Source organism: Hydra viridissima, unplaced genomic scaffold, assembly GCF_058129835.1.
Source record: "Hydra viridissima isolate aposymbiotic clone 2 unplaced genomic scaffold, HvirCarnegie_v1 scaffold_2, whole genome shotgun sequence".
Lineage (NCBI taxonomy): Eukaryota > Metazoa > Cnidaria > Hydrozoa > Anthoathecata > Hydridae > Hydra > Hydra viridissima.
In genome coordinates this window covers 25,147,953-25,218,252 of record NW_028324301.1, presented here as the reverse complement: position 1 = coordinate 25,218,252, position 70,300 = coordinate 25,147,953, and the positions used below count along the sequence as shown (strand labels likewise).

At 34.3% G+C, this 70,300-nt stretch overlaps 4 protein-coding genes across 7 annotated transcripts; all 4 read right to left on the bottom strand.

Moving 5' to 3' along the window:
• Positions 1-5,469: 5,469 nt before the first annotated feature.
• Positions 5,470-12,840, bottom strand: LOC149892595 (uncharacterized). 2 transcript variants are annotated; one of them, XM_090077733.1, is made up of 5 exons: positions 12,769-12,840; positions 6,774-9,794; positions 6,452-6,517; positions 6,134-6,190; positions 5,470-5,976 (listed from the first exon to the last, which is right to left on the bottom strand). In XM_090077733.1, the coding sequence occupies exons 2-5, from the start codon at positions 9,763-9,765 to the stop codon at positions 5,657-5,659; spliced, it is 3,435 nt and encodes a 1,144-aa protein (XP_089933859.1). In that variant the 5' UTR covers positions 9,766-9,794; positions 12,769-12,840; the 3' UTR covers positions 5,470-5,656. The 2 variants fall into 2 exon arrangements, with proteins under 2 accessions (XP_089933859.1, XP_089933860.1); XM_090077734.1 differs by having other exon boundaries at positions 6,774-12,807.
• A 12,052-nt stretch (positions 12,841-24,892) lies between these two features.
• LOC149892594 (uncharacterized) lies at positions 24,893-32,263 on the bottom strand. Of its 2 annotated transcripts, XM_090077731.1 has the most exons (5): positions 32,192-32,263; positions 26,197-29,217; positions 25,875-25,940; positions 25,557-25,613; positions 24,893-25,399 (listed from the first exon to the last, which is right to left on the bottom strand). In XM_090077731.1, the coding sequence occupies exons 2-5, from the start codon at positions 29,186-29,188 to the stop codon at positions 25,080-25,082; spliced, it is 3,435 nt and encodes a 1,144-aa protein (XP_089933857.1). In that variant the 5' UTR covers positions 29,189-29,217; positions 32,192-32,263; the 3' UTR covers positions 24,893-25,079. The 2 variants fall into 2 exon arrangements, with proteins under 2 accessions (XP_089933857.1, XP_089933858.1); XM_090077732.1 differs by having other exon boundaries at positions 26,197-32,230.
• Positions 32,264-44,315: 12,052 nt separating this feature from the next.
• LOC149892593 (uncharacterized) lies at positions 44,316-51,686 on the bottom strand. Of its 2 annotated transcripts, XM_090077729.1 has the most exons (5): positions 51,615-51,686; positions 45,620-48,640; positions 45,298-45,363; positions 44,980-45,036; positions 44,316-44,822 (listed from the first exon to the last, which is right to left on the bottom strand). In XM_090077729.1, the coding sequence occupies exons 2-5, from the start codon at positions 48,609-48,611 to the stop codon at positions 44,503-44,505; spliced, it is 3,435 nt and encodes a 1,144-aa protein (XP_089933855.1). In that variant the 5' UTR covers positions 48,612-48,640; positions 51,615-51,686; the 3' UTR covers positions 44,316-44,502. The 2 variants fall into 2 exon arrangements, with proteins under 2 accessions (XP_089933855.1, XP_089933856.1); XM_090077730.1 differs by having other exon boundaries at positions 45,620-51,653.
• A 12,107-nt stretch (positions 51,687-63,793) lies between these two features.
• On the bottom strand, positions 63,794-68,179 carry LOC149892592 (uncharacterized). Its single transcript, XM_090079997.1, has 4 exons — positions 65,043-68,179; positions 64,721-64,786; positions 64,403-64,459; positions 63,794-64,245 (listed from the first exon to the last, which is right to left on the bottom strand). The coding sequence occupies exons 1-4, from the start codon at positions 68,032-68,034 to the stop codon at positions 63,926-63,928; spliced, it is 3,435 nt and encodes a 1,144-aa protein (XP_089936123.1). The 5' UTR covers positions 68,035-68,179; the 3' UTR covers positions 63,794-63,925.
• Between the last annotated feature and the right edge of the window lie 2,121 nt (positions 68,180-70,300).

Below are 70,300 nucleotides of genomic sequence, written 5' to 3'. Positions count from 1 at the left end.
GTAAGAGCTTTTAAAGTTCGTTCTTTTCGTCTTTTAATTTGAAGAATCGCGATTTGAATTTTCTAAAGCGCACATGCCTCTCAGTTGCTTTTTTCTTAAGGAAAGGTCACCAGAGTTTTTTTACGCAGCTCCTGCAGCATAATCTTTAACAAAATACTCTTTTGTATATCATTACACAGAAATAAACAAAAACCATTTGCGTAAACAGAGATAAATTAGAACTCAAAAGTGCATAAAAAGCCTCGCTACTTTGCTATAGAAGATGTGGATGACTAGATACAACTTTGTAAATTCGTGTACTACCTCGATGGATTAAGGTATTTTTCGAAAGTTTTTTTAAAGCAAAAATAGCGCAGTCTTCCTCTTTTAAATCTACCTTATGTCTAAGGCAGTTTTTGAATAGATTTTCAAAGAAAGGTTAGCGTAGTTTTCCACTTTTAAGTTTAGCTTATGTAGCTTGACAAAACAACACACAAAAAGACAAGATAAAATATCAGATAAACGTAAAATAAAATATAAATGAAACTAAAGTTAGGCTGCATAAAAAACAAACAACTTAATAATCTACTAGACATGTTTAAGTTGAATTAAGTAAAGTCCTTTGCGCAAATTTGGGTAAATAAGAGATTAAAAGTCCATAAAAAGCCTCGATACTTTGCTGAAGAAGAAGATGACTATATGCAACTTTTTAAAATCGTGAGCTATCTATATCGATTTAGGTCCTTTTTGAGTACTTTTTCAATGAGAAGTTAGCGCAGTTTTCCTCTTTTAAGATTGGATCATGAAGCTTGACATAACAAAACACAAAAGTAACAAAGGCAAGACAAAATATAAGGTAAACGCAATATAAAATATAGATGAAACTAAAGTTAGGCTGCATAAAATAAACGGGTAACAATACTCTTCTATGTATATTTACATTGAGTTAAATAAAATCCTTTGCGCAAATATAGGTATGTTAGAGAGTAAAAGTGCATAAAAAGCCTCGCTACATTGCTGTAGAAGAAGTGGATGACTAGATACAAACTTTTAAATTTGTGTGCTGTCTCTATCGAATAAGGTAGTTTTCGAAAGTTTTTTCAAAGCAAAAATAGCGCAGTGTTCCTCTTTTAAATTTAGATTATCTCAAAGGTAGATTTTGAATAGTTTTTCAAAGAAAGGTTAGCGTAGCTTTCCTCTTTTAAGTTTAGCTTATGTAGCTTGACATCACAAAACACAAAGCTCAAAAAGACAAAATAAAATATAAGATAAACGTAAAATAAAATACAGATGAAGCTAAAGTTAGACTGCATAAAAAACCAACAACATAATAATCTACTAGGTATGTTTACATTAAATTAAATAAAATCCTATGCGCAAATATAGGTATGTTAGAGAGAAAAAGCCTCGCTACTTTGTTAAAGGTAGTTTTTGAATAGTTTTTCAAAGAAAGGTTAGCGTAGCTTTCCTCTTTTAAGTTTAGCTTATGTAGCTTGACATCACAAAACACAAAGCTCAAAAAGACAAAATAAAATATAAGATAAACGTAAAATAAAATACAGATGAAGCTAAAGTTAGACTGCATAAAAAACCAACAACATAATAATCTACTAGGTATGTTTACATTAAATTAAATAAAATCCTATGCGCAAATATAGGTATGTTAGAGAGAAAAAGCCTCGCTACTTTGTTAAAGGTAGTTTTTGAATAGTTTTTCAAAGAAAGGTTAGCGTAGTTTTCCTCTTTAAAGTTTAGTTTATGTAGCTTGATATCACAAAACACAAAACTCAAAAAAGAAAAGTAAGATAAAAGTTAATCGTAAAATAAAATATAGGTGAAATAATTGTTAGGCTGCATAAAAGAAAAAAAAAATCATAGCATAATAATCTTCTATATATGCTTGGATTGAATTAAATGAATTCCTTTGCGTAAATATAAGCAAACTAGTGAGAAAAAGTGCATAAAAAGCATCGCTACTTTGCTGCAGAAGAAGTGGATGACTATATGCAACTTTTTAAAATTGTGTGCTATCTCTATCGATTAAGGTGGTTTTCGAAAGTTTTTTCAAAGCAAAAATAGCGTAGTTTTCCTCTTTTAAATCTAGCTTTTGTCTAAGGTAGTTTATGAATAGATTTTCAAAGAAAGGTTAGCGTAGCATTCCTCTTTTAAGTTTAGCTTAAAATTCTTGGCATCACAAAACACAAAACTCAAAAAGATAAGATAAAATATAAGATAAACCTAAAACATAATATAAATGAAACTAAAGATAAGCTGCATAAAAAACTAACAACATAATAATCTACTAGGCATGTTTAAATTGAATTATATAAAATCCTTTGCGCAAATATAGGTATGTTAGTAAAAAAGCATTAAAAGCCTCGCAACTTTGTTAAAGTAAAAATCCATAAAAAGCCTCGATACTTTGCTGAAGAAGATGACTATATGCAACTTTTTAAAATCGTGAGCTATCTATATCGATTTAGGTCCTTTTTGAGTACTTTTTCAATGGAAAGTTAGCGCAGTTTTCCTCTTTTAAGATTAGATTATGAAGCTTGACATAATAAAACACAAAACTAACAAAGGCAAGATAAAATATAAGGTAGTTTTCGAATGTTTTTTCAAAGCAAAATTAGCGTAGTGTTCCTCTTTTAAATCTAGATTATCTCAAAGGTAGATTTTGAATAGTTTTTCAAAGAAAAGTTAGCGTAGCTTTCCTCTTTTAACATTAGCTTATGTAGCTTGACATCACAGAACACAAAAACATAAAATAAAATATAAGACAAATAGATGTAGCTAAAGTTAGGCTGCATAAAAAACCAACAACATAAAATATCTACTAGGCATGTTTAAATTGAATTAAATAAAACCCTTTGCGCAAAAATAGAGAGTAAAATGCATAATGTTAGAGAGTAAAAGTGCATAGAAAGCCTCGCTACTTTGCTGTAGAAGAAGTGGATGACTAGATACACTTTTTTAAATTTGTGTGCTATCTCTATCGAATAAGGTAGTTTTCGAGAGTTTTTTCAAAGCAAAATTAGCGTAGTGTTCCTCTTTTAAATCTAGATTATCTCAAAAATAGATTTCGAATAGTTTTTCAAAGAAAGGTTAGCGTAGCTTTCCTCTTTTAACATTAGCTTATGTAGCTTGACATCACAGAACACAAAAACATAAAATAAAATATAAGACAAACGTAACATGAAAAATAGATGTAGCTTAAGTTAGACTGCATAAAAAACCAACAACATAATAATCTAACAGGTATGTTTAAGTTGAATTAAATAAAACCCTCTGCGCAAATATAGGTATGCTAGAGAGTAAAAAGGCATAAAAAGCCTCGCTACTTTGTTAAAGGTAGTTTTTGAATAGTTTTTCAAAGACAGGTTAGCGTAAATTTCCTCTTTAAAGTTTAGCTTATGTAGCTTGACATCACAAAATATAAAACTCAAAAAGACAAGATAAAATATAAGATAAACGCAAAATAAAATATAGATGAAACTAAAGTTAGGCTGCATAAAAAACCAACAACATAATAATCTACTAGGCATGTTTAAATTGAAATAAATAAAACCGTTTGCGCAAAAATAGCTATGTTAGAGAGTAAAAGTGCATAGAAAGCCTCGCTACTTTGGTGTAAAAGAAGTGCATGACTAGATACAACATTTTAAAATCGTGTGCTATCTCTATCGATTAAGGTAGTTTTCGAAAGTTTTTTCAAAGCAAAAATAGCGTAGTCTTCCTCTTTTAAATCTAGATTATGTCTAAGGTAGTTTTTGAACAGTTTTTCAAAGAAAGGTTAGCGTAGCTTTCCTCTTTTAACATTAGCTTATGTAGCTTGACATCACAAAACACAAAACTCAAAAAGACAAAATAAAATATAAGATAAACGTAAAATAAAATGTAGATGAAGCTAAAGTTAGGCTGCATGAAATAAACGGGTAACAATATTTTTCTATGTATGTTTACATTGAGTTATATAAAATCCTCTGCGCAAATATAGGTATGTTAGAGAGTAAAAGTGCATAAAAAGCCTCGCTACTTTGTTAAAGGTTGTTTTTGAATAGTTTTTCAAAAAAAGGTTAGCGTAGTTTTCCTCTTTTAACATTAGCTTATGTAGCTTGACATCACAAAGCACAAAACTCAAAAAGACAAAATAAAATATAAGATAAACGTAAAATAAAATACAGATGAAGCTAAAGTTAGGCTGCATAAAATAAACGGGTAACAATATTTTTCTACGTATGTTTACATTGAGTTAAATAAAATCCTCTGCGCAAATATAGGTATGTTAGAGAGTAAAAGTGCATAAAAAGCCCCGCTACTTTGTTAAAGGTAGTTTTTGAATAGTTTTTCAAAAAAAGGTTAGCGTAGTTTTCCTCTTTAAAGTTTAGCTTATGTAGCTTGACATCACAAAACACAAAACTCAAAAAGACAAGATAAAATATAAGATAAACGCAAAACAAAATATAGATGAAACTAAAGTTAGGCTGCATATAAAACCAACAACATAATATTCTACTAGCCTAGTTTTCCTCTTTTAAGTTTAGATTATGTAGCTTGACATCACAAAACGCAAAAAGGCAAGACAAAATACAAGGTAAACGTAAAATAAAGTAGAAGTGAAACAAAAGATAGGTTGCATAAATACAAAAACTGCATTGCCAAAAATAGAATTTGTTGTCTAGAAAGACTTTTTAAAGTTTGTTTCTTTCGTCTATTGACTTAGTGAATCGCGATCTGGTTTTTCTTAGGCGCGCTTGTTTCTTAGTTGTTTTTTTTTGTAAAGAAAGTTTATTCAGACGTTTTTTTTACGCAACTCCTTTAACATTATTTTTAACAAAGTATTCTTTTATACGTGTTTACATTGAAATAAAACCCTTTGCGTAAATAGAGATAAGTTAGAGAGCAAAAGCCTCACTACTTTGCAGAAGAAGAATTGGATGGCAAGATACAACTTTTTAAATTCGTGTGCTTTCTCTTTTAAGGTACTTTTTGAATATTTTTTCAAAGAAAAGTTAGCGTAGTTTTCCTCTTTTAAGTTTAGCTTACGCAGCTTGACATCACAAAACGCAAAAACCAATAAGGCATGATAAAATACAAGATAAACGTAAAATAAAATAGAAGTGAAACAAAAGTTAGACACCATAAAAAAAAAAAAAAACAAAAAAAAAACATAATATACTTCTATGTATGTTTACATTGAACTAAATAAAATCCTTTGTGTAAATATATGAAAAAATAGAGAGTAAGAGTTCATAAAAAAAGCCTCGCTATTTTGCTGAAGAAGAAATGGATGTCTAGATCTTTTAAAATAAGGAACTTTTTGATTTCTTTTTCCGAAAAATGGTTGGAGCAGTTTTCCTTTTTTAAATTTCACTTATGCAGTTTAACATCACAGAAAATATTAATTTGCTTTTTAACAAACTCTTAAAAACATCAGAAATAATTCTAAATGCAACTCTATTAAAAGTGTTAACAGAATAACAAAACGACTTTTTTTTTTTTTTAAAGATAAAAAAAGTTTGAACTATCTTTAAATAAGAAATGTGAGAACAGTTTAACAGAACTTCTTGTTTATTATGTATTTAGCGAAACAGATAAATATATTTGCAAAAGCATAGAGAAAACAAACTACACAAAAGGCCCATCTTTATTGCCAAACTGAACAAACTTTTCTAAACTACATAAATGGTCTCACTATATTGCCATATTGAACAAACTTTTCTAAACTACCCTCTTTTTGAATTTTTAGCTTCATGTTTTTAATTTTGTCTTTAATATGGCTTCGGTAGGAGTACTTTTGCAAGACATGAATGAGCTTGTCACTGCTATGATTTGCCAAGATGCCAAGGTAATCTTTGTACGAGCAACTTGAGCTTACATCTGTAAACACGTCTTGCAAGATGTATGCCAACACCAAAGCTGCACATCGTGGAAAACTTCTGGTGTTGAACCATTCGTTGTGGCCAGGGCAAGCATTCAGCTTTTCAACTATTTCATCTAAAATTTTACAAACTCAAGTCATAACACAAAGAGATTAAATCGAATATTCATTTGGTTCTGAAGCATGACAAGATTAATTTTGTTTTTTTATTTGTTTTTTTTTGTTGACCTTATTGTTTGCACTGATAGCAACAACTGGTTTTTGAAAGATTACCTAATTGGCATTGGCTAACTTCTGCTTTGTTTTCCTTTGTTCTTGGCTGAGTTGATCCTGAAATAAAATAAAACCATGTTCATTTTTCTAATTCATAAAAAAACCATCAACAGTTTCTAAGTGTTAGAGATAATAACAAGCTGTGCATGATTTCTAACGGTGAAGTTTCTAACTTCATCATTAGAAATCGGGTAGACACAACTTTCTAAAAGTGCACTTAGCAATGATGGCAAGTTTTTATTAACAGTTAACCATCTGAAATTGTGCAAGAAGAGGTTTGTGTTTATATATGTTTGTATAAATTAGGTTTTACATTACCGATGTGTTCTTGAGTAAAAGATGGCATTTCCAACTTGATTTTTTTTCTTCTTGGATCTTTTACTTCTAAAACATAATCAGTTTTAGTATCATTCACTTGTGTAAACATTTAAGCAATCACAGAATTAGTCCTGCAACAAATACATACACACTTCTGTGTTGTTTTTTTTGTTTTTTTTTTGTTTTTTTTATTGTTTTTCTTTTTTTTTTTTTTTTTTACAGCTTTAACAATAACAATAGGGCAAGGAGTTAATTTGGGCATTTTTATTTTTTGAAAGCGTGTTGAGATTTGCATAAAAATCAAAAATCAAAAAGAATTTACCTCTGGATGTACAAGCAAGACTTTGGCTAAATAGACTACCAACAGATTGAACAGCACCAGGTGAGGGCTGTTTTTCAAGAACAGTACCAGCCTGTTGGACTGGAACAGCTGAAAGAAACAAACTGGGTTTGGCCATCGTTTGCTGACGAGCAACAAGATTAGGAGCCAGAGGAACAGAAAAGACCTCTTTTGAAGGATTAAAAACAACTTGCAGAGAAGGAGCAACATGAACAGGTTTGGCAACCACTTGCTTATGAGCAGGTTCAAGAAGAGCAGGTTCAAGAAGAGCAGGTTCAAGAAGAGCAGCTTCAGGAGGAGCATGGAAAACACGTGTGACAGCCATAAGATTATCTTGCTGTGAAGCAACATTAGACACTGTTTCCAGCAGAACAGAAAAAACCTCTTTTGAAGGACTGAAAGCAACTTGTTCAGCAGGAGCAGCAGAAACAGGTTTGGCAACCACTTGCTCACTAAAGTAAACTGGAGAAAGTTGTGCATGGTGTTCAATAAAATCCGGTTCATCAGGAAATAATGTTAATGCAAGAGGAGAACAAGCTGTGCCAACAGGAACAGCTAGAGTCTGATCTACATCCATACAAACAGCTTGTTCATTAGGAACTAGTTGTGCAAGAGCAGAGGATAGTTCAAGAACTGGACCAGCGATTGTTTGTTCAGAAGGAACAGACGAAACAGGAGTTGAGCTAGGTTCACACAAGAAATCTACAACATGTTCGTTGCTGTCCTCTAAAGGAGCATTGTTTTCTACAGCTGGAGAAAATGGAACCACTGTGGTACAACCGAAAGTAGCAGCACATTCTTCAGAGTCAGAACCGGAGTCTGAATCTTCCTCAAAAATGTCCTCAACATCATGAAAACCGTACTCCTCTGCATTAGTTCGGAGCCAGTCCATCACATCCTTCTCCTCCTTTGGTGGTCTCTCAGACTTTTCAACAGTCAAAGACTCTATGACTCCGAAGGACTGTCCGATGCCCAGGGCAAAGCGCAACTCCTCTGCAGCGTTCCACTGGGACACATAAAAGCTATCCATTGTGTGTCTGCTGTGCTTCATGTAGAGTGTAGCAAACCGCTCGCGATCTTCTTTGCTGTTGTTGGCAAAGTAAGTGGCTATCGAACCGCGAATGCAAGTGGGAGTAAGACGCTTCATGGGAATGTTTACTTGGCTTTTTCTGAAGCAGGACGTCAGGCTAGAGGTGATAGCAGAGGAACCCATCTGGTAAACAGGCACTCTAGTTGCACCTAGTGTCACACCTTCGTCTTTGTTGGCTCTCACCGAAGGAAAAAGGGGCCTGTAGCAGTCGCTCAACTCCAAAACAGTCTTGGTGTCTGCAGCCATGTAGTGAGAGTCGTTGACAAGAAGGTCTCTGTATCTCAGCAAATAAATATCGATCAACACTTTCAAGTCGTTCGGCACTAGAATGTTTTTGGCTCCGTACTTGTATGCTGTTTTGTAGCGCTCTTGCACAATGCAATATCCACACTCACTCTTCTCAGCAGCCATGTAGTCTCTAATGTTTAAAAGAGCAATGTTAGATTTTCTTAAACTGTTAATTACAGTGACAGAGAGCAGAAGATGGTTTCGTAGAGACACAGCATTGTCTCTAGTCAGCGGAAGAGACGCCTTTCTAATCGATTCCACTAAGTCTCTTACGTATGCAGACTTGCCATATTCGGTCAGCAAACTGACATTGATGATGTTGATGCTTTTTCTTCTTTTCACAAGGCTCCTCCTCAAAGAACGAAAGGGCCTCAGCACTTTTCGCAACTCATCCACCTTGCAGCGCAAACGTCGGATGGCCTCATGAGAAAGTCCGAAATAGACGTTTCTGGCTTCACTGAAACGAAACAGGAGACAAAGGGAGACGAGGCGGTTGTACAACGTGTGACAAGACATGGCTTTTGTTTGGTCAAGTTCACTCAGCTTGGAATTGAGCTGAATTTTCTTAAAGTGCAAGGAGAAGTATCTATCCTCCAAAACATTGGAATTGGTGAGGGCGTTTGGGTGCAGCGTCAACGTGCTGTCACAACAAGTCAATATTTCCACAACTGCATTTTTGTAGATTTTTGCTTGTGACCAAGTGTTGTTGTTGGCTACCACAAGCCACTTTTCAAAGTCTCTGAAGAGCTCATCTGCTGACTGGTAATAAAAGTGAAAAGCATCTTTGTCCAGCTGAAACAAGAGTCTCTTTTCTTCGGTCAAGACATAGGAGCTGGAAACCAAGTGCTCTAAGGAATCGAAATCAGAGTCAAGGACGGATTCGGTGTTCAGCTCTTTGTTTTCTACAGAGGTGCATTGGTTTGCAGAAGGAGCCTCGGACGAACCAGCAACTGGTGAGGGCAAGCTTAAAAGAGGATCAGAGGAAAGAACCGGAGAAGAAAAAGAGGAGGAAGGCCCAGGAGCAGAGGATGCAGAGCCTGATGCAGACGCTTGTTCAGCTACTGGCTTAATACCAAAGAAGGCAGGTCGAATAAATTGAGGGACATAGAGCTTCTCGTTGTCGTATCGCTTTGCCTCTGCAATCTTTTGTTTGATCATCTTGGAATCGTAGAAATGAGTCTCTTTCAAGTGTATGTCCAGTCGGTCGTAATACTTCCAACATTGCAAACAGGGGTAAGGTTTTGGACAGCCGGACTTGCGTTCGAGACGAGCATGCTGAAACTTCCTGACCATTGCAGAGTAAAAGATGGAAGCTTCATCCAAAGTCCAAGAATGATCTTTTTTAGTCAAGTGTCTTTTAATGCTTGTGGACGAATGTTTGCACAAAGGCATCGGACAGCTAACAGCGTACCTCTTCTTGGTACCATAGAAAGGTACAACCCTGTTTACGGAGCCACACGCTGCAACTAATGCGGCCCTGACTTTGTTTTTGAGCTTTAAGTCTCTCTGTTCTTGTGACTGCTTTCTTTTCTTTTTTTTTGCTTTAGAGTTTGGAGAAGAAGCAACAACAGAGTTGTTTTCTTGTGAAGAAGACATGTTCAGGTGTTTGTTTGCAACGGTTTAAGCTAAAAAAAAAAGAAAACAGTTAGTGAGAGTTTTTTTTCTTCTGCCTGTATCCAATCCTGGAATGTTGCGTGGATTGATGAGAAACACAACTACAGCGAAGAGCTGTGTTTTTTCGAGTCCTCTGCAAAAGAGCAAGAAGAAAGTAAAGAGAGCAACAAGAAGAAACAAAGCTTGCACTAGCAAAAGAAGAAGAACGAGAGCAACTAGCATTACATGCATGGTGGCAACAGTGATTGCTATTATGAGAAGGAGAATGAGAAAAAAAAAAGAAACAAATAAATAAAGAGATGGAGTTTGAGAGGATCTCGCAACCATATGACTCAAAGAAAGAAACTGTGTTGAAAAAAGGCAAGAGAGGGCAAATAGAACTTGCTAACAAGGACAAATGACAGACATAACTACAACAGTAACAACTCTCATTGCAAGCATAATAACAACAACAGCATCAGCATCACTGACTCAGAGAGTGTTGAAAAAACAAAACAGATTAAAAAAAACAAGCAAAGTGGCTGAACAGTAACAACAACCATTGCATGTATAACAACAGCAACAGCATCACTTAATCAGAGGGTATTGATAAAAAAAACAAACAAAACAAAAACAAAAAAGAAAAAAAAACAAAACAAATAAAAAAACAAAACAAGCAAACTGGGTGAACAGTAACAACTCTCATTGCAAGCATAATAACAACAACAACATCACTGACTCAGAGAGTGTTAACAAAATAAAATAGATTATAAACAAGCAAAGTGGGTGAACAGTAACAACTCTCATTGCAAGCATAAAAACCAACTACAGCAACAGCAGCATCAGCAACAGCATCACTGACTCAGAGGATATTGATAAAAAAAAAACAACTAACAAACACACAAACAAAAACGAATAAAAGCAAAGTTGCTGAACAGTAACAACTATCATTGCAAGTAAAACAACAACAACAGCATCAGCAACATCATCACCGAATCAGAGAGTGGTGATAAAATAAGATAGATTAAAAAACAACCAAAGCGGCTGAACAGTAACAACTCTAATTACAAGTAAAATAACAAAAGCAGCATCACTGACTCACAAGGTTTTGATAAAACAAAAAACAAAAAACAAACAAAGCAAGCCAAGTCGGTGAGCATTAACAAACACTCATTGCAACTATAATAACAACAACAGCAACAGCATCACTGACTCAATGGGTGTTAATAAACAAAAACAAAAACACAAACAAAGCAAGCAAAGTGGGTGAACATTAATAAGACTCATTGCAACTATAACAACGACAACAGCAACACTATCACTGACTCAGAGGGTGTTGATGAAAAAAAAGCTAACAAAAACACAAACAAAGCAAGCAAAGTGGGTGAACATTAATAAGACTCATTGCAACTATAACAACGACAACAGCAACACTATCACTGACTCAGAGGGTGTTGATGAAAAAAAAGCTAACAAAAACACAAACAAAACAAGCAAAGTGGGTGAATATTATTAAGACTCATTGCAACTATAACAAAAACAACAGCAACACTATCACTGACTAGGAGGGTGTTGATGAAAAAAAAACAAACAAAAACACAAACAAAACAAGCAAAGTGGGTGAACATTAATAAGACTCATTGCAACTATAACAACGACAACAGCAACACTATCACTGACTCAGAGGGTGTTGATGAAAAAAAAGCTAACAAAAACACAAACAAAACAAGCAAAGTGGGTGAATATTATTAAGACTCATTGCAACTATAACAAAAACAACAGCAACACTATCACTGACTAGGAGGGTGTTGATGAAAAAAAAACAAACAAAAACACAAACAAAACAAGCAAAGTGGGTGAACATTAATAAGACTCATTGCAACTATAACAACGACAACAGAAACAGCATCACTGACTCAAAGGGTATTGATAAACAAAAACAAAAACACAAACAAAACAAGCAAAGTGGGTGAACATTAACAAACACTCATTGCAGCTATAACAAAAACAACAGCAACAGCATCACTGGCTCAAAGGGTGTTGGTAAAATAAAAAAATTAATAAAAACAAAACAAGCAAAGTGGGTGAACATTAACAACACTCATTGCAGCTATAACAAAAACAACAGCAACAGCATCACTGGCTCAAAGGGTGTTGGTAAAATAAATAAATTAAAAAAAACAAAACAAGCAAAGTGGGTGAACATTAACAACACTCATTGCAGCTATAACAAAAACAACAGCAACAGCATCACTGGCTCAAAGGGTGTTGATAAAATAAAGAAATAAAAACAAAACAAGCAAAGTGTGTGAACATTAACAAACACTCATTGCAGCTCTAACAAAAACAACAGCAACACCATCACTGACTCAGAGAGTGTTGATAAAATAAAATAGATTATAAACAAGCAAAGTGGGTGAACATTAACAAACACTCATTGCAAGCATAAAAACTTACTCAGAGAGTGTTTATAAATAAAACAAAAAACAAAAAACAAAAATACAAGCCAAGTGGGTGATTACTAACAGCGCAAACAGCAGCAACAACAGTGTCTTTAGAAACAACAAACAAGTACAACAGCAACAACTGCTTTTACAGAGTATAACAATAACAACAACATGGCACTAACAACAACAAAAGGGTTGGAATAAAAACCTATAGGCAAAAGGAGAGCTGCATTCAGACAAGATCGATTACAAAGAAGCTCTTCTTTTGGACAGAGGAGAAACTGCTTTTGAGGGACAGAGGGACTTTTGTTGTTGTTGTTGTGCAGAAACCAACAAACTTTTATTGAACCGAATATAACCGAACATAACCGAAAGTCTTGTTTGCTTCTGTTTTGTGCCATCAAGAAGGGAAAACAAAACATCACGAAACAAACGAAGCAAACGAAACAAACAAACAAACGAACGAAACAAACAAAAAAACGATTAAATAAATAAACAAACAAACGAAACAAACAAACAAACAAACAAAAACAAATAGGAAAAACAGAAAACGCTGTACCGAAACCTCGCCATTTTTATCCTTCCTCGAGCTTTCTTTGGGCGCCAAAGACCGAGAAAGTTGAGCAAACGTGACGTTGAGGGGGGGGGGGGGGTACTTAAGGCCAGCAGACCGACCAATGGCAAGCTTAGGAGAGACCCACGTGAATGTTACTTTTTCTTTCTATGTACGCTGAATCCGCTCAAAGTCTGGAATTTCCAGCATTCACGTGTCATCACTCCAGCCACCAGATTGGCCCACACTTTGCACACTTTCAAGACTAGAACTTCACTTAATCACAAATTGAGCCAAAAAAAAACTAAGTCTCGCATGGCGACAACTTTTCCAAAAGCAAACAAAGGCAAACGAAGGCAAACGAAGAAAAAACAAAAACAAGTAAACAAAAACAAAACCGAAAAGGGAGAGAGAGAGAGAGAGAGAGTGAGTCGACTCATTTCTTTCGACTGCCTTAAACGAGAAGTCTAAAACGTTTAAAAGTTGAAAACTAAGTTTTTTAAATGAACTGCACCGAAAAAACTTTACGACAGTTTAGCTGGTTAAAAACGCAGAGGAAAATATTTTATAAAATTTAAGCGTTCTAAAGATGTCCATTTTTGTTTTTGGCTTTTTTTTATTTTGGTTTGTTTCTGGCTTGTTTCTTTTTTTAAATTCTAGCGATCGAGCATATTTGAACGGTTTCATCAACCTGTTGGCGCACGTGCTCGAGAGCTAGAACTTTGATTGCTTTTGTTGTTGAGAATTGAGAATGTCCGAGCAGGTTTTTTTATCGATTTCATCGCTTGTGGCGAGGCAAAAATCAAAACGCTTTTTGGACGAAAGAAAAGAGATTAAAAGGAAAAAAGAGAAGAAAAAAAAAAAACAAAAAAATAGGTTATGTGTCATAAACATTTATTTTCTCACGCGATGACGTCTAGTTTTGTTACAGTAATTAAAATATGGTATCAAGTTTGTAATTTCTATCTTATTTTTAGTTACGGATAATTGCCAATTATGTCACGTTTAGTATACACAACGCTGTTTTCTTAATAGCAATATGATACAAACAAGTTATAAAAAAAAAAGCGTTCGCTCGATCTTCCTTAGTCAGTTGAACAAAAAGAAATTTTCACAACATATGATTGATTTGGTTGTCCTAGCAAGCTGTTTTAGCAAACGACTAGAGGTTGCAACTGTTGTTCATTGAAAACGAAAAATCTAGCGTCAGCAAGAAATTTTTGAATACATAATGTACACAAAAGTGGCACTAACAAATGAAAATGTAAAAAAAAATGTTTACCTTGATGCCAGACTCGCAGAGATGTTGTCGCTCGTTGCTATCGACTGCGAACAGCTTTGTTGTTTTTCGAAGTGCCTCTTCATTCTACTTATAGCCGAAGTTTTGGCTTCGAAAAAAAATACACGAACGTCGTTAAGCTCAACGAGCTGCTTTAATTGTTGTTCGTGCGAAAACGAAATGCTTAAAACGGATAAAAGTGTTGGCGTAATTACACTTTTCGACCGCGATGCAGTTTGTCAACTCTAGCGTACTTTTTTGGCTCGTGGAGCAAAAGCCTCATGATAATAGCAAAGGCTTAAAATGTCCTAACATGTCAGCAAAGGCTTAATATGCTTAATAAACTGTGGTTAAGCTTTTGCGGTGCAGTTCATTTACAACTTAATTTGCAATTTGCTGGCACAAGCAAACGTTTATGACTTCTCGTCTAAGGCAGTTGAGCGAAATCAGTCGACTCACGTTTTTGTTTTTGTTTTTGTTTTTGTTTGTGTTTTTGTTTTTGTTTGTGTTTTTGTTTTTGTTTGTGTTTTTGTTTTTGTTTGTGTTTTTGTTTTTGTTTGTGTTTTTGTTTTTGTTTGTGTTTTTGTTTTTGTTTGTGTTTTTGTTTGTTCGTCTTCGTTTAAAATATAAAGAATTCGAAAGGAAGGTTGTTGCTTTGTTTGCTTATTGAAAGTTGTCGCCAGTTGTGAGGCTTAGTTTTGTATTTGTTTACTTTTTAAAATATCGAGGAAAATATTTTAGGACATCGCATTCTAAAGGTGCCTTTTTAATAAAACATCTAACGATTTAGCTTTTAACGTTATGCTCAAAAGAATGCCCGTTTCGGTTTCTTTTTTCTTTTTTTTCTTTTTTTTCCTTTGTTTCAATTGGGCAGAGTGCTCATTTGAGCAGCCCACCCATGATCCAAAATTATGAACTCTGTACAAGATACGTTTCATGGACTGTAGAAATTTCAGGAAACCAACACAGTGACTAGTTCGTAGTGTGTGTTAGTTCCACCTTTATTCACGGTAGAGCGGACCTGTTCGAGTACTCGAACATTGGGTCACGTCTGAAACGTGAGAATGCTAGAGTGCGTTTTACTAACAATTTTATCGCTTGTGGCCAGGAAAGCAAAACTTTCCGTTTTTGTCTTTTGCATCCTAAAGGAGCCTTTTTAATAAAACCTCTAACGATTTAGCTTTTAACGTTATGCTCAAAAGAATGCCCGTTTCGGTTTCATTTTTTTTTTTTTTTCTGTTTGTTTTGGTTTTTGTTTTTTTTTTTCAATTCGGCATTCTAAGGGTGCCTTTGTAACAAGATCTAACGATTAAGCGTTTAATGTTGTGCTCAAAAAAAAAAAAAAAGTGCCTTTTATATCTCTCAATGGTCTCCAACGATAAAACTGCCGACCAATCGCAACGATTAAACAGCCGACCAATGGCAGCTCAATAGTCTCCAAACATGAAACTGCCGACCAATGGCAGCTCAGTGGTTTGAGAAGTGAGATCATTCGACTTCGTTTTATTATCTCCAGTTTGAACTAGTGCTTGGCTTTCATAAAAATTGTCAAATTTTTCCAAACAAATCTTATACGAAACGCTACTTTGATGTCAAACCTTCGTTACTCCCTATTCCCTTCTAGCGGAGGGCCGGCTAAAAGCTAGAAAAAAAGAGAGAAGGAAACTTTTTTTTTTTTATTAAGAGGGGTGGGGGGGGGGGGGGGGGAAAGAGTAAGAAAATTACGGGGTTAGGATTGGAGGGGGATGGTTTTACGGTTTGGAAGCCTGGGGACAATGAAAAATTGCGTTCGTATAGTGTCCACGAGGGGCGTCCTTCGGTTGTAACGTGCCGCTAGGTGCACGCGTCTAGTAGTTTCGTTGCATCGACCTAGAGGAGTTCTCCGAAAGGTCTTGCGCTTTGGGCTCGGGCAAACGGCCTGCATCCATTGTAAACACGGTCTCTGCCGTTAGAAAATCGTTAACCAGGCTTTTGTGAGCTTTAACAACCATCCCTTTGAGTTTAAAACGAACGTTTCCCCAAAAGCCATTCGAGATGGAGGTACTCACGGAGGTTTGTTACGGTAACAACCCTGTGGTTTGCCATCTTCTTTCTTTCCGCAGCGTCGCAAACGGATCGGCCGGTCTCTTAGGTGACGAAAAAACGTCTGATCTCTCGACTGGAATGCTTAACGTACTAAGATTAGAAGAGTTAGTACTAAGAGTCGCATCTGGCCGCCGTAATTTTCTTCGATGATGTACTTGAAAATTTCGTGACGTCGTTTTCAAAGCTCTAGGGTCGATTTTAACCTTCGACCTTAAAGTCGATTTTAGCCTTCGGTGTGGCTCTGTACAACTTTTGCGGTGAAAAAGCTTGCGCGGAGTCTACAGTTGTATTTAGCCGACAGACGCTAGCAACGCAGAAACAGAATGACTCTTGGGCGGCGCAAACAGAGCGTTCAGCAAATTTGTCGCATTTTACGTCAAAGCGGACAATCTGCACGACAAATAAAGCTAACTTTCTCCTTTGCCTAATATGTTAACGGATGGCCAGGAACAACCTTGGTCTGTAATGAATGAGTTCGTTTTTCCATTCGAGGCACTAATTACTGCAGTTTTAAAAGTCACCTAAAGTATAAGCTCATCTCTCCATTCAAGAAAAACAAGCATCAGAGTTTCGGAAAGTTTGCATGCACGACACCACCATCGATGGTACTTAAACAAACAGAAAATGAATTGCAAAACAGAACCACTGAATTGCAAAACATAACAACGGACAGCTTGTAAAAAGCATGGTGATGAGCTTCTTCAATCCAATCAAGGAACCAAGCATCACAGTTTCGGCAATGGTGCACGTGCAAATCAGCAAACTGTGATACTTAATCAAACAACTTCACTGTTTTGCATAGTTTGAGAACGGATGGCTAAGAACAACCTCGTTAGTGAGTATGAAGTCATCTCTTCATTCAAGGAATTAATAATCAGAGTTTTAGAAGTCTCTTACGTGCGATACTACTATCAACGGTACTTAATCAAACAGCCTCTCAGAATTGCCTAGTTTGAGAACGGAAGGCTAGGAACAACCTTAGTAGTGGGTCATCAGTTCAACTTTTCATTCCAAGGAATTAAGCATCTAAAATCTGAAAAATAAAAAGAAAAGCTCTTTGTTAGAAGTTCTTATTTTTGTTTTTCCTCAATTTCTATTTCTTTTCTTTTTTTCTTTTTTTTTTAAATGATAGTTTTTCTTTTTTTTTTATCTATTTTGTTCGTTTAAATTAATATAACAGGCGTCTTAGGTCGTTTCTGTAACATTATTTAACACTTTAAATTGTAATAAATATTTGAACAGAAGAAAATCCTTTTCGTAACGTTAGAATGTAATAAGAACATTTCATCTTTACAAAATACGCTTGTAAAAATGGTTTCACTTTTAAAGTTTGTTGTTTTTGTCTTTTAATTTAGTGAATCGCAATTTGGATTTTCTTCGGCGCACATCTATTTTAGTTGCTTTTTCTTAAGGAAAGGTCACCAGAGTTTTTTTACACAGCTCCTGCAGCATAATCTTTAACAAAATACTCTTTTGAAAATTTTTAAATTGAAATAAACAAAAGCCATTTGCGTAAGTAGAGATAAATTAGAGAATAAAAAGTGCATAAACGCCTCGCTACTTTGATGAAGAAGAAACGGATGACTAGATGCAACTTTTTAAATTCGTGTGCTACTTTGATGATGAAGAAGAAACGGATGACTAGATGCAACTTTTTAAATTCGTGTGCTATCTCTTTCGATTAAGGTACTTTTTGAATATTTTTTCAAAGAAATGTTAGCGTAGTTTTCCTTTTTTAAATTTAAATCATGTTTAAAGGTAGTTTTTGAATATTTTTTCAAAGAAAAGTTAGCGTAGTTTTCCCCTTTCAGATCTAGCTTATGTTTAAGGTAGTTTTTGAATATTTTTTCAAAGAAAAGTTAGCGTAGTTTTCCTCTTTTAGATCTAGCTTATGTTTAAGGTAGTTTTTAAATATTTTTTCAAAGAAATGTTAGCGTAGTTTTCCTTTTTTAAATTTAAATCATGTTTAAAGGTAGTTTTTGAATATTTTTTCAAAGAAAAGTTAGCGTAGTTTTCCCCTTTCAGATCTAGCTTATGTTTAAGGTAGTTTTTGAATATTTTTTCAAAGAAAAGTTAGCGTAGTTTTCCTCTTTTAGATCTAGCTTATGTTTAAGGTAGTTTTTAAATAATTTTTCAAAGAAAAGTTAGCGTAGTTTTTCTCTTTCAGATCTAGCTTATGTTTAAGGTAGTTTTTGAATAATTTTTCAAAGAAAAGTTAGCGTAGTTTTTCTCTTTCAGATCTAGCTTGTTTAAGGTAGTTTTTGAATATTTTTTCAAAGAAAAGTTAGCGTAGTTTTCCTCTTTTAGATCTAGCTTATGTTTAAGGTAGTATTTAAATATTTTTTCAAAGAAAAGTTAGCGTAGTTTTCCTCTTTTAGATCTAGCTTATGTTTAAGGTAGTTTTTAAATATTTTTTCAAAGAAATGTTAGTGTAGTTTTCATCTTTTAAATCTAAATCATGTTTAAAGGTAGTTTTTGAATAATTTTTCAAAGAAAAGTTAGCGTAGTTTTTCTCTTTCAGATCTAGCTTATGTTTAAGGTAGTTTTTGAATATTTTTTCAAAGAAAAGTTAGCGTAGTTTTCCTCTTTTAGATCTAGCTTATGTTTAAGGTAGTTTTTAAATATTTTTTCAAAGTAATGTTAGTGTAGTTTTCATCTTTTAAATCTAAATCATGTTTAAAGGTAGTTTTTGAATAATTTTTCAAAGAAAAGTTAGCGTAGTTTTTCTCTTTTAGATATAGCTTATGTTTAAGGTAGTTTTTAAATATTTTTTCAAAGAAATGTTAGTGTATTTTTCATCTTTTAAATCTAAATCATGTTTAAAGGTAGTTTTTGAATAATTTTTCAAAGAAAAGTTAGCGTAGTTTTTCTCTTTCAGATCTAGCTTATGTTTAAGGTAGTTTTTGAATAATTTTTCAAAGAAAAGTTAGCGTAGTTTTTCTCTTTCAGATCTAGCTTATGTTTAAGGTAGTTTTTGAATATTTTTTCAAAGAAAAGTTAGCGTAGTTTTCCTCTTTTAGATCTAGCTTATGTTTAAGGTAGTTTTTAAATATTTTTTCAAAGAAAAGTTAGCGCAGTTTTCCTCTTTTAGATCTAGCTTATAATTCAGGTAGTTTTTGAATATTTTTTCAAATAAAAATTAGCAAAGTTTAGCTTATTTAGCATGACATCACAAAATACTAAACTCAAAAAGGCAAGATAAAGTATAAGATAAACGTAAAATAAGATATAGATGAAACAAATGTTAGGCTGCATAAAATCTAAAACTGCATTGCCTATCATAAACACAAACGTCTAGTAAGAGCTTTTAAAGTTCGTTCTTTTCGTCTTTTAATTTGAAGAATCGCGATTTGAATTTTCTAAAGCGCACATGCCTCTCAGTTGCTTTTTTCTTAAGGAAAGGTCACCAGAGTTTTTTTACGCAGCTCCTGCAGCATAATCTTTAACAAAATACTCTTTTGTATATCATTACACAGAAATAAACAAAAACCATTTGCGTAAACAGAGATAAATTAGAACTCAAAAGTGCATAAAAAGCCTCGCTACTTTGCTATAGAAGATGTGGATGACTAGATACAACTTTGTAAATTCGTGTACTACCTCGATGGATTAAGGTATTTTTCGAAAGTTTTTTTAAAGCAAAAATAGCGCAGTCTTCCTCTTTTAAATCTACCTTATGTCTAAGGCAGTTTTTGAATAGATTTTCAAAGAAAGGTTAGCGTAGTTTTCCACTTTTAAGTTTAGCTTATGTAGCTTGACAAAACAACACACAAAAAGACAAGATAAAATATCAGATAAACGTAAAATAAAATATAAATGAAACTAAAGTTAGGCTGCATAAAAAACAAACAACTTAATAATCTACTAGACATGTTTAAGTTGAATTAAGTAAAGTCCTTTGCGCAAATTTGGGTAAATAAGAGATTAAAAGTCCATAAAAAGCCTCGATACTTTGCTGAAGAAGAAGATGACTATATGCAACTTTTTAAAATCGTGAGCTATCTATATCGATTTAGGTCCTTTTTGAGTACTTTTTCAATGAGAAGTTAGCGCAGTTTTCCTCTTTTAAGATTGGATCATGAAGCTTGACATAACAAAACACAAAAGTAACAAAGGCAAGACAAAATATAAGGTAAACGCAATATAAAATATAGATGAAACTAAAGTTAGGCTGCATAAAATAAACGGGTAACAATACTCTTCTATGTATATTTACATTGAGTTAAATAAAATCCTTTGCGCAAATATAGGTATGTTAGAGAGTAAAAGTGCATAAAAAGCCTCGCTACATTGCTGTAGAAGAAGTGGATGACTAGATACAAACTTTTAAATTTGTGTGCTGTCTCTATCGAATAAGGTAGTTTTCGAAAGTTTTTTCAAAGCAAAAATAGCGCAGTGTTCCTCTTTTAAATTTAGATTATCTCAAAGGTAGATTTTGAATAGTTTTTCAAAGAAAGGTTAGCGTAGCTTTCCTCTTTTAAGTTTAGCTTATGTAGCTTGACATCACAAAACACAAAGCTCAAAAAGACAAAATAAAATATAAGATAAACGTAAAATAAAATACAGATGAAGCTAAAGTTAGACTGCATAAAAAACCAACAACATAATAATCTACTAGGTATGTTTACATTAAATTAAATAAAATCCTATGCGCAAATATAGGTATGTTAGAGAGAAAAAGCCTCGCTACTTTGTTAAAGGTAGTTTTTGAATAGTTTTTCAAAGAAAGGTTAGCGTAGCTTTCCTCTTTTAAGTTTAGCTTATGTAGCTTGACATCACAAAACACAAAGCTCAAAAAGACAAAATAAAATATAAGATAAACGTAAAATAAAATACAGATGAAGCTAAAGTTAGACTGCATAAAAAACCAACAACATAATAATCTACTAGGTATGTTTACATTAAATTAAATAAAATCCTATGCGCAAATATAGGTATGTTAGAGAGAAAAAGCCTCGCTACTTTGTTAAAGGTAGTTTTTGAATAGTTTTTCAAAGAAAGGTTAGCGTAGTTTTCCTCTTTAAAGTTTAGTTTATGTAGCTTGATATCACAAAACACAAAACTCAAAAAAGAAAAGTAAGATAAAAGTTAATCGTAAAATAAAATATAGGTGAAATAATTGTTAGGCTGCATAAAAGAAAAAAAAAATCATAGCATAATAATCTTCTATATATGCTTGGATTGAATTAAATGAATTCCTTTGCGTAAATATAAGCAAACTAGTGAGAAAAAGTGCATAAAAAGCATCGCTACTTTGCTGCAGAAGAAGTGGATGACTATATGCAACTTTTTAAAATTGTGTGCTATCTCTATCGATTAAGGTGGTTTTCGAAAGTTTTTTCAAAGCAAAAATAGCGTAGTTTTCCTCTTTTAAATCTAGCTTTTGTCTAAGGTAGTTTATGAATAGATTTTCAAAGAAAGGTTAGCGTAGCATTCCTCTTTTAAGTTTAGCTTAAAATTCTTGGCATCACAAAACACAAAACTCAAAAAGATAAGATAAAATATAAGATAAACCTAAAACATAATATAAATGAAACTAAAGATAAGCTGCATAAAAAACTAACAACATAATAATCTACTAGGCATGTTTAAATTGAATTATATAAAATCCTTTGCGCAAATATAGGTATGTTAGTAAAAAAGCATTAAAAGCCTCGCAACTTTGTTAAAGTAAAAATCCATAAAAAGCCTCGATACTTTGCTGAAGAAGATGACTATATGCAACTTTTTAAAATCGTGAGCTATCTATATCGATTTAGGTCCTTTTTGAGTACTTTTTCAATGGAAAGTTAGCGCAGTTTTCCTCTTTTAAGATTAGATTATGAAGCTTGACATAATAAAACACAAAACTAACAAAGGCAAGATAAAATATAAGGTAGTTTTCGAATGTTTTTTCAAAGCAAAATTAGCGTAGTGTTCCTCTTTTAAATCTAGATTATCTCAAAGGTAGATTTTGAATAGTTTTTCAAAGAAAAGTTAGCGTAGCTTTCCTCTTTTAACATTAGCTTATGTAGCTTGACATCACAGAACACAAAAACATAAAATAAAATATAAGACAAATAGATGTAGCTAAAGTTAGGCTGCATAAAAAACCAACAACATAAAATATCTACTAGGCATGTTTAAATTGAATTAAATAAAACCCTTTGCGCAAAAATAGAGAGTAAAATGCATAATGTTAGAGAGTAAAAGTGCATAGAAAGCCTCGCTACTTTGCTGTAGAAGAAGTGGATGACTAGATACACTTTTTTAAATTTGTGTGCTATCTCTATCGAATAAGGTAGTTTTCGAGAGTTTTTTCAAAGCAAAATTAGCGTAGTGTTCCTCTTTTAAATCTAGATTATCTCAAAAATAGATTTCGAATAGTTTTTCAAAGAAAGGTTAGCGTAGCTTTCCTCTTTTAACATTAGCTTATGTAGCTTGACATCACAGAACACAAAAACATAAAATAAAATATAAGACAAACGTAACATGAAAAATAGATGTAGCTTAAGTTAGACTGCATAAAAAACCAACAACATAATAATCTAACAGGTATGTTTAAGTTGAATTAAATAAAACCCTCTGCGCAAATATAGGTATGCTAGAGAGTAAAAAGGCATAAAAAGCCTCGCTACTTTGTTAAAGGTAGTTTTTGAATAGTTTTTCAAAGACAGGTTAGCGTAAATTTCCTCTTTAAAGTTTAGCTTATGTAGCTTGACATCACAAAATATAAAACTCAAAAAGACAAGATAAAATATAAGATAAACGCAAAATAAAATATAGATGAAACTAAAGTTAGGCTGCATAAAAAACCAACAACATAATAATCTACTAGGCATGTTTAAATTGAAATAAATAAAACCGTTTGCGCAAAAATAGCTATGTTAGAGAGTAAAAGTGCATAGAAAGCCTCGCTACTTTGGTGTAAAAGAAGTGCATGACTAGATACAACATTTTAAAATCGTGTGCTATCTCTATCGATTAAGGTAGTTTTCGAAAGTTTTTTCAAAGCAAAAATAGCGTAGTCTTCCTCTTTTAAATCTAGATTATGTCTAAGGTAGTTTTTGAACAGTTTTTCAAAGAAAGGTTAGCGTAGCTTTCCTCTTTTAACATTAGCTTATGTAGCTTGACATCACAAAACACAAAACTCAAAAAGACAAAATAAAATATAAGATAAACGTAAAATAAAATGTAGATGAAGCTAAAGTTAGGCTGCATGAAATAAACGGGTAACAATATTTTTCTATGTATGTTTACATTGAGTTATATAAAATCCTCTGCGCAAATATAGGTATGTTAGAGAGTAAAAGTGCATAAAAAGCCTCGCTACTTTGTTAAAGGTTGTTTTTGAATAGTTTTTCAAAAAAAGGTTAGCGTAGTTTTCCTCTTTTAACATTAGCTTATGTAGCTTGACATCACAAAGCACAAAACTCAAAAAGACAAAATAAAATATAAGATAAACGTAAAATAAAATACAGATGAAGCTAAAGTTAGGCTGCATAAAATAAACGGGTAACAATATTTTTCTACGTATGTTTACATTGAGTTAAATAAAATCCTCTGCGCAAATATAGGTATGTTAGAGAGTAAAAGTGCATAAAAAGCCCCGCTACTTTGTTAAAGGTAGTTTTTGAATAGTTTTTCAAAAAAAGGTTAGCGTAGTTTTCCTCTTTAAAGTTTAGCTTATGTAGCTTGACATCACAAAACACAAAACTCAAAAAGACAAGATAAAATATAAGATAAACGCAAAACAAAATATAGATGAAACTAAAGTTAGGCTGCATATAAAACCAACAACATAATATTCTACTAGCCTAGTTTTCCTCTTTTAAGTTTAGATTATGTAGCTTGACATCACAAAACGCAAAAAGGCAAGACAAAATACAAGGTAAACGTAAAATAAAGTAGAAGTGAAACAAAAGATAGGTTGCATAAATACAAAAACTGCATTGCCAAAAATAGAATTTGTTGTCTAGAAAGACTTTTTAAAGTTTGTTTCTTTCGTCTATTGACTTAGTGAATCGCGATCTGGTTTTTCTTAGGCGCGCTTGTTTCTTAGTTGTTTTTTTTTGTAAAGAAAGTTTATTCAGACGTTTTTTTTACGCAACTCCTTTAACATTATTTTTAACAAAGTATTCTTTTATACGTGTTTACATTGAAATAAAACCCTTTGCGTAAATAGAGATAAGTTAGAGAGCAAAAGCCTCACTACTTTGCAGAAGAAGAATTGGATGGCAAGATACAACTTTTTAAATTCGTGTGCTTTCTCTTTTAAGGTACTTTTTGAATATTTTTTCAAAGAAAAGTTAGCGTAGTTTTCCTCTTTTAAGTTTAGCTTACGCAGCTTGACATCACAAAACGCAAAAACCAATAAGGCATGATAAAATACAAGATAAACGTAAAATAAAATAGAAGTGAAACAAAAGTTAGACACCATAAAAAAAAAAAAAAACAAAAAAAAAACATAATATACTTCTATGTATGTTTACATTGAACTAAATAAAATCCTTTGTGTAAATATATGAAAAAATAGAGAGTAAGAGTTCATAAAAAAAGCCTCGCTATTTTGCTGAAGAAGAAATGGATGTCTAGATCTTTTAAAATAAGGAACTTTTTGATTTCTTTTTCCGAAAAATGGTTGGAGCAGTTTTCCTTTTTTAAATTTCACTTATGCAGTTTAACATCACAGAAAATATTAATTTGCTTTTTAACAAACTCTTAAAAACATCAGAAATAATTCTAAATGCAACTCTATTAAAAGTGTTAACAGAATAACAAAACGACTTTTTTTTTTTTTTAAAGATAAAAAAAGTTTGAACTATCTTTAAATAAGAAATGTGAGAACAGTTTAACAGAACTTCTTGTTTATTATGTATTTAGCGAAACAGATAAATATATTTGCAAAAGCATAGAGAAAACAAACTACACAAAAGGCCCATCTTTATTGCCAAACTGAACAAACTTTTCTAAACTACATAAATGGTCTCACTATATTGCCATATTGAACAAACTTTTCTAAACTACCCTCTTTTTGAATTTTTAGCTTCATGTTTTTAATTTTGTCTTTAATATGGCTTCGGTAGGAGTACTTTTGCAAGACATGAATGAGCTTGTCACTGCTATGATTTGCCAAGATGCCAAGGTAATCTTTGTACGAGCAACTTGAGCTTACATCTGTAAACACGTCTTGCAAGATGTATGCCAACACCAAAGCTGCACATCGTGGAAAACTTCTGGTGTTGAACCATTCGTTGTGGCCAGGGCAAGCATTCAGCTTTTCAACTATTTCATCTAAAATTTTACAAACTCAAGTCATAACACAAAGAGATTAAATCGAATATTCATTTGGTTCTGAAGCATGACAAGATTAATTTTGTTTTTTTATTTGTTTTTTTTTGTTGACCTTATTGTTTGCACTGATAGCAACAACTGGTTTTTGAAAGATTACCTAATTGGCATTGGCTAACTTCTGCTTTGTTTTCCTTTGTTCTTGGCTGAGTTGATCCTGAAATAAAATAAAACCATGTTCATTTTTCTAATTCATAAAAAAACCATCAACAGTTTCTAAGTGTTAGAGATAATAACAAGCTGTGCATGATTTCTAACGGTGAAGTTTCTAACTTCATCATTAGAAATCGGGTAGACACAACTTTCTAAAAGTGCACTTAGCAATGATGGCAAGTTTTTATTAACAGTTAACCATCTGAAATTGTGCAAGAAGAGGTTTGTGTTTATATATGTTTGTATAAATTAGGTTTTACATTACCGATGTGTTCTTGAGTAAAAGATGGCATTTCCAACTTGATTTTTTTTCTTCTTGGATCTTTTACTTCTAAAACATAATCAGTTTTAGTATCATTCACTTGTGTAAACATTTAAGCAATCACAGAATTAGTCCTGCAACAAATACATACACACTTCTGTGTTGTTTTTTTTGTTTTTTTTTTGTTTTTTTTATTGTTTTTCTTTTTTTTTTTTTTTTTTACAGCTTTAACAATAACAATAGGGCAAGGAGTTAATTTGGGCATTTTTATTTTTTGAAAGCGTGTTGAGATTTGCATAAAAATCAAAAATCAAAAAGAATTTACCTCTGGATGTACAAGCAAGACTTTGGCTAAATAGACTACCAACAGATTGAACAGCACCAGGTGAGGGCTGTTTTTCAAGAACAGTACCAGCCTGTTGGACTGGAACAGCTGAAAGAAACAAACTGGGTTTGGCCATCGTTTGCTGACGAGCAACAAGATTAGGAGCCAGAGGAACAGAAAAGACCTCTTTTGAAGGATTAAAAACAACTTGCAGAGAAGGAGCAACATGAACAGGTTTGGCAACCACTTGCTTATGAGCAGGTTCAAGAAGAGCAGGTTCAAGAAGAGCAGGTTCAAGAAGAGCAGCTTCAGGAGGAGCATGGAAAACACGTGTGACAGCCATAAGATTATCTTGCTGTGAAGCAACATTAGACACTGTTTCCAGCAGAACAGAAAAAACCTCTTTTGAAGGACTGAAAGCAACTTGTTCAGCAGGAGCAGCAGAAACAGGTTTGGCAACCACTTGCTCACTAAAGTAAACTGGAGAAAGTTGTGCATGGTGTTCAATAAAATCCGGTTCATCAGGAAATAATGTTAATGCAAGAGGAGAACAAGCTGTGCCAACAGGAACAGCTAGAGTCTGATCTACATCCATACAAACAGCTTGTTCATTAGGAACTAGTTGTGCAAGAGCAGAGGATAGTTCAAGAACTGGACCAGCGATTGTTTGTTCAGAAGGAACAGACGAAACAGGAGTTGAGCTAGGTTCACACAAGAAATCTACAACATGTTCGTTGCTGTCCTCTAAAGGAGCATTGTTTTCTACAGCTGGAGAAAATGGAACCACTGTGGTACAACCGAAAGTAGCAGCACATTCTTCAGAGTCAGAACCGGAGTCTGAATCTTCCTCAAAAATGTCCTCAACATCATGAAAACCGTACTCCTCTGCATTAGTTCGGAGCCAGTCCATCACATCCTTCTCCTCCTTTGGTGGTCTCTCAGACTTTTCAACAGTCAAAGACTCTATGACTCCGAAGGACTGTCCGATGCCCAGGGCAAAGCGCAACTCCTCTGCAGCGTTCCACTGGGACACATAAAAGCTATCCATTGTGTGTCTGCTGTGCTTCATGTAGAGTGTAGCAAACCGCTCGCGATCTTCTTTGCTGTTGTTGGCAAAGTAAGTGGCTATCGAACCGCGAATGCAAGTGGGAGTAAGACGCTTCATGGGAATGTTTACTTGGCTTTTTCTGAAGCAGGACGTCAGGCTAGAGGTGATAGCAGAGGAACCCATCTGGTAAACAGGCACTCTAGTTGCACCTAGTGTCACACCTTCGTCTTTGTTGGCTCTCACCGAAGGAAAAAGGGGCCTGTAGCAGTCGCTCAACTCCAAAACAGTCTTGGTGTCTGCAGCCATGTAGTGAGAGTCGTTGACAAGAAGGTCTCTGTATCTCAGCAAATAAATATCGATCAACACTTTCAAGTCGTTCGGCACTAGAATGTTTTTGGCTCCGTACTTGTATGCTGTTTTGTAGCGCTCTTGCACAATGCAATATCCACACTCACTCTTCTCAGCAGCCATGTAGTCTCTAATGTTTAAAAGAGCAATGTTAGATTTTCTTAAACTGTTAATTACAGTGACAGAGAGCAGAAGATGGTTTCGTAGAGACACAGCATTGTCTCTAGTCAGCGGAAGAGACGCCTTTCTAATCGATTCCACTAAGTCTCTTACGTATGCAGACTTGCCATATTCGGTCAGCAAACTGACATTGATGATGTTGATGCTTTTTCTTCTTTTCACAAGGCTCCTCCTCAAAGAACGAAAGGGCCTCAGCACTTTTCGCAACTCATCCACCTTGCAGCGCAAACGTCGGATGGCCTCATGAGAAAGTCCGAAATAGACGTTTCTGGCTTCACTGAAACGAAACAGGAGACAAAGGGAGACGAGGCGGTTGTACAACGTGTGACAAGACATGGCTTTTGTTTGGTCAAGTTCACTCAGCTTGGAATTGAGCTGAATTTTCTTAAAGTGCAAGGAGAAGTATCTATCCTCCAAAACATTGGAATTGGTGAGGGCGTTTGGGTGCAGCGTCAACGTGCTGTCACAACAAGTCAATATTTCCACAACTGCATTTTTGTAGATTTTTGCTTGTGACCAAGTGTTGTTGTTGGCTACCACAAGCCACTTTTCAAAGTCTCTGAAGAGCTCATCTGCTGACTGGTAATAAAAGTGAAAAGCATCTTTGTCCAGCTGAAACAAGAGTCTCTTTTCTTCGGTCAAGACATAGGAGCTGGAAACCAAGTGCTCTAAGGAATCGAAATCAGAGTCAAGGACGGATTCGGTGTTCAGCTCTTTGTTTTCTACAGAGGTGCATTGGTTTGCAGAAGGAGCCTCGGACGAACCAGCAACTGGTGAGGGCAAGCTTAAAAGAGGATCAGAGGAAAGAACCGGAGAAGAAAAAGAGGAGGAAGGCCCAGGAGCAGAGGATGCAGAGCCTGATGCAGACGCTTGTTCAGCTACTGGCTTAATACCAAAGAAGGCAGGTCGAATAAATTGAGGGACATAGAGCTTCTCGTTGTCGTATCGCTTTGCCTCTGCAATCTTTTGTTTGATCATCTTGGAATCGTAGAAATGAGTCTCTTTCAAGTGTATGTCCAGTCGGTCGTAATACTTCCAACATTGCAAACAGGGGTAAGGTTTTGGACAGCCGGACTTGCGTTCGAGACGAGCATGCTGAAACTTCCTGACCATTGCAGAGTAAAAGATGGAAGCTTCATCCAAAGTCCAAGAATGATCTTTTTTAGTCAAGTGTCTTTTAATGCTTGTGGACGAATGTTTGCACAAAGGCATCGGACAGCTAACAGCGTACCTCTTCTTGGTACCATAGAAAGGTACAACCCTGTTTACGGAGCCACACGCTGCAACTAATGCGGCCCTGACTTTGTTTTTGAGCTTTAAGTCTCTCTGTTCTTGTGACTGCTTTCTTTTCTTTTTTTTTGCTTTAGAGTTTGGAGAAGAAGCAACAACAGAGTTGTTTTCTTGTGAAGAAGACATGTTCAGGTGTTTGTTTGCAACGGTTTAAGCTAAAAAAAAAAGAAAACAGTTAGTGAGAGTTTTTTTTCTTCTGCCTGTATCCAATCCTGGAATGTTGCGTGGATTGATGAGAAACACAACTACAGCGAAGAGCTGTGTTTTTTCGAGTCCTCTGCAAAAGAGCAAGAAGAAAGTAAAGAGAGCAACAAGAAGAAACAAAGCTTGCACTAGCAAAAGAAGAAGAACGAGAGCAACTAGCATTACATGCATGGTGGCAACAGTGATTGCTATTATGAGAAGGAGAATGAGAAAAAAAAAAGAAACAAATAAATAAAGAGATGGAGTTTGAGAGGATCTCGCAACCATATGACTCAAAGAAAGAAACTGTGTTGAAAAAAGGCAAGAGAGGGCAAATAGAACTTGCTAACAAGGACAAATGACAGACATAACTACAACAGTAACAACTCTCATTGCAAGCATAATAACAACAACAGCATCAGCATCACTGACTCAGAGAGTGTTGAAAAAACAAAACAGATTAAAAAAAACAAGCAAAGTGGCTGAACAGTAACAACAACCATTGCATGTATAACAACAGCAACAGCATCACTTAATCAGAGGGTATTGATAAAAAAAACAAACAAAACAAAAACAAAAAAGAAAAAAAAACAAAACAAATAAAAAAACAAAACAAGCAAACTGGGTGAACAGTAACAACTCTCATTGCAAGCATAATAACAACAACAACATCACTGACTCAGAGAGTGTTAACAAAATAAAATAGATTATAAACAAGCAAAGTGGGTGAACAGTAACAACTCTCATTGCAAGCATAAAAACCAACTACAGCAACAGCAGCATCAGCAACAGCATCACTGACTCAGAGGATATTGATAAAAAAAAAACAACTAACAAACACACAAACAAAAACGAATAAAAGCAAAGTTGCTGAACAGTAACAACTATCATTGCAAGTAAAACAACAACAACAGCATCAGCAACATCATCACCGAATCAGAGAGTGGTGATAAAATAAGATAGATTAAAAAACAACCAAAGCGGCTGAACAGTAACAACTCTAATTACAAGTAAAATAACAAAAGCAGCATCACTGACTCACAAGGTTTTGATAAAACAAAAAACAAAAAACAAACAAAGCAAGCCAAGTCGGTGAGCATTAACAAACACTCATTGCAACTATAATAACAACAACAGCAACAGCATCACTGACTCAATGGGTGTTAATAAACAAAAACAAAAACACAAACAAAGCAAGCAAAGTGGGTGAACATTAATAAGACTCATTGCAACTATAACAACGACAACAGCAACACTATCACTGACTCAGAGGGTGTTGATGAAAAAAAAGCTAACAAAAACACAAACAAAGCAAGCAAAGTGGGTGAACATTAATAAGACTCATTGCAACTATAACAACGACAACAGCAACACTATCACTGACTCAGAGGGTGTTGATGAAAAAAAAGCTAACAAAAACACAAACAAAACAAGCAAAGTGGGTGAATATTATTAAGACTCATTGCAACTATAACAAAAACAACAGCAACACTATCACTGACTAGGAGGGTGTTGATGAAAAAAAAACAAACAAAAACACAAACAAAACAAGCAAAGTGGGTGAACATTAATAAGACTCATTGCAACTATAACAACGACAACAGCAACACTATCACTGACTCAGAGGGTGTTGATGAAAAAAAAGCTAACAAAAACACAAACAAAACAAGCAAAGTGGGTGAATATTATTAAGACTCATTGCAACTATAACAAAAACAACAGCAACACTATCACTGACTAGGAGGGTGTTGATGAAAAAAAAACAAACAAAAACACAAACAAAACAAGCAAAGTGGGTGAACATTAATAAGACTCATTGCAACTATAACAACGACAACAGAAACAGCATCACTGACTCAAAGGGTATTGATAAACAAAAACAAAAACACAAACAAAACAAGCAAAGTGGGTGAACATTAACAAACACTCATTGCAGCTATAACAAAAACAACAGCAACAGCATCACTGGCTCAAAGGGTGTTGGTAAAATAAAAAAATTAATAAAAACAAAACAAGCAAAGTGGGTGAACATTAACAACACTCATTGCAGCTATAACAAAAACAACAGCAACAGCATCACTGGCTCAAAGGGTGTTGGTAAAATAAATAAATTAAAAAAAACAAAACAAGCAAAGTGGGTGAACATTAACAACACTCATTGCAGCTATAACAAAAACAACAGCAACAGCATCACTGGCTCAAAGGGTGTTGATAAAATAAAGAAATAAAAACAAAACAAGCAAAGTGTGTGAACATTAACAAACACTCATTGCAGCTCTAACAAAAACAACAGCAACACCATCACTGACTCAGAGAGTGTTGATAAAATAAAATAGATTATAAACAAGCAAAGTGGGTGAACATTAACAAACACTCATTGCAAGCATAAAAACTTACTCAGAGAGTGTTTATAAATAAAACAAAAAACAAAAAACAAAAATACAAGCCAAGTGGGTGATTACTAACAGCGCAAACAGCAGCAACAACAGTGTCTTTAGAAACAACAAACAAGTACAACAGCAACAACTGCTTTTACAGAGTATAACAATAACAACAACATGGCACTAACAACAACAAAAGGGTTGGAATAAAAACCTATAGGCAAAAGGAGAGCTGCATTCAGACAAGATCGATTACAAAGAAGCTCTTCTTTTGGACAGAGGAGAAACTGCTTTTGAGGGACAGAGGGACTTTTGTTGTTGTTGTTGTGCAGAAACCAACAAACTTTTATTGAACCGAATATAACCGAACATAACCGAAAGTCTTGTTTGCTTCTGTTTTGTGCCATCAAGAAGGGAAAACAAAACATCACGAAACAAACGAAGCAAACGAAACAAACAAACAAACGAACGAAACAAACAAAAAAACGATTAAATAAATAAACAAACAAACGAAACAAACAAACAAACAAACAAAAACAAATAGGAAAAACAGAAAACGCTGTACCGAAACCTCGCCATTTTTATCCTTCCTCGAGCTTTCTTTGGGCGCCAAAGACCGAGAAAGTTGAGCAAACGTGACGTTGAGGGGGGGGGGGGGGTACTTAAGGCCAGCAGACCGACCAATGGCAAGCTTAGGAGAGACCCACGTGAATGTTACTTTTTCTTTCTATGTACGCTGAATCCGCTCAAAGTCTGGAATTTCCAGCATTCACGTGTCATCACTCCAGCCACCAGATTGGCCCACACTTTGCACACTTTCAAGACTAGAACTTCACTTAATCACAAATTGAGCCAAAAAAAAACTAAGTCTCGCATGGCGACAACTTTTCCAAAAGCAAACAAAGGCAAACGAAGGCAAACGAAGAAAAAACAAAAACAAGTAAACAAAAACAAAACCGAAAAGGGAGAGAGAGAGAGAGAGAGAGTGAGTCGACTCATTTCTTTCGACTGCCTTAAACGAGAAGTCTAAAACGTTTAAAAGTTGAAAACTAAGTTTTTTAAATGAACTGCACCGAAAAAACTTTACGACAGTTTAGCTGGTTAAAAACGCAGAGGAAAATATTTTATAAAATTTAAGCGTTCTAAAGATGTCCATTTTTGTTTTTGGCTTTTTTTTATTTTGGTTTGTTTCTGGCTTGTTTCTTTTTTTAAATTCTAGCGATCGAGCATATTTGAACGGTTTCATCAACCTGTTGGCGCACGTGCTCGAGAGCTAGAACTTTGATTGCTTTTGTTGTTGAGAATTGAGAATGTCCGAGCAGGTTTTTTTATCGATTTCATCGCTTGTGGCGAGGCAAAAATCAAAACGCTTTTTGGACGAAAGAAAAGAGATTAAAAGGAAAAAAGAGAAGAAAAAAAAAAAACAAAAAAATAGGTTATGTGTCATAAACATTTATTTTCTCACGCGATGACGTCTAGTTTTGTTACAGTAATTAAAATATGGTATCAAGTTTGTAATTTCTATCTTATTTTTAGTTACGGATAATTGCCAATTATGTCACGTTTAGTATACACAACGCTGTTTTCTTAATAGCAATATGATACAAACAAGTTATAAAAAAAAAAGCGTTCGCTCGATCTTCCTTAGTCAGTTGAACAAAAAGAAATTTTCACAACATATGATTGATTTGGTTGTCCTAGCAAGCTGTTTTAGCAAACGACTAGAGGTTGCAACTGTTGTTCATTGAAAACGAAAAATCTAGCGTCAGCAAGAAATTTTTGAATACATAATGTACACAAAAGTGGCACTAACAAATGAAAATGTAAAAAAAAATGTTTACCTTGATGCCAGACTCGCAGAGATGTTGTCGCTCGTTGCTATCGACTGCGAACAGCTTTGTTGTTTTTCGAAGTGCCTCTTCATTCTACTTATAGCCGAAGTTTTGGCTTCGAAAAAAAATACACGAACGTCGTTAAGCTCAACGAGCTGCTTTAATTGTTGTTCGTGCGAAAACGAAATGCTTAAAACGGATAAAAGTGTTGGCGTAATTACACTTTTCGACCGCGATGCAGTTTGTCAACTCTAGCGTACTTTTTTGGCTCGTGGAGCAAAAGCCTCATGATAATAGCAAAGGCTTAAAATGTCCTAACATGTCAGCAAAGGCTTAATATGCTTAATAAACTGTGGTTAAGCTTTTGCGGTGCAGTTCATTTACAACTTAATTTGCAATTTGCTGGCACAAGCAAACGTTTATGACTTCTCGTCTAAGGCAGTTGAGCGAAATCAGTCGACTCACGTTTTTGTTTTTGTTTTTGTTTTTGTTTGTGTTTTTGTTTTTGTTTGTGTTTTTGTTTTTGTTTGTGTTTTTGTTTTTGTTTGTGTTTTTGTTTTTGTTTGTGTTTTTGTTTTTGTTTGTGTTTTTGTTTTTGTTTGTGTTTTTGTTTGTTCGTCTTCGTTTAAAATATAAAGAATTCGAAAGGAAGGTTGTTGCTTTGTTTGCTTATTGAAAGTTGTCGCCAGTTGTGAGGCTTAGTTTTGTATTTGTTTACTTTTTAAAATATCGAGGAAAATATTTTAGGACATCGCATTCTAAAGGTGCCTTTTTAATAAAACATCTAACGATTTAGCTTTTAACGTTATGCTCAAAAGAATGCCCGTTTCGGTTTCTTTTTTCTTTTTTTTCTTTTTTTTCCTTTGTTTCAATTGGGCAGAGTGCTCATTTGAGCAGCCCACCCATGATCCAAAATTATGAACTCTGTACAAGATACGTTTCATGGACTGTAGAAATTTCAGGAAACCAACACAGTGACTAGTTCGTAGTGTGTGTTAGTTCCACCTTTATTCACGGTAGAGCGGACCTGTTCGAGTACTCGAACATTGGGTCACGTCTGAAACGTGAGAATGCTAGAGTGCGTTTTACTAACAATTTTATCGCTTGTGGCCAGGAAAGCAAAACTTTCCGTTTTTGTCTTTTGCATCCTAAAGGAGCCTTTTTAATAAAACCTCTAACGATTTAGCTTTTAACGTTATGCTCAAAAGAATGCCCGTTTCGGTTTCATTTTTTTTTTTTTTTCTGTTTGTTTTGGTTTTTGTTTTTTTTTTTCAATTCGGCATTCTAAGGGTGCCTTTGTAACAAGATCTAACGATTAAGCGTTTAATGTTGTGCTCAAAAAAAAAAAAAAAGTGCCTTTTATATCTCTCAATGGTCTCCAACGATAAAACTGCCGACCAATCGCAACGATTAAACAGCCGACCAATGGCAGCTCAATAGTCTCCAAACATGAAACTGCCGACCAATGGCAGCTCAGTGGTTTGAGAAGTGAGATCATTCGACTTCGTTTTATTATCTCCAGTTTGAACTAGTGCTTGGCTTTCATAAAAATTGTCAAATTTTTCCAAACAAATCTTATACGAAACGCTACTTTGATGTCAAACCTTCGTTACTCCCTATTCCCTTCTAGCGGAGGGCCGGCTAAAAGCTAGAAAAAAAGAGAGAAGGAAACTTTTTTTTTTTTATTAAGAGGGGTGGGGGGGGGGGGGGGGGAAAGAGTAAGAAAATTACGGGGTTAGGATTGGAGGGGGATGGTTTTACGGTTTGGAAGCCTGGGGACAATGAAAAATTGCGTTCGTATAGTGTCCACGAGGGGCGTCCTTCGGTTGTAACGTGCCGCTAGGTGCACGCGTCTAGTAGTTTCGTTGCATCGACCTAGAGGAGTTCTCCGAAAGGTCTTGCGCTTTGGGCTCGGGCAAACGGCCTGCATCCATTGTAAACACGGTCTCTGCCGTTAGAAAATCGTTAACCAGGCTTTTGTGAGCTTTAACAACCATCCCTTTGAGTTTAAAACGAACGTTTCCCCAAAAGCCATTCGAGATGGAGGTACTCACGGAGGTTTGTTACGGTAACAACCCTGTGGTTTGCCATCTTCTTTCTTTCCGCAGCGTCGCAAACGGATCGGCCGGTCTCTTAGGTGACGAAAAAACGTCTGATCTCTCGACTGGAATGCTTAACGTACTAAGATTAGAAGAGTTAGTACTAAGAGTCGCATCTGGCCGCCGTAATTTTCTTCGATGATGTACTTGAAAATTTCGTGACGTCGTTTTCAAAGCTCTAGGGTCGATTTTAACCTTCGACCTTAAAGTCGATTTTAGCCTTCGGTGTGGCTCTGTACAACTTTTGCGGTGAAAAAGCTTGCGCGGAGTCTACAGTTGTATTTAGCCGACAGACGCTAGCAACGCAGAAACAGAATGACTCTTGGGCGGCGCAAACAGAGCGTTCAGCAAATTTGTCGCATTTTACGTCAAAGCGGACAATCTGCACGACAAATAAAGCTAACTTTCTCCTTTGCCTAATATGTTAACGGATGGCCAGGAACAACCTTGGTCTGTAATGAATGAGTTCGTTTTTCCATTCGAGGCACTAATTACTGCAGTTTTAAAAGTCACCTAAAGTATAAGCTCATCTCTCCATTCAAGAAAAACAAGCATCAGAGTTTCGGAAAGTTTGCATGCACGACACCACCATCGATGGTACTTAAACAAACAGAAAATGAATTGCAAAACAGAACCACTGAATTGCAAAACATAACAACGGACAGCTTGTAAAAAGCATGGTGATGAGCTTCTTCAATCCAATCAAGGAACCAAGCATCACAGTTTCGGCAATGGTGCACGTGCAAATCAGCAAACTGTGATACTTAATCAAACAACTTCACTGTTTTGCATAGTTTGAGAACGGATGGCTAAGAACAACCTCGTTAGTGAGTATGAAGTCATCTCTTCATTCAAGGAATTAATAATCAGAGTTTTAGAAGTCTCTTACGTGCGATACTACTATCAACGGTACTTAATCAAACAGCCTCTCAGAATTGCCTAGTTTGAGAACGGAAGGCTAGGAACAACCTTAGTAGTGGGTCATCAGTTCAACTTTTCATTCCAAGGAATTAAGCATCTAAAATCTGAAAAATAAAAAGAAAAGCTCTTTGTTAGAAGTTCTTATTTTTGTTTTTCCTCAATTTCTATTTCTTTTCTTTTTTTCTTTTTTTTTTAAATGATAGTTTTTCTTTTTTTTTTATCTATTTTGTTCGTTTAAATTAATATAACAGGCGTCTTAGGTCGTTTCTGTAACATTATTTAACACTTTAAATTGTAATAAATATTTGAACAGAAGAAAATCCTTTTCGTAACGTTAGAATGTAATAAGAACATTTCATCTTTACAAAATACGCTTGTAAAAATGGTTTCACTTTTAAAGTTTGTTGTTTTTGTCTTTTAATTTAGTGAATCGCAATTTGGATTTTCTTCGGCGCACATCTATTTTAGTTGCTTTTTCTTAAGGAAAGGTCACCAGAGTTTTTTTACACAGCTCCTGCAGCATAATCTTTAACAAAATACTCTTTTGAAAATTTTTAAATTGAAATAAACAAAAGCCATTTGCGTAAGTAGAGATAAATTAGAGAATAAAAAGTGCATAAACGCCTCGCTACTTTGATGAAGAAGAAACGGATGACTAGATGCAACTTTTTAAATTCGTGTGCTACTTTGATGATGAAGAAGAAACGGATGACTAGATGCAACTTTTTAAATTCGTGTGCTATCTCTTTCGATTAAGGTACTTTTTGAATATTTTTTCAAAGAAATGTTAGCGTAGTTTTCCTTTTTTAAATTTAAATCATGTTTAAAGGTAGTTTTTGAATATTTTTTCAAAGAAAAGTTAGCGTAGTTTTCCCCTTTCAGATCTAGCTTATGTTTAAGGTAGTTTTTGAATATTTTTTCAAAGAAAAGTTAGCGTAGTTTTCCTCTTTTAGATCTAGCTTATGTTTAAGGTAGTTTTTAAATATTTTTTCAAAGAAATGTTAGCGTAGTTTTCCTTTTTTAAATTTAAATCATGTTTAAAGGTAGTTTTTGAATATTTTTTCAAAGAAAAGTTAGCGTAGTTTTCCCCTTTCAGATCTAGCTTATGTTTAAGGTAGTTTTTGAATATTTTTTCAAAGAAAAGTTAGCGTAGTTTTCCTCTTTTAGATCTAGCTTATGTTTAAGGTAGTTTTTAAATAATTTTTCAAAGAAAAGTTAGCGTAGTTTTTCTCTTTCAGATCTAGCTTATGTTTAAGGTAGTTTTTGAATAATTTTTCAAAGAAAAGTTAGCGTAGTTTTTCTCTTTCAGATCTAGCTTGTTTAAGGTAGTTTTTGAATATTTTTTCAAAGAAAAGTTAGCGTAGTTTTCCTCTTTTAGATCTAGCTTATGTTTAAGGTAGTATTTAAATATTTTTTCAAAGAAAAGTTAGCGTAGTTTTCCTCTTTTAGATCTAGCTTATGTTTAAGGTAGTTTTTAAATATTTTTTCAAAGAAATGTTAGTGTAGTTTTCATCTTTTAAATCTAAATCATGTTTAAAGGTAGTTTTTGAATAATTTTTCAAAGAAAAGTTAGCGTAGTTTTTCTCTTTCAGATCTAGCTTATGTTTAAGGTAGTTTTTGAATATTTTTTCAAAGAAAAGTTAGCGTAGTTTTCCTCTTTTAGATCTAGCTTATGTTTAAGGTAGTTTTTAAATATTTTTTCAAAGTAATGTTAGTGTAGTTTTCATCTTTTAAATCTAAATCATGTTTAAAGGTAGTTTTTGAATAATTTTTCAAAGAAAAGTTAGCGTAGTTTTTCTCTTTTAGATATAGCTTATGTTTAAGGTAGTTTTTAAATATTTTTTCAAAGAAATGTTAGTGTATTTTTCATCTTTTAAATCTAAATCATGTTTAAAGGTAGTTTTTGAATAATTTTTCAAAGAAAAGTTAGCGTAGTTTTTCTCTTTCAGATCTAGCTTATGTTTAAGGTAGTTTTTGAATAATTTTTCAAAGAAAAGTTAGCGTAGTTTTTCTCTTTCAGATCTAGCTTATGTTTAAGGTAGTTTTTGAATATTTTTTCAAAGAAAAGTTAGCGTAGTTTTCCTCTTTTAGATCTAGCTTATGTTTAAGGTAGTTTTTAAATATTTTTTCAAAGAAAAGTTAGCGCAGTTTTCCTCTTTTAGATCTAGCTTATAATTCAGGTAGTTTTTGAATATTTTTTCAAATAAAAATTAGCAAAGTTTAGCTTATTTAGCATGACATCACAAAATACTAAACTCAAAAAGGCAAGATAAAGTATAAGATAAACGTAAAATAAGATATAGATGAAACAAATGTTAGGCTGCATAAAATCTAAAACTGCATTGCCTATCATAAACACAAACGTCTAGTAAGAGCTTTTAAAGTTCGTTCTTTTCGTCTTTTAATTTGAAGAATCGCGATTTGAATTTTCTAAAGCGCACATGCCTCTCAGTTGCTTTTTTCTTAAGGAAAGGTCACCAGAGTTTTTTTACGCAGCTCCTGCAGCATAATCTTTAACAAAATACTCTTTTGTATATCATTACACAGAAATAAACAAAAACCATTTGCGTAAACAGAGATAAATTAGAACTCAAAAGTGCATAAAAAGCCTCGCTACTTTGCTATAGAAGATGTGGATGACTAGATACAACTTTGTAAATTCGTGTACTACCTCGATGGATTAAGGTATTTTTCGAAAGTTTTTTTAAAGCAAAAATAGCGCAGTCTTCCTCTTTTAAATCTACCTTATGTCTAAGGCAGTTTTTGAATAGATTTTCAAAGAAAGGTTAGCGTAGTTTTCCACTTTTAAGTTTAGCTTATGTAGCTTGACAAAACAACACACAAAAAGACAAGATAAAATATCAGATAAACGTAAAATAAAATATAAATGAAACTAAAGTTAGGCTGCATAAAAAACAAACAACTTAATAATCTACTAGACATGTTTAAGTTGAATTAAGTAAAGTCCTTTGCGCAAATTTGGGTAAATAAGAGATTAAAAGTCCATAAAAAGCCTCGATACTTTGCTGAAGAAGAAGATGACTATATGCAACTTTTTAAAATCGTGAGCTATCTATATCGATTTAGGTCCTTTTTGAGTACTTTTTCAATGAGAAGTTAGCGCAGTTTTCCTCTTTTAAGATTGGATCATGAAGCTTGACATAACAAAACACAAAAGTAACAAAGGCAAGACAAAATATAAGGTAAACGCAATATAAAATATAGATGAAACTAAAGTTAGGCTGCATAAAATAAACGGGTAACAATACTCTTCTATGTATATTTACATTGAGTTAAATAAAATCCTTTGCGCAAATATAGGTATGTTAGAGAGTAAAAGTGCATAAAAAGCCTCGCTACATTGCTGTAGAAGAAGTGGATGACTAGATACAAACTTTTAAATTTGTGTGCTGTCTCTATCGAATAAGGTAGTTTTCGAAAGTTTTTTCAAAGCAAAAATAGCGCAGTGTTCCTCTTTTAAATTTAGATTATCTCAAAGGTAGATTTTGAATAGTTTTTCAAAGAAAGGTTAGCGTAGCTTTCCTCTTTTAAGTTTAGCTTATGTAGCTTGACATCACAAAACACAAAGCTCAAAAAGACAAAATAAAATATAAGATAAACGTAAAATAAAATACAGATGAAGCTAAAGTTAGACTGCATAAAAAACCAACAACATAATAATCTACTAGGTATGTTTACATTAAATTAAATAAAATCCTATGCGCAAATATAGGTATGTTAGAGAGAAAAAGCCTCGCTACTTTGTTAAAGGTAGTTTTTGAATAGTTTTTCAAAGAAAGGTTAGCGTAGCTTTCCTCTTTTAAGTTTAGCTTATGTAGCTTGACATCACAAAACACAAAGCTCAAAAAGACAAAATAAAATATAAGATAAACGTAAAATAAAATACAGATGAAGCTAAAGTTAGACTGCATAAAAAACCAACAACATAATAATCTACTAGGTATGTTTACATTAAATTAAATAAAATCCTATGCGCAAATATAGGTATGTTAGAGAGAAAAAGCCTCGCTACTTTGTTAAAGGTAGTTTTTGAATAGTTTTTCAAAGAAAGGTTAGCGTAGTTTTCCTCTTTAAAGTTTAGTTTATGTAGCTTGATATCACAAAACACAAAACTCAAAAAAGAAAAGTAAGATAAAAGTTAATCGTAAAATAAAATATAGGTGAAATAATTGTTAGGCTGCATAAAAGAAAAAAAAAATCATAGCATAATAATCTTCTATATATGCTTGGATTGAATTAAATGAATTCCTTTGCGTAAATATAAGCAAACTAGTGAGAAAAAGTGCATAAAAAGCATCGCTACTTTGCTGCAGAAGAAGTGGATGACTATATGCAACTTTTTAAAATTGTGTGCTATCTCTATCGATTAAGGTGGTTTTCGAAAGTTTTTTCAAAGCAAAAATAGCGTAGTTTTCCTCTTTTAAATCTAGCTTTTGTCTAAGGTAGTTTATGAATAGATTTTCAAAGAAAGGTTAGCGTAGCATTCCTCTTTTAAGTTTAGCTTAAAATTCTTGGCATCACAAAACACAAAACTCAAAAAGATAAGATAAAATATAAGATAAACCTAAAACATAATATAAATGAAACTAAAGATAAGCTGCATAAAAAACTAACAACATAATAATCTACTAGGCATGTTTAAATTGAATTATATAAAATCCTTTGCGCAAATATAGGTATGTTAGTAAAAAAGCATTAAAAGCCTCGCAACTTTGTTAAAGTAAAAATCCATAAAAAGCCTCGATACTTTGCTGAAGAAGATGACTATATGCAACTTTTTAAAATCGTGAGCTATCTATATCGATTTAGGTCCTTTTTGAGTACTTTTTCAATGGAAAGTTAGCGCAGTTTTCCTCTTTTAAGATTAGATTATGAAGCTTGACATAATAAAACACAAAACTAACAAAGGCAAGATAAAATATAAGGTAGTTTTCGAATGTTTTTTCAAAGCAAAATTAGCGTAGTGTTCCTCTTTTAAATCTAGATTATCTCAAAGGTAGATTTTGAATAGTTTTTCAAAGAAAAGTTAGCGTAGCTTTCCTCTTTTAACATTAGCTTATGTAGCTTGACATCACAGAACACAAAAACATAAAATAAAATATAAGACAAATAGATGTAGCTAAAGTTAGGCTGCATAAAAAACCAACAACATAAAATATCTACTAGGCATGTTTAAATTGAATTAAATAAAACCCTTTGCGCAAAAATAGAGAGTAAAATGCATAATGTTAGAGAGTAAAAGTGCATAGAAAGCCTCGCTACTTTGCTGTAGAAGAAGTGGATGACTAGATACACTTTTTTAAATTTGTGTGCTATCTCTATCGAATAAGGTAGTTTTCGAGAGTTTTTTCAAAGCAAAATTAGCGTAGTGTTCCTCTTTTAAATCTAGATTATCTCAAAAATAGATTTCGAATAGTTTTTCAAAGAAAGGTTAGCGTAGCTTTCCTCTTTTAACATTAGCTTATGTAGCTTGACATCACAGAACACAAAAACATAAAATAAAATATAAGACAAACGTAACATGAAAAATAGATGTAGCTTAAGTTAGACTGCATAAAAAACCAACAACATAATAATCTAACAGGTATGTTTAAGTTGAATTAAATAAAACCCTCTGCGCAAATATAGGTATGCTAGAGAGTAAAAAGGCATAAAAAGCCTCGCTACTTTGTTAAAGGTAGTTTTTGAATAGTTTTTCAAAGACAGGTTAGCGTAAATTTCCTCTTTAAAGTTTAGCTTATGTAGCTTGACATCACAAAATATAAAACTCAAAAAGACAAGATAAAATATAAGATAAACGCAAAATAAAATATAGATGAAACTAAAGTTAGGCTGCATAAAAAACCAACAACATAATAATCTACTAGGCATGTTTAAATTGAAATAAATAAAACCGTTTGCGCAAAAATAGCTATGTTAGAGAGTAAAAGTGCATAGAAAGCCTCGCTACTTTGGTGTAAAAGAAGTGCATGACTAGATACAACATTTTAAAATCGTGTGCTATCTCTATCGATTAAGGTAGTTTTCGAAAGTTTTTTCAAAGCAAAAATAGCGTAGTCTTCCTCTTTTAAATCTAGATTATGTCTAAGGTAGTTTTTGAACAGTTTTTCAAAGAAAGGTTAGCGTAGCTTTCCTCTTTTAACATTAGCTTATGTAGCTTGACATCACAAAACACAAAACTCAAAAAGACAAAATAAAATATAAGATAAACGTAAAATAAAATGTAGATGAAGCTAAAGTTAGGCTGCATGAAATAAACGGGTAACAATATTTTTCTATGTATGTTTACATTGAGTTATATAAAATCCTCTGCGCAAATATAGGTATGTTAGAGAGTAAAAGTGCATAAAAAGCCTCGCTACTTTGTTAAAGGTTGTTTTTGAATAGTTTTTCAAAAAAAGGTTAGCGTAGTTTTCCTCTTTTAACATTAGCTTATGTAGCTTGACATCACAAAGCACAAAACTCAAAAAGACAAAATAAAATATAAGATAAACGTAAAATAAAATACAGATGAAGCTAAAGTTAGGCTGCATAAAATAAACGGGTAACAATATTTTTCTACGTATGTTTACATTGAGTTAAATAAAATCCTCTGCGCAAATATAGGTATGTTAGAGAGTAAAAGTGCATAAAAAGCCCCGCTACTTTGTTAAAGGTAGTTTTTGAATAGTTTTTCAAAAAAAGGTTAGCGTAGTTTTCCTCTTTAAAGTTTAGCTTATGTAGCTTGACATCACAAAACACAAAACTCAAAAAGACAAGATAAAATATAAGATAAACGCAAAACAAAATATAGATGAAACTAAAGTTAGGCTGCATATAAAACCAACAACATAATATTCTACTAGCCTAGTTTTCCTCTTTTAAGTTTAGATTATGTAGCTTGACATCACAAAACGCAAAAAGGCAAGACAAAATACAAGGTAAACGTAAAATAAAGTAGAAGTGAAACAAAAGATAGGTTGCATAAATACAAAAACTGCATTGCCAAAAATAGAATTTGTTGTCTAGAAAGACTTTTTAAAGTTTGTTTCTTTCGTCTATTGACTTAGTGAATCGCGATCTGGTTTTTCTTAGGCGCGCTTGTTTCTTAGTTGTTTTTTTTTGTAAAGAAAGTTTATTCAGACGTTTTTTTTACGCAACTCCTTTAACATTATTTTTAACAAAGTATTCTTTTATACGTGTTTACATTGAAATAAAACCCTTTGCGTAAATAGAGATAAGTTAGAGAGCAAAAGCCTCACTACTTTGCAGAAGAAGAATTGGATGGCAAGATACAACTTTTTAAATTCGTGTGCTTTCTCTTTTAAGGTACTTTTTGAATATTTTTTCAAAGAAAAGTTAGCGTAGTTTTCCTCTTTTAAGTTTAGCTTACGCAGCTTGACATCACAAAACGCAAAAACCAATAAGGCATGATAAAATACAAGATAAACGTAAAATAAAATAGAAGTGAAACAAAAGTTAGACACCATAAAAAAAAAAAAAAACAAAAAAAAAACATAATATACTTCTATGTATGTTTACATTGAACTAAATAAAATCCTTTGTGTAAATATATGAAAAAATAGAGAGTAAGAGTTCATAAAAAAAGCCTCGCTATTTTGCTGAAGAAGAAATGGATGTCTAGATCTTTTAAAATAAGGAACTTTTTGATTTCTTTTTCCGAAAAATGGTTGGAGCAGTTTTCCTTTTTTAAATTTCACTTATGCAGTTTAACATCACAGAAAATATTAATTTGCTTTTTAACAAACTCTTAAAAACATCAGAAATAATTCTAAATGCAACTCTATTAAAAGTGTTAACAGAATAACAAAACGACTTTTTTTTTTTTTTAAAGATAAAAAAAGTTTGAACTATCTTTAAATAAGAAATGTGAGAACAGTTTAACAGAACTTCTTGTTTATTATGTATTTAGCGAAACAGATAAATATATTTGCAAAAGCATAGAGAAAACAAACTACACAAAAGGCCCATCTTTATTGCCAAACTGAACAAACTTTTCTAAACTACATAAATGGTCTCACTATATTGCCATATTGAACAAACTTTTCTAAACTACCCTCTTTTTGAATTTTTAGCTTCATGTTTTTAATTTTGTCTTTAATATGGCTTCGGTAGGAGTACTTTTGCAAGACATGAATGAGCTTGTCACTGCTATGATTTGCCAAGATGCCAAGGTAATCTTTGTACGAGCAACTTGAGCTTACATCTGTAAACACGTCTTGCAAGATGTATGCCAACACCAAAGCTGCACATCGTGGAAAACTTCTGGTGTTGAACCATTCGTTGTGGCCAGGGCAAGCATTCAGCTTTTCAACTATTTCATCTAAAATTTTACAAACTCAAGTCATAACACAAAGAGATTAAATCGAATATTCATTTGGTTCTGAAGCATGACAAGATTAATTTTGTTTTTTTATTTGTTTTTTTTTGTTGACCTTATTGTTTGCACTGATAGCAACAACTGGTTTTTGAAAGATTACCTAATTGGCATTGGCTAACTTCTGCTTTGTTTTCCTTTGTTCTTGGCTGAGTTGATCCTGAAATAAAATAAAACCATGTTCATTTTTCTAATTCATAAAAAAACCATCAACAGTTTCTAAGTGTTAGAGATAATAACAAGCTGTGCATGATTTCTAACGGTGAAGTTTCTAACTTCATCATTAGAAATCGGGTAGACACAACTTTCTAAAAGTGCACTTAGCAATGATGGCAAGTTTTTATTAACAGTTAACCATCTGAAATTGTGCAAGAAGAGGTTTGTGTTTATATATGTTTGTATAAATTAGGTTTTACATTACCGATGTGTTCTTGAGTAAAAGATGGCATTTCCAACTTGATTTTTTTTCTTCTTGGATCTTTTACTTCTAAAACATAATCAGTTTTAGTATCATTCACTTGTGTAAACATTTAAGCAATCACAGAATTAGTCCTGCAACAAATACATACACACTTCTGTGTTGTTTTTTTTGTTTTTTTTTTGTTTTTTTTATTGTTTTTCTTTTTTTTTTTTTTTTTTACAGCTTTAACAATAACAATAGGGCAAGGAGTTAATTTGGGCATTTTTATTTTTTGAAAGCGTGTTGAGATTTGCATAAAAATCAAAAATCAAAAAGAATTTACCTCTGGATGTACAAGCAAGACTTTGGCTAAATAGACTACCAACAGATTGAACAGCACCAGGTGAGGGCTGTTTTTCAAGAACAGTACCAGCCTGTTGGACTGGAACAGCTGAAAGAAACAAACTGGGTTTGGCCATCGTTTGCTGACGAGCAACAAGATTAGGAGCCAGAGGAACAGAAAAGACCTCTTTTGAAGGATTAAAAACAACTTGCAGAGAAGGAGCAACATGAACAGGTTTGGCAACCACTTGCTTATGAGCAGGTTCAAGAAGAGCAGGTTCAAGAAGAGCAGGTTCAAGAAGAGCAGCTTCAGGAGGAGCATGGAAAACACGTGTGACAGCCATAAGATTATCTTGCTGTGAAGCAACATTAGACACTGTTTCCAGCAGAACAGAAAAAACCTCTTTTGAAGGACTGAAAGCAACTTGTTCAGCAGGAGCAGCAGAAACAGGTTTGGCAACCACTTGCTCACTAAAGTAAACTGGAGAAAGTTGTGCATGGTGTTCAATAAAATCCGGTTCATCAGGAAATAATGTTAATGCAAGAGGAGAACAAGCTGTGCCAACAGGAACAGCTAGAGTCTGATCTACATCCATACAAACAGCTTGTTCATTAGGAACTAGTTGTGCAAGAGCAGAGGATAGTTCAAGAACTGGACCAGCGATTGTTTGTTCAGAAGGAACAGACGAAACAGGAGTTGAGCTAGGTTCACACAAGAAATCTACAACATGTTCGTTGCTGTCCTCTAAAGGAGCATTGTTTTCTACAGCTGGAGAAAATGGAACCACTGTGGTACAACCGAAAGTAGCAGCACATTCTTCAGAGTCAGAACCGGAGTCTGAATCTTCCTCAAAAATGTCCTCAACATCATGAAAACCGTACTCCTCTGCATTAGTTCGGAGCCAGTCCATCACATCCTTCTCCTCCTTTGGTGGTCTCTCAGACTTTTCAACAGTCAAAGACTCTATGACTCCGAAGGACTGTCCGATGCCCAGGGCAAAGCGCAACTCCTCTGCAGCGTTCCACTGGGACACATAAAAGCTATCCATTGTGTGTCTGCTGTGCTTCATGTAGAGTGTAGCAAACCGCTCGCGATCTTCTTTGCTGTTGTTGGCAAAGTAAGTGGCTATCGAACCGCGAATGCAAGTGGGAGTAAGACGCTTCATGGGAATGTTTACTTGGCTTTTTCTGAAGCAGGACGTCAGGCTAGAGGTGATAGCAGAGGAACCCATCTGGTAAACAGGCACTCTAGTTGCACCTAGTGTCACACCTTCGTCTTTGTTGGCTCTCACCGAAGGAAAAAGGGGCCTGTAGCAGTCGCTCAACTCCAAAACAGTCTTGGTGTCTGCAGCCATGTAGTGAGAGTCGTTGACAAGAAGGTCTCTGTATCTCAGCAAATAAATATCGATCAACACTTTCAAGTCGTTCGGCACTAGAATGTTTTTGGCTCCGTACTTGTATGCTGTTTTGTAGCGCTCTTGCACAATGCAATATCCACACTCACTCTTCTCAGCAGCCATGTAGTCTCTAATGTTTAAAAGAGCAATGTTAGATTTTCTTAAACTGTTAATTACAGTGACAGAGAGCAGAAGATGGTTTCGTAGAGACACAGCATTGTCTCTAGTCAGCGGAAGAGACGCCTTTCTAATCGATTCCACTAAGTCTCTTACGTATGCAGACTTGCCATATTCGGTCAGCAAACTGACATTGATGATGTTGATGCTTTTTCTTCTTTTCACAAGGCTCCTCCTCAAAGAACGAAAGGGCCTCAGCACTTTTCGCAACTCATCCACCTTGCAGCGCAAACGTCGGATGGCCTCATGAGAAAGTCCGAAATAGACGTTTCTGGCTTCACTGAAACGAAACAGGAGACAAAGGGAGACGAGGCGGTTGTACAACGTGTGACAAGACATGGCTTTTGTTTGGTCAAGTTCACTCAGCTTGGAATTGAGCTGAATTTTCTTAAAGTGCAAGGAGAAGTATCTATCCTCCAAAACATTGGAATTGGTGAGGGCGTTTGGGTGCAGCGTCAACGTGCTGTCACAACAAGTCAATATTTCCACAACTGCATTTTTGTAGATTTTTGCTTGTGACCAAGTGTTGTTGTTGGCTACCACAAGCCACTTTTCAAAGTCTCTGAAGAGCTCATCTGCTGACTGGTAATAAAAGTGAAAAGCATCTTTGTCCAGCTGAAACAAGAGTCTCTTTTCTTCGGTCAAGACATAGGAGCTGGAAACCAAGTGCTCTAAGGAATCGAAATCAGAGTCAAGGACGGATTCGGTGTTCAGCTCTTTGTTTTCTACAGAGGTGCATTGGTTTGCAGAAGGAGCCTCGGACGAACCAGCAACTGGTGAGGGCAAGCTTAAAAGAGGATCAGAGGAAAGAACCGGAGAAGAAAAAGAGGAGGAAGGCCCAGGAGCAGAGGATGCAGAGCCTGATGCAGACGCTTGTTCAGCTACTGGCTTAATACCAAAGAAGGCAGGTCGAATAAATTGAGGGACATAGAGCTTCTCGTTGTCGTATCGCTTTGCCTCTGCAATCTTTTGTTTGATCATCTTGGAATCGTAGAAATGAGTCTCTTTCAAGTGTATGTCCAGTCGGTCGTAATACTTCCAACATTGCAAACAGGGGTAAGGTTTTGGACAGCCGGACTTGCGTTCGAGACGAGCATGCTGAAACTTCCTGACCATTGCAGAGTAAAAGATGGAAGCTTCATCCAAAGTCCAAGAATGATCTTTTTTAGTCAAGTGTCTTTTAATGCTTGTGGACGAATGTTTGCACAAAGGCATCGGACAGCTAACAGCGTACCTCTTCTTGGTACCATAGAAAGGTACAACCCTGTTTACGGAGCCACACGCTGCAACTAATGCGGCCCTGACTTTGTTTTTGAGCTTTAAGTCTCTCTGTTCTTGTGACTGCTTTCTTTTCTTTTTTTTTGCTTTAGAGTTTGGAGAAGAAGCAACAACAGAGTTGTTTTCTTGTGAAGAAGACATGTTCAGGTGTTTGTTTGCAACGGTTTAAGCTAAAAAAAAAAGAAAACAGTTAGTGAGAGTTTTTTTTCTTCTGCCTGTATCCAATCCTGGAATGTTGCGTGGATTGATGAGAAACACAACTACAGCGAAGAGCTGTGTTTTTTCGAGTCCTCTGCAAAAGAGCAAGAAGAAAGTAAAGAGAGCAACAAGAAGAAACAAAGCTTGCACTAGCAAAAGAAGAAGAACGAGAGCAACTAGCATTACATGCATGGTGGCAACAGTGATTGCTATTATGAGAAGGAGAATGAGAAAAAAAAAAGAAACAAATAAATAAAGAGATGGAGTTTGAGAGGATCTCGCAACCATATGACTCAAAGAAAGAAACTGTGTTGAAAAAAGGCAAGAGAGGGCAAATAGAACTTGCTAACAAGGACAAATGACAGACATAACTACAACAGTAACAACTCTCATTGCAAGCATAATAACAACAACAGCATCAGCATCACTGACTCAGAGAGTGTTGAAAAAACAAAACAGATTAAAAAAAACAAGCAAAGTGGCTGAACAGTAACAACAACCATTGCATGTATAACAACAGCAACAGCATCACTTAATCAGAGGGTATTGATAAAAAAAACAAACAAAACAAAAACAAAAAAGAAAAAAAAACAAAACAAATAAAAAAACAAAACAAGCAAACTGGGTGAACAGTAACAACTCTCATTGCAAGCATAATAACAACAACAACATCACTGACTCAGAGAGTGTTAACAAAATAAAATAGATTATAAACAAGCAAAGTGGGTGAACAGTAACAACTCTCATTGCAAGCATAAAAACCAACTACAGCAACAGCAGCATCAGCAACAGCATCACTGACTCAGAGGATATTGATAAAAAAAAAACAACTAACAAACACACAAACAAAAACGAATAAAAGCAAAGTTGCTGAACAGTAACAACTATCATTGCAAGTAAAACAACAACAACAGCATCAGCAACATCATCACCGAATCAGAGAGTGGTGATAAAATAAGATAGATTAAAAAACAACCAAAGCGGCTGAACAGTAACAACTCTAATTACAAGTAAAATAACAAAAGCAGCATCACTGACTCACAAGGTTTTGATAAAACAAAAAACAAAAAACAAACAAAGCAAGCCAAGTCGGTGAGCATTAACAAACACTCATTGCAACTATAATAACAACAACAGCAACAGCATCACTGACTCAATGGGTGTTAATAAACAAAAACAAAAACACAAACAAAGCAAGCAAAGTGGGTGAACATTAATAAGACTCATTGCAACTATAACAACGACAACAGCAACACTATCACTGACTCAGAGGGTGTTGATGAAAAAAAAGCTAACAAAAACACAAACAAAGCAAGCAAAGTGGGTGAACATTAATAAGACTCATTGCAACTATAACAACGACAACAGCAACACTATCACTGACTCAGAGGGTGTTGATGAAAAAAAAGCTAACAAAAACACAAACAAAACAAGCAAAGTGGGTGAATATTATTAAGACTCATTGCAACTATAACAAAAACAACAGCAACACTATCACTGACTAGGAGGGTGTTGATGAAAAAAAAACAAACAAAAACACAAACAAAACAAGCAAAGTGGGTGAACATTAATAAGACTCATTGCAACTATAACAACGACAACAGCAACACTATCACTGACTCAGAGGGTGTTGATGAAAAAAAAGCTAACAAAAACACAAACAAAACAAGCAAAGTGGGTGAATATTATTAAGACTCATTGCAACTATAACAAAAACAACAGCAACACTATCACTGACTAGGAGGGTGTTGATGAAAAAAAAACAAACAAAAACACAAACAAAACAAGCAAAGTGGGTGAACATTAATAAGACTCATTGCAACTATAACAACGACAACAGAAACAGCATCACTGACTCAAAGGGTATTGATAAACAAAAACAAAAACACAAACAAAACAAGCAAAGTGGGTGAACATTAACAAACACTCATTGCAGCTATAACAAAAACAACAGCAACAGCATCACTGGCTCAAAGGGTGTTGGTAAAATAAAAAAATTAATAAAAACAAAACAAGCAAAGTGGGTGAACATTAACAACACTCATTGCAGCTATAACAAAAACAACAGCAACAGCATCACTGGCTCAAAGGGTGTTGGTAAAATAAATAAATTAAAAAAAACAAAACAAGCAAAGTGGGTGAACATTAACAACACTCATTGCAGCTATAACAAAAACAACAGCAACAGCATCACTGGCTCAAAGGGTGTTGATAAAATAAAGAAATAAAAACAAAACAAGCAAAGTGTGTGAACATTAACAAACACTCATTGCAGCTCTAACAAAAACAACAGCAACACCATCACTGACTCAGAGAGTGTTGATAAAATAAAATAGATTATAAACAAGCAAAGTGGGTGAACATTAACAAACACTCATTGCAAGCATAAAAACTTACTCAGAGAGTGTTTATAAATAAAACAAAAAACAAAAAACAAAAATACAAGCCAAGTGGGTGATTACTAACAGCGCAAACAGCAGCAACAACAGTGTCTTTAGAAACAACAAACAAGTACAACAGCAACAACTGCTTTTACAGAGTATAACAATAACAACAACATGGCACTAACAACAACAAAAGGGTTGGAATAAAAACCTATAGGCAAAAGGAGAGCTGCATTCAGACAAGATCGATTACAAAGAAGCTCTTCTTTTGGACAGAGGAGAAACTGCTTTTGAGGGACAGAGGGACTTTTGTTGTTGTTGTTGTGCAGAAACCAACAAACTTTTATTGAACCGAATATAACCGAACATAACCGAAAGTCTTGTTTGCTTCTGTTTTGTGCCATCAAGAAGGGAAAACAAAACATCACGAAACAAACGAAGCAAACGAAACAAACAAACAAACGAACGAAACAAACAAAAAAACGATTAAATAAATAAACAAACAAACGAAACAAACAAACAAACAAACAAAAACAAATAGGAAAAACAGAAAACGCTGTACCGAAACCTCGCCATTTTTATCCTTCCTCGAGCTTTCTTTGGGCGCCAAAGACCGAGAAAGTTGAGCAAACGTGACGTTGAGGGGGGGGGGGGGGTACTTAAGGCCAGCAGACCGACCAATGGCAAGCTTAGGAGAGACCCACGTGAATGTTACTTTTTCTTTCTATGTACGCTGAATCCGCTCAAAGTCTGGAATTTCCAGCATTCACGTGTCATCACTCCAGCCACCAGATTGGCCCACACTTTGCACACTTTCAAGACTAGAACTTCACTTAATCACAAATTGAGCCAAAAAAAAACTAAGTCTCGCATGGCGACAACTTTTCCAAAAGCAAACAAAGGCAAACGAAGGCAAACGAAGAAAAAACAAAAACAAGTAAACAAAAACAAAACCGAAAAGGGAGAGAGAGAGAGAGAGAGAGTGAGTCGACTCATTTCTTTCGACTGCCTTAAACGAGAAGTCTAAAACGTTTAAAAGTTGAAAACTAAGTTTTTTAAATGAACTGCACCGAAAAAACTTTACGACAGTTTAGCTGGTTAAAAACGCAGAGGAAAATATTTTATAAAATTTAAGCGTTCTAAAGATGTCCATTTTTGTTTTTGGCTTTTTTTTATTTTGGTTTGTTTCTGGCTTGTTTCTTTTTTTAAATTCTAGCGATCGAGCATATTTGAACGGTTTCATCAACCTGTTGGCGCACGTGCTCGAGAGCTAGAACTTTGATTGCTTTTGTTGTTGAGAATTGAGAATGTCCGAGCAGGTTTTTTTATCGATTTCATCGCTTGTGGCGAGGCAAAAATCAAAACGCTTTTTGGACGAAAGAAAAGAGATTAAAAGGAAAAAAGAGAAGAAAAAAAAAAAACAAAAAAATAGGTTATGTGTCATAAACATTTATTTTCTCACGCGATGACGTCTAGTTTTGTTACAGTAATTAAAATATGGTATCAAGTTTGTAATTTCTATCTTATTTTTAGTTACGGATAATTGCCAATTATGTCACGTTTAGTATACACAACGCTGTTTTCTTAATAGCAATATGATACAAACAAGTTATAAAAAAAAAAGCGTTCGCTCGATCTTCCTTAGTCAGTTGAACAAAAAGAAATTTTCACAACATATGATTGATTTGGTTGTCCTAGCAAGCTGTTTTAGCAAACGACTAGAGGTTGCAACTGTTGTTCATTGAAAACGAAAAATCTAGCGTCAGCAAGAAATTTTTGAATACATAATGTACACAAAAGTGGCACTAACAAATGAAAATGTAAAAAAAAATGTTTACCTTGATGCCAGACTCGCAGAGATGTTGTCGCTCGTTGCTATCGACTGCGAACAGCTTTGTTGTTTTTCGAAGTGCCTCTTCATTCTACTTATAGCCGAAGTTTTGGCTTCGAAAAAAAATACACGAACGTCGTTAAGCTCAACGAGCTGCTTTAATTGTTGTTCGTGCGAAAACGAAATGCTTAAAACGGATAAAAGTGTTGGCGTAATTACACTTTTCGACCGCGATGCAGTTTGTCAACTCTAGCGTACTTTTTTGGCTCGTGGAGCAAAAGCCTCATGATAATAGCAAAGGCTTAAAATGTCCTAACATGTCAGCAAAGGCTTAATATGCTTAATAAACTGTGGTTAAGCTTTTGCGGTGCAGTTCATTTACAACTTAATTTGCAATTTGCTGGCACAAGCAAACGTTTATGACTTCTCGTCTAAGGCAGTTGAGCGAAATCAGTCGACTCACGTTTTTGTTTTTGTTTTTGTTTTTGTTTGTGTTTTTGTTTTTGTTTGTGTTTTTGTTTTTGTTTGTGTTTTTGTTTTTGTTTGTGTTTTTGTTTTTGTTTGTGTTTTTGTTTTTGTTTGTGTTTTTGTTTTTGTTTGTGTTTTTGTTTGTTCGTCTTCGTTTAAAATATAAAGAATTCGAAAGGAAGGTTGTTGCTTTGTTTGCTTATTGAAAGTTGTCGCCAGTTGTGAGGCTTAGTTTTGTATTTGTTTACTTTTTAAAATATCGAGGAAAATATTTTAGGACATCGCATTCTAAAGGTGCCTTTTTAATAAAACATCTAACGATTTAGCTTTTAACGTTATGCTCAAAAGAATGCCCGTTTCGGTTTCTTTTTTCTTTTTTTTCTTTTTTTTCCTTTGTTTCAATTGGGCAGAGTGCTCATTTGAGCAGCCCACCCATGATCCAAAATTATGAACTCTGTACAAGATACGTTTCATGGACTGTAGAAATTTCAGGAAACCAACACAGTGACTAGTTCGTAGTGTGTGTTAGTTCCACCTTTATTCACGGTAGAGCGGACCTGTTCGAGTACTCGAACATTGGGTCACGTCTGAAACGTGAGAATGCTAGAGTGCGTTTTACTAACAATTTTATCGCTTGTGGCCAGGAAAGCAAAACTTTCCGTTTTTGTCTTTTGCATCCTAAAGGAGCCTTTTTAATAAAACCTCTAACGATTTAGCTTTTAACGTTATGCTCAAAAGAATGCCCGTTTCGGTTTCATTTTTTTTTTTTTTTCTGTTTGTTTTGGTTTTTGTTTTTTTTTTTCAATTCGGCATTCTAAGGGTGCCTTTGTAACAAGATCTAACGATTAAGCGTTTAATGTTGTGCTCAAAAAAAAAAAAAAAGTGCCTTTTATATCTCTCAATGGTCTCCAACGATAAAACTGCCGACCAATCGCAACGATTAAACAGCCGACCAATGGCAGCTCAATAGTCTCCAAACATGAAACTGCCGACCAATGGCAGCTCAGTGGTTTGAGAAGTGAGATCATTCGACTTCGTTTTATTATCTCCAGTTTGAACTAGTGCTTGGCTTTCATAAAAATTGTCAAATTTTTCCAAACAAATCTTATACGAAACGCTACTTTGATGTCAAACCTTCGTTACTCCCTATTCCCTTCTAGCGGAGGGCCGGCTAAAAGCTAGAAAAAAAGAGAGAAGGAAACTTTTTTTTTTTTATTAAGAGGGGTGGGGGGGGGGGGGGGGGAAAGAGTAAGAAAATTACGGGGTTAGGATTGGAGGGGGATGGTTTTACGGTTTGGAAGCCTGGGGACAATGAAAAATTGCGTTCGTATAGTGTCCACGAGGGGCGTCCTTCGGTTGTAACGTGCCGCTAGGTGCACGCGTCTAGTAGTTTCGTTGCATCGACCTAGAGGAGTTCTCCGAAAGGTCTTGCGCTTTGGGCTCGGGCAAACGGCCTGCATCCATTGTAAACACGGTCTCTGCCGTTAGAAAATCGTTAACCAGGCTTTTGTGAGCTTTAACAACCATCCCTTTGAGTTTAAAACGAACGTTTCCCCAAAAGCCATTCGAGATGGAGGTACTCACGGAGGTTTGTTACGGTAACAACCCTGTGGTTTGCCATCTTCTTTCTTTCCGCAGCGTCGCAAACGGATCGGCCGGTCTCTTAGGTGACGAAAAAACGTCTGATCTCTCGACTGGAATGCTTAACGTACTAAGATTAGAAGAGTTAGTACTAAGAGTCGCATCTGGCCGCCGTAATTTTCTTCGATGATGTACTTGAAAATTTCGTGACGTCGTTTTCAAAGCTCTAGGGTCGATTTTAACCTTCGACCTTAAAGTCGATTTTAGCCTTCGGTGTGGCTCTGTACAACTTTTGCGGTGAAAAAGCTTGCGCGGAGTCTACAGTTGTATTTAGCCGACAGACGCTAGCAACGCAGAAACAGAATGACTCTTGGGCGGCGCAAACAGAGCGTTCAGCAAATTTGTCGCATTTTACGTCAAAGCGGACAATCTGCACGACAAATAAAGCTAACTTTCTCCTTTGCCTAATATGTTAACGGATGGCCAGGAACAACCTTGGTCTGTAATGAATGAGTTCGTTTTTCCATTCGAGGCACTAATTACTGCAGTTTTAAAAGTCACCTAAAGTATAAGCTCATCTCTCCATTCAAGAAAAACAAGCATCAGAGTTTCGGAAAGTTTGCATGCACGACACCACCATCGATGGTACTTAAACAAACAGAAAATGAATTGCAAAACAGAACCACTGAATTGCAAAACATAACAACGGACAGCTTGTAAAAAGCATGGTGATGAGCTTCTTCAATCCAATCAAGGAACCAAGCATCACAGTTTCGGCAATGGTGCACGTGCAAATCAGCAAACTGTGATACTTAATCAAACAACTTCACTGTTTTGCATAGTTTGAGAACGGATGGCTAAGAACAACCTCGTTAGTGAGTATGAAGTCATCTCTTCATTCAAGGAATTAATAATCAGAGTTTTAGAAGTCTCTTACGTGCGATACTACTATCAACGGTACTTAATCAAACAGCCTCTCAGAATTGCCTAGTTTGAGAACGGAAGGCTAGGAACAACCTTAGTAGTGGGTCATCAGTTCAACTTTTCATTCCAAGGAATTAAGCATCTAAAATCTGAAAAATAAAAAGAAAAGCTCTTTGTTAGAAGTTCTTATTTTTGTTTTTCCTCAATTTCTATTTCTTTTCTTTTTTTCTTTTTTTTTTAAATGATAGTTTTTCTTTTTTTTTTATCTATTTTGTTCGTTTAAATTAATATAACAGGCGTCTTAGGTCGTTTCTGTAACATTATTTAACACTTTAAATTGTAATAAATATTTGAACAGAAGAAAATCCTTTTCGTAACGTTAGAATGTAATAAGAACATTTCATCTTTACAAAATACGCTTGTAAAAATGGTTTCACTTTTAAAGTTTGTTGTTTTTGTCTTTTAATTTAGTGAATCGCAATTTGGATTTTCTTCGGCGCACATCTATTTTAGTTGCTTTTTCTTAAGGAAAGGTCACCAGAGTTTTTTTACACAGCTCCTGCAGCATAATCTTTAACAAAATACTCTTTTGAAAATTTTTAAATTGAAATAAACAAAAGCCATTTGCGTAAGTAGAGATAAATTAGAGAATAAAAAGTGCATAAACGCCTCGCTACTTTGATGAAGAAGAAACGGATGACTAGATGCAACTTTTTAAATTCGTGTGCTACTTTGATGATGAAGAAGAAACGGATGACTAGATGCAACTTTTTAAATTCGTGTGCTATCTCTTTCGATTAAGGTACTTTTTGAATATTTTTTCAAAGAAATGTTAGCGTAGTTTTCCTTTTTTAAATTTAAATCATGTTTAAAGGTAGTTTTTGAATATTTTTTCAAAGAAAAGTTAGCGTAGTTTTCCCCTTTCAGATCTAGCTTATGTTTAAGGTAGTTTTTGAATATTTTTTCAAAGAAAAGTTAGCGTAGTTTTCCTCTTTTAGATCTAGCTTATGTTTAAGGTAGTTTTTAAATATTTTTTCAAAGAAATGTTAGCGTAGTTTTCCTTTTTTAAATTTAAATCATGTTTAAAGGTAGTTTTTGAATATTTTTTCAAAGAAAAGTTAGCGTAGTTTTCCCCTTTCAGATCTAGCTTATGTTTAAGGTAGTTTTTGAATATTTTTTCAAAGAAAAGTTAGCGTAGTTTTCCTCTTTTAGATCTAGCTTATGTTTAAGGTAGTTTTTAAATAATTTTTCAAAGAAAAGTTAGCGTAGTTTTTCTCTTTCAGATCTAGCTTATGTTTAAGGTAGTTTTTGAATAATTTTTCAAAGAAAAGTTAGCGTAGTTTTTCTCTTTCAGATCTAGCTTGTTTAAGGTAGTTTTTGAATATTTTTTCAAAGAAAAGTTAGCGTAGTTTTCCTCTTTTAGATCTAGCTTATGTTTAAGGTAGTATTTAAATATTTTTTCAAAGAAAAGTTAGCGTAGTTTTCCTCTTTTAGATCTAGCTTATGTTTAAGGTAGTTTTTAAATATTTTTTCAAAGAAATGTTAGTGTAGTTTTCATCTTTTAAATCTAAATCATGTTTAAAGGTAGTTTTTGAATAATTTTTCAAAGAAAAGTTAGCGTAGTTTTTCTCTTTCAGATCTAGCTTATGTTTAAGGTAGTTTTTGAATATTTTTTCAAAGAAAAGTTAGCGTAGTTTTCCTCTTTTAGATCTAGCTTATGTTTAAGGTAGTTTTTAAATATTTTTTCAAAGTAATGTTAGTGTAGTTTTCATCTTTTAAATCTAAATCATGTTTAAAGGTAGTTTTTGAATAATTTTTCAAAGAAAAGTTAGCGTAGTTTTTCTCTTTTAGATATAGCTTATGTTTAAGGTAGTTTTTAAATATTTTTTCAAAGAAATGTTAGTGTATTTTTCATCTTTTAAATCTAAATCATGTTTAAAGGTAGTTTTTGAATAATTTTTCAAAGAAAAGTTAGCGTAGTTTTTCTCTTTCAGATCTAGCTTATGTTTAAGGTAGTTTTTGAATAATTTTTCAAAGAAAAGTTAGCGTAGTTTTTCTCTTTCAGATCTAGCTTATGTTTAAGGTAGTTTTTGAATATTTTTTCAAAGAAAAGTTAGCGTAGTTTTCCTCTTTTAGATCTAGCTTATGTTTAAGGTAGTTTTTAAATATTTTTTCAAAGAAAAGTTAGCGCAGTTTTCCTCTTTTAGATCTAGCTTATAATTCAGGTAGTTTTTGAATATTTTTTCAAATAAAAATTAGCAAAGTTTAGCTTATTTAGCATGACATCACAAAATACTAAACTCAAAAAGGCAAGATAAAGTATAAGATAAACGTAAAATAAGATATAGATGAAACAAATGTTAGGCTGCATAAAATCTAAAACTGCATTGCCTATCATAAACACAAACGTCTAGTAAGAGCTTTTAAAGTTCGTTCTTTTCGTCTTTTAATTTGAAGAATCGCGATTTGAATTTTCTAAAGCGCACATGCCTCTCAGTTGCTTTTTTCTTAAGGAAAGGTCACCAGAGTTTTTTTACGCAGCTCCTGCAGCATAATCTTTAACAAAATACTCTTTTGTATATCATTACACAGAAATAAACAAAAACCATTTGCGTAAACAGAGATAAATTAGAACTCAAAAGTGCATAAAAAGCCTCGCTACTTTGCTATAGAAGATGTGGATGACTAGATACAACTTTGTAAATTCGTGTACTACCTCGATGGATTAAGGTATTTTTCGAAAGTTTTTTTAAAGCAAAAATAGCGCAGTCTTCCTCTTTTAAATCTACCTTATGTCTAAGGCAGTTTTTGAATAGATTTTCAAAGAAAGGTTAGCGTAGTTTTCCACTTTTAAGTTTAGCTTATGTAGCTTGACAAAACAACACACAAAAAGACAAGATAAAATATCAGATAAACGTAAAATAAAATATAAATGAAACTAAAGTTAGGCTGCATAAAAAACAAACAACTTAATAATCTACTAGACATGTTTAAGTTGAATTAAGTAAAGTCCTTTGCGCAAATTTGGGTAAATAAGAGATTAAAAGTCCATAAAAAGCCTCGATACTTTGCTGAAGAAGAAGATGACTATATGCAACTTTTTAAAATCGTGAGCTATCTATATCGATTTAGGTCCTTTTTGAGTACTTTTTCAATGAGAAGTTAGCGCAGTTTTCCTCTTTTAAGATTGGATCATGAAGCTTGACATAACAAAACACAAAAGTAACAAAGGCAAGACAAAATATAAGGTAAACGCAATATAAAATATAGATGAAACTAAAGTTAGGCTGCATAAAATAAACGGGTAACAATACTCTTCTATGTATATTTACATTGAGTTAAATAAAATCCTTTGCGCAAATATAGGTATGTTAGAGAGTAAAAGTGCATAAAAAGCCTCGCTACATTGCTGTAGAAGAAGTGGATGACTAGATACAAACTTTTAAATTTGTGTGCTGTCTCTATCGAATAAGGTAGTTTTCGAAAGTTTTTTCAAAGCAAAAATAGCGCAGTGTTCCTCTTTTAAATTTAGATTATCTCAAAGGTAGATTTTGAATAGTTTTTCAAAGAAAGGTTAGCGTAGCTTTCCTCTTTTAAGTTTAGCTTATGTAGCTTGACATCACAAAACACAAAGCTCAAAAAGACAAAATAAAATATAAGATAAACGTAAAATAAAATACAGATGAAGCTAAAGTTAGACTGCATAAAAAACCAACAACATAATAATCTACTAGGTATGTTTACATTAAATTAAATAAAATCCTATGCGCAAATATAGGTATGTTAGAGAGAAAAAGCCTCGCTACTTTGTTAAAGGTAGTTTTTGAATAGTTTTTCAAAGAAAGGTTAGCGTAGCTTTCCTCTTTTAAGTTTAGCTTATGTAGCTTGACATCACAAAACACAAAGCTCAAAAAGACAAAATAAAATATAAGATAAACGTAAAATAAAATACAGATGAAGCTAAAGTTAGACTGCATAAAAAACCAACAACATAATAATCTACTAGGTATGTTTACATTAAATTAAATAAAATCCTATGCGCAAATATAGGTATGTTAGAGAGAAAAAGCCTCGCTACTTTGTTAAAGGTAGTTTTTGAATAGTTTTTCAAAGAAAGGTTAGCGTAGTTTTCCTCTTTAAAGTTTAGTTTATGTAGCTTGATATCACAAAACACAAAACTCAAAAAAGAAAAGTAAGATAAAAGTTAATCGTAAAATAAAATATAGGTGAAATAATTGTTAGGCTGCATAAAAGAAAAAAAAAATCATAGCATAATAATCTTCTATATATGCTTGGATTGAATTAAATGAATTCCTTTGCGTAAATATAAGCAAACTAGTGAGAAAAAGTGCATAAAAAGCATCGCTACTTTGCTGCAGAAGAAGTGGATGACTATATGCAACTTTTTAAAATTGTGTGCTATCTCTATCGATTAAGGTGGTTTTCGAAAGTTTTTTCAAAGCAAAAATAGCGTAGTTTTCCTCTTTTAAATCTAGCTTTTGTCTAAGGTAGTTTATGAATAGATTTTCAAAGAAAGGTTAGCGTAGCATTCCTCTTTTAAGTTTAGCTTAAAATTCTTGGCATCACAAAACACAAAACTCAAAAAGATAAGATAAAATATAAGATAAACCTAAAACATAATATAAATGAAACTAAAGATAAGCTGCATAAAAAACTAACAACATAATAATCTACTAGGCATGTTTAAATTGAATTATATAAAATCCTTTGCGCAAATATAGGTATGTTAGTAAAAAAGCATTAAAAGCCTCGCAACTTTGTTAAAGTAAAAATCCATAAAAAGCCTCGATACTTTGCTGAAGAAGATGACTATATGCAACTTTTTAAAATCGTGAGCTATCTATATCGATTTAGGTCCTTTTTGAGTACTTTTTCAATGGAAAGTTAGCGCAGTTTTCCTCTTTTAAGATTAGATTATGAAGCTTGACATAATAAAACACAAAACTAACAAAGGCAAGATAAAATATAAGGTAGTTTTCGAATGTTTTTTCAAAGCAAAATTAGCGTAGTGTTCCTCTTTTAAATCTAGATTATCTCAAAGGTAGATTTTGAATAGTTTTTCAAAGAAAAGTTAGCGTAGCTTTCCTCTTTTAACATTAGCTTATGTAGCTTGACATCACAGAACACAAAAACATAAAATAAAATATAAGACAAATAGATGTAGCTAAAGTTAGGCTGCATAAAAAACCAACAACATAAAATATCTACTAGGCATGTTTAAATTGAATTAAATAAAACCCTTTGCGCAAAAATAGAGAGTAAAATGCATAATGTTAGAGAGTAAAAGTGCATAGAAAGCCTCGCTACTTTGCTGTAGAAGAAGTGGATGACTAGATACACTTTTTTAAATTTGTGTGCTATCTCTATCGAATAAGGTAGTTTTCGAGAGTTTTTTCAAAGCAAAATTAGCGTAGTGTTCCTCTTTTAAATCTAGATTATCTCAAAAATAGATTTCGAATAGTTTTTCAAAGAAAGGTTAGCGTAGCTTTCCTCTTTTAACATTAGCTTATGTAGCTTGACATCACAGAACACAAAAACATAAAATAAAATATAAGACAAACGTAACATGAAAAATAGATGTAGCTTAAGTTAGACTGCATAAAAAACCAACAACATAATAATCTAACAGGTATGTTTAAGTTGAATTAAATAAAACCCTCTGCGCAAATATAGGTATGCTAGAGAGTAAAAAGGCATAAAAAGCCTCGCTACTTTGTTAAAGGTAGTTTTTGAATAGTTTTTCAAAGACAGGTTAGCGTAAATTTCCTCTTTAAAGTTTAGCTTATGTAGCTTGACATCACAAAATATAAAACTCAAAAAGACAAGATAAAATATAAGATAAACGCAAAATAAAATATAGATGAAACTAAAGTTAGGCTGCATAAAAAACCAACAACATAATAATCTACTAGGCATGTTTAAATTGAAATAAATAAAACCGTTTGCGCAAAAATAGCTATGTTAGAGAGTAAAAGTGCATAGAAAGCCTCGCTACTTTGGTGTAAAAGAAGTGCATGACTAGATACAACATTTTAAAATCGTGTGCTATCTCTATCGATTAAGGTAGTTTTCGAAAGTTTTTTCAAAGCAAAAATAGCGTAGTCTTCCTCTTTTAAATCTAGATTATGTCTAAGGTAGTTTTTGAACAGTTTTTCAAAGAAAGGTTAGCGTAGCTTTCCTCTTTTAACATTAGCTTATGTAGCTTGACATCACAAAACACAAAACTCAAAAAGACAAAATAAAATATAAGATAAACGTAAAATAAAATGTAGATGAAGCTAAAGTTAGGCTGCATGAAATAAACGGGTAACAATATTTTTCTATGTATGTTTACATTGAGTTATATAAAATCCTCTGCGCAAATATAGGTATGTTAGAGAGTAAAAGTGCATAAAAAGCCTCGCTACTTTGTTAAAGGTTGTTTTTGAATAGTTTTTCAAAAAAAGGTTAGCGTAGTTTTCCTCTTTTAACATTAGCTTATGTAGCTTGACATCACAAAGCACAAAACTCAAAAAGACAAAATAAAATATAAGATAAACGTAAAATAAAATACAGATGAAGCTAAAGTTAGGCTGCATAAAATAAACGGGTAACAATATTTTTCTACGTATGTTTACATTGAGTTAAATAAAATCCTCTGCGCAAATATAGGTATGTTAGAGAGTAAAAGTGCATAAAAAGCCCCGCTACTTTGTTAAAGGTAGTTTTTGAATAGTTTTTCAAAAAAAGGTTAGCGTAGTTTTCCTCTTTAAAGTTTAGCTTATGTAGCTTGACATCACAAAACACAAAACTCAAAAAGACAAGATAAAATATAAGATAAACGCAAAACAAAATATAGATGAAACTAAAGTTAGGCTGCATATAAAACCAACAACATAATATTCTACTAGCCTAGTTTTCCTCTTTTAAGTTTAGATTATGTAGCTTGACATCACAAAACGCAAAAAGGCAAGACAAAATACAAGGTAAACGTAAAATAAAGTAGAAGTGAAACAAAAGATAGGTTGCATAAATACAAAAACTGCATTGCCAAAAATAGAATTTGTTGTCTAGAAAGACTTTTTAAAGTTTGTTTCTTTCGTCTATTGACTTAGTGAATCGCGATCTGGTTTTTCTTAGGCGCGCTTGTTTCTTAGTTGTTTTTTTTTGTAAAGAAAGTTTATTCAGACGTTTTTTTTACGCAACTCCTTTAACATTATTTTTAACAAAGTATTCTTTTATACGTGTTTACATTGAAATAAAACCCTTTGCGTAAATAGAGATAAGTTAGAGAGCAAAAGCCTCACTACTTTGCAGAAGAAGAATTGGATGGCAAGATACAACTTTTTAAATTCGTGTGCTTTCTCTTTTAAGGTACTTTTTGAATATTTTTTCAAAGAAAAGTTAGCGTAGTTTTCCTCTTTTAAGTTTAGCTTACGCAGCTTGACATCACAAAACGCAAAAACCAATAAGGCATGATAAAATACAAGATAAACGTAAAATAAAATAGAAGTGAAACAAAAGTTAGACACCATAAAAAAAAAAAAAAACAAAAAAAAAACATAATATACTTCTATGTATGTTTACATTGAACTAAATAAAATCCTTTGTGTAAATATATGAAAAAATAGAGAGTAAGAGTTCATAAAAAAAGCCTCGCTATTTTGCTGAAGAAGAAATGGATGTCTAGATCTTTTAAAATAAGGAACTTTTTGATTTCTTTTTCCGAAAAATGGTTGGAGCAGTTTTCCTTTTTTAAATTTCACTTATGCAGTTTAACATCACAGAAAATATTAATTTGCTTTTTAACAAACTCTTAAAAACATCAGAAATAATTCTAAATGCAACTCTATTAAAAGTGTTAACAGAATAACAAAACGACTTTTTTTTTTTTTTAAAGATAAAAAAAGTTTGAACTATCTTTAAATAAGAAATGTGAGAACAGTTTAACAGAACTTCTTGTTTATTATGTATTTAGCGAAACAGATAAATATATTTGCAAAAGCATAGAGAAAACAAACTACACAAAAGGCCCATCTTTATTGCCAAACTGAACAAACTTTTCTAAACTACATAAATGGTCTCACTATATTGCCATATTGAACAAACTTTTCTAAACTACCCTCTTTTTGAATTTTTAGCTTCATGTTTTTAATTTTGTCTTTAATATGGCTTCGGTAGGAGTACTTTTGCAAGACATGAATGAGCTTGTCACTGCTATGATTTGCCAAGATGCCAAGGTAATCTTTGTACGAGCAACTTGAGCTTACATCTGTAAACACGTCTTGCAAGATGTATGCCAACACCAAAGCTGCACATCGTGGAAAACTTCTGGTGTTGAACCATTCGTTGTGGCCAGGGCAAGCATTCAGCTTTTCAACTATTTCATCTAAAATTTTACAAACTCAAGTCATAACACAAAGAGATTAAATCGAATATTCATTTGGTTCTGAAGCATGACAAGATTAATTTTGTTTTTTTATTTGTTTTTTTTTGTTGACCTTATTGTTTGCACTGATAGCAACAACTGGTTTTTGAAAGATTACCTAATTGGCATTGGCTAACTTCTGCTTTGTTTTCCTTTGTTCTTGGCTGAGTTGATCCTGAAATAAAATAAAACCATGTTCATTTTTCTAATTCATAAAAAAACCATCAACAGTTTCTAAGTGTTAGAGATAATAACAAGCTGTGCATGATTTCTAACGGTGAAGTTTCTAACTTCATCATTAGAAATCGGGTAGACACAACTTTCTAAAAGTGCACTTAGCAATGATGGCAAGTTTTTATTAACAGTTAACCATCTGAAATTGTGCAAGAAGAGGTTTGTGTTTATATATGTTTGTATAAATTAGGTTTTACATTACCGATGTGTTCTTGAGTAAAAGATGGCATTTCCAACTTGATTTTTTTTCTTCTTGGATCTTTTACTTCTAAAACATAATCAGTTTTAGTATCATTCACTTGTGTAAACATTTAAGCAATCACAGAATTAGTCCTGCAACAAATACATACACACTTCTGTGTTGTTTTTTTTGTTTTTTTTTTGTTTTTTTTATTGTTTTTCTTTTTTTTTTTTTTTTTTACAGCTTTAACAATAACAATAGGGCAAGGAGTTAATTTGGGCATTTTTATTTTTTGAAAGCGTGTTGAGATTTGCATAAAAATCAAAAATCAAAAAGAATTTACCTCTGGATGTACAAGCAAGACTTTGGCTAAATAGACTACCAACAGATTGAACAGCACCAGGTGAGGGCTGTTTTTCAAGAACAGTACCAGCCTGTTGGACTGGAACAGCTGAAAGAAACAAACTGGGTTTGGCCATCGTTTGCTGACGAGCAACAAGATTAGGAGCCAGAGGAACAGAAAAGACCTCTTTTGAAGGATTAAAAACAACTTGCAGAGAAGGAGCAACATGAACAGGTTTGGCAACCACTTGCTTATGAGCAGGTTCAAGAAGAGCAGGTTCAAGAAGAGCAGGTTCAAGAAGAGCAGCTTCAGGAGGAGCATGGAAAACACGTGTGACAGCCATAAGATTATCTTGCTGTGAAGCAACATTAGACACTGTTTCCAGCAGAACAGAAAAAACCTCTTTTGAAGGACTGAAAGCAACTTGTTCAGCAGGAGCAGCAGAAACAGGTTTGGCAACCACTTGCTCACTAAAGTAAACTGGAGAAAGTTGTGCATGGTGTTCAATAAAATCCGGTTCATCAGGAAATAATGTTAATGCAAGAGGAGAACAAGCTGTGCCAACAGGAACAGCTAGAGTCTGATCTACATCCATACAAACAGCTTGTTCATTAGGAACTAGTTGTGCAAGAGCAGAGGATAGTTCAAGAACTGGACCAGCGATTGTTTGTTCAGAAGGAACAGACGAAACAGGAGTTGAGCTAGGTTCACACAAGAAATCTACAACATGTTCGTTGCTGTCCTCTAAAGGAGCATTGTTTTCTACAGCTGGAGAAAATGGAACCACTGTGGTACAACCGAAAGTAGCAGCACATTCTTCAGAGTCAGAACCGGAGTCTGAATCTTCCTCAAAAATGTCCTCAACATCATGAAAACCGTACTCCTCTGCATTAGTTCGGAGCCAGTCCATCACATCCTTCTCCTCCTTTGGTGGTCTCTCAGACTTTTCAACAGTCAAAGACTCTATGACTCCGAAGGACTGTCCGATGCCCAGGGCAAAGCGCAACTCCTCTGCAGCGTTCCACTGGGACACATAAAAGCTATCCATTGTGTGTCTGCTGTGCTTCATGTAGAGTGTAGCAAACCGCTCGCGATCTTCTTTGCTGTTGTTGGCAAAGTAAGTGGCTATCGAACCGCGAATGCAAGTGGGAGTAAGACGCTTCATGGGAATGTTTACTTGGCTTTTTCTGAAGCAGGACGTCAGGCTAGAGGTGATAGCAGAGGAACCCATCTGGTAAACAGGCACTCTAGTTGCACCTAGTGTCACACCTTCGTCTTTGTTGGCTCTCACCGAAGGAAAAAGGGGCCTGTAGCAGTCGCTCAACTCCAAAACAGTCTTGGTGTCTGCAGCCATGTAGTGAGAGTCGTTGACAAGAAGGTCTCTGTATCTCAGCAAATAAATATCGATCAACACTTTCAAGTCGTTCGGCACTAGAATGTTTTTGGCTCCGTACTTGTATGCTGTTTTGTAGCGCTCTTGCACAATGCAATATCCACACTCACTCTTCTCAGCAGCCATGTAGTCTCTAATGTTTAAAAGAGCAATGTTAGATTTTCTTAAACTGTTAATTACAGTGACAGAGAGCAGAAGATGGTTTCGTAGAGACACAGCATTGTCTCTAGTCGGTGTAAGAGACGGCTTTCTAATCGATTCCACTAACTGTCTTACGTATGCAGACTTGCCATATTCGGTCAGCAAACTGACATTGATGATGTTGATGCTTTTTCTTCTTTTCACAAGGCTCCTCCTCAAAGAACGAAAGGGCCTCAGCACTTTTCGCAACTCATCCACCTTGCAGCGCAAACGTCGGATGGCCTCATGAGAAAGTCCGAAATAGACGTTTCTGGCTTCACTGAAACGAAACAGGAGACAAAGGGAGACGAGGCGGTTGTACAACGTGTGACAAGACATGGCTTTTGTTTGGTCAAGTTCACTCAGCTTGGAATTGAGCTGAATTTTCTTAAAGTGCAAGGAGAAGTATCTATCCTCCAAAACATTGGAATTGGTGAGGGCGTTTGGGTGCAGCGTCAACGTGCTGTCACAACAAGTCAATATTTCCACAACTGCATTTTTGTAGATTTTTGCTTGTGACCAAGTGTTGTTGTTGGCTACCACAAGCCACTTTTCAAAGTCTCTGAAGAGCTCATCTGCTGACTGGTAATAAAAGTGAAAAGCATCTTTGTCCAGCTGAAACAAGAGTCTCTTTTCTTCGGTCAAGACATAGGAGCTGGAAACCAAGTGCTCTAAGGAATCGAAATCAGAGTCAAGGACGGATTCGGTGTTCAGCTCTTTGTTTTCTACAGAGGTGCATTGGTTTGCAGAAGGAGCCTCGGACGAACCAGCAACTGGTGAGGGCAAGCTTAAAAGAGGATCAGAGGAAAGAACCGGAGAAGAAAAAGAGGAGGAAGGCCCAGGAGCAGAGGATGCAGAGCCTGATGCAGACGCTTGTTCAGCTACTGGCTTAATACCAAAGAAGGCAGGTCGAATAAATTGAGGGACATAGAGCTTCTCGTTGTCGTATCGCTTTGCCTCTGCAATCTTTTGTTTGATCATCTTGGAATCGTAGAAATGAGTCTCTTTCAAGTGTATGTCCAGTCGGTCGTAATACTTCCAACATTGCAAACAGGGGTAAGGTTTTGGACAGCCGGACTTGCGTTCGAGACGAGCATGCTGAAACTTCCTGACCATTGCAGAGTAAAAGATGGAAGCTTCATCCAAAGTCCAAGAATGATCTTTTTTAGTCAAGTGTCTTTTAATGCTTGTGGACGAATGTTTGCACAAAGGCATCGGACAGCTAACAGCGTACCTCTTCTTGGTACCATAGAAAGGTACAACCCTGTTTACGGAGCCACACGCTGCAACTAATGCGGCCCTGACTTTGTTTTTGAGCTTTAAGTCTCTCTGTTCTTGTGACTGCTTTCTTTTCTTTTTTTTTGCTTTAGAGTTTGGAGAAGAAGCAACAACAGAGTTGTTTTCTTGTGAAGAAGACATGTTCAGGTGTTTGTTTGCAACGGTTTAAGCTAAAAAAAAAAGAAAACAGTTAGTGAGAGTTTTTTTTCTTCTGCCTGTATCCAATCCTGGAATGTTGCGTGGATTGATGAGAAACACAACTACAGCGAAGAGCTGTGTTTTTTCGAGTCCTCTGCAAAAGAGCAAGAAGAAAGTAAAGAGAGCAACAAGAAGAAACAAAGCTTGCACTAGCAAAAGAAGAAGAACGAGAGCAACTAGCATTACATGCATGGTGGCAACAGTGATTGCTATTATGAGAAGGAGAATGAGAAAAAAAAAAGAAACAAATAAATAAAGAGATGGAGTTTGAGAGGATCTCGCAACCATATGACTCAAAGAAAGAAACTGTGTTGAAAAAAGGCAAGAGAGGGCAAATAGAACTTGCTAACAAGGACAAATGACAGACATAACTACAACAGTAACAACTCTCATTGCAAGCATAATAACAACAACAGCATCAGCATCACTGACTCAGAGAGTGTTGAAAAAACAAAACAGATTAAAAAAAACAAGCAAAGTGGCTGAACAGTAACAACAACCATTGCATGTATAACAACAGCAACAGCATCACTTAATCAGAGGGTATTGATAAAAAAAACAAACAAAACAAAAACAAAAAAGAAAAAAAAACAAAACAAATAAAAAAACAAAACAAGCAAACTGGGTGAACAGTAACAACTCTCATTGCAAGCATAATAACAACAACAACATCACTGACTCAGAGAGTGTTAACAAAATAAAATAGATTATAAACAAGCAAAGTGGGTGAACAGTAACAACTCTCATTGCAAGCATAAAAACCAACTACAGCAACAGCAGCATCAGCAACAGCATCACTGACTCAGAGGATATTGATAAAAAAAAAACAACTAACAAACACACAAACAAAAACGAATAAAAGCAAAGTTGCTGAACAGTAACAACTATCATTGCAAGTAAAACAACAACAACAGCATCAGCAACATCATCACCGAATCAGAGAGTGGTGATAAAATAAGATAGATTAAAAAACAACCAAAGCGGCTGAACAGTAACAACTCTAATTACAAGTAAAATAACAAAAGCAGCATCACTGACTCACAAGGTTTTGATAAAACAAAAAACAAAAAACAAACAAAGCAAGCCAAGTCGGTGAGCATTAACAAACACTCATTGCAACTATAATAACAACAACAGCAACAGCATCACTGACTCAATGGGTGTTAATAAACAAAAACAAAAACACAAACAAAGCAAGCAAAGTGGGTGAACATTAATAAGACTCATTGCAACTATAACAACGACAACAGCAACACTATCACTGACTCAGAGGGTGTTGATGAAAAAAAAGCTAACAAAAACACAAACAAAGCAAGCAAAGTGGGTGAACATTAATAAGACTCATTGCAACTATAACAACGACAACAGCAACACTATCACTGACTCAGAGGGTGTTGATGAAAAAAAAGCTAACAAAAACACAAACAAAACAAGCAAAGTGGGTGAATATTATTAAGACTCATTGCAACTATAACAAAAACAACAGCAACACTATCACTGACTAGGAGGGTGTTGATGAAAAAAAAACAAACAAAAACACAAACAAAACAAGCAAAGTGGGTGAACATTAATAAGACTCATTGCAACTATAACAACGACAACAGCAACACTATCACTGACTCAGAGGGTGTTGATGAAAAAAAAGCTAACAAAAACACAAACAAAACAAGCAAAGTGGGTGAATATTATTAAGACTCATTGCAACTATAACAAAAACAACAGCAACACTATCACTGACTAGGAGGGTGTTGATGAAAAAAAAACAAACAAAAACACAAACAAAACAAGCAAAGTGGGTGAACATTAATAAGACTCATTGCAACTATAACAACGACAACAGAAACAGCATCACTGACTCAAAGGGTATTGATAAACAAAAACAAAAACACAAACAAAACAAGCAAAGTGGGTGAACATTAACAAACACTCATTGCAGCTATAACAAAAACAACAGCAACAGCATCACTGGCTCAAAGGGTGTTGGTAAAATAAAAAAATTAATAAAAACAAAACAAGCAAAGTGGGTGAACATTAACAACACTCATTGCAGCTATAACAAAAACAACAGCAACAGCATCACTGGCTCAAAGGGTGTTGGTAAAATAAAAAAATTAATAAAAACAAAACAAGCAAAGTGGGTGAACATTAACAAACACTCATTGCAGCTATAACAAAAACAACAGCAACAGCATCACTGGCTCAAAGGGTG

Excerpts from the sequence above, each read along its gene's own strand:
- LOC149892594 (XM_090077731.1), bottom strand. The coding sequence starts at position 29,188 with ATGTCTTCTTCACAAGAAAACAACTCTGTTGTTGCTTCTTCTCCAAAC. Across the intron at positions 25,941-26,196 it reads TCTTGCTTGTACATCCAGAG|AAGTAAAAGATCCAAGAAGA; the intron begins GTAAATTCTTTT and ends ATTATGTTTTAG. Across the intron at positions 25,400-25,556 it reads AGTTAGCCAATGCCAATTAG|ATGAAATAGTTGAAAAGCTG; the intron begins GTAATCTTTCAA and ends GTAAAATTTTAG.
- LOC149892593 (XM_090077729.1), bottom strand. The coding sequence starts at position 48,611 with ATGTCTTCTTCACAAGAAAACAACTCTGTTGTTGCTTCTTCTCCAAAC. Across the intron at positions 45,037-45,297 it reads TTTTACTCAAGAACACATCG|GATCAACTCAGCCAAGAACA; the intron begins GTAATGTAAAAC and ends ATTTTATTTCAG. Across the intron at positions 44,823-44,979 it reads AGTTAGCCAATGCCAATTAG|ATGAAATAGTTGAAAAGCTG; the intron begins GTAATCTTTCAA and ends GTAAAATTTTAG.
- LOC149892592 (XM_090079997.1), bottom strand. The coding sequence starts at position 68,034 with ATGTCTTCTTCACAAGAAAACAACTCTGTTGTTGCTTCTTCTCCAAAC. Across the intron at positions 64,787-65,042 it reads TCTTGCTTGTACATCCAGAG|AAGTAAAAGATCCAAGAAGA; the intron begins GTAAATTCTTTT and ends ATTATGTTTTAG. Across the intron at positions 64,246-64,402 it reads AGTTAGCCAATGCCAATTAG|ATGAAATAGTTGAAAAGCTG; the intron begins GTAATCTTTCAA and ends GTAAAATTTTAG.
- LOC149892595 (XM_090077733.1), bottom strand. The coding sequence starts at position 9,765 with ATGTCTTCTTCACAAGAAAACAACTCTGTTGTTGCTTCTTCTCCAAAC. Across the intron at positions 6,518-6,773 it reads TCTTGCTTGTACATCCAGAG|AAGTAAAAGATCCAAGAAGA; the intron begins GTAAATTCTTTT and ends ATTATGTTTTAG. Across the intron at positions 5,977-6,133 it reads AGTTAGCCAATGCCAATTAG|ATGAAATAGTTGAAAAGCTG; the intron begins GTAATCTTTCAA and ends GTAAAATTTTAG.